Source organism: Euphorbia lathyris, chromosome 1 (genome assembly GCF_963576675.1).
Source record: "Euphorbia lathyris chromosome 1, ddEupLath1.1, whole genome shotgun sequence".
Lineage (NCBI taxonomy): Eukaryota > Viridiplantae > Streptophyta > Magnoliopsida > Malpighiales > Euphorbiaceae > Euphorbia > Euphorbia lathyris.
The window spans coordinates 121695705-121767793 of NC_088910.1; the positions used below are offsets into that span (position 1 = coordinate 121695705).

At 35.0% G+C, this 72089-nt stretch overlaps 1 protein-coding gene, 2 long non-coding RNA genes and 1 other non-coding gene across 6 annotated transcripts; all 4 read right to left on the reverse strand.

Moving 5' to 3' along the window:
• Window positions 1-25738: 25738 nt before the first annotated feature.
• LOC136210830 (AT-rich interactive domain-containing protein 2-like) lies at window positions 25739-30923 on the reverse strand. The gene is made up of 3 exons (XM_066002247.1): window positions 30647-30923; window positions 29510-30506; window positions 25739-27153 (listed from the first exon to the last, which is right to left on the reverse strand). Exons 2-3 carry the CDS (start codon window positions 30449-30451, stop codon window positions 26242-26244), a joined length of 1854 nt encoding a protein of 617 aa, XP_065858319.1. The 5' UTR covers window positions 30452-30506; window positions 30647-30923; the 3' UTR covers window positions 25739-26241.
• Window positions 30924-39398: 8475 nt separating this feature from the next.
• LOC136214572 (uncharacterized) lies at window positions 39399-42146 on the reverse strand. Of its 2 annotated transcripts, XR_010681663.1 has the most exons (5): window positions 41932-42146; window positions 41310-41624; window positions 41125-41209; window positions 40888-40937; window positions 39399-39584 (listed from the first exon to the last, which is right to left on the reverse strand). It is a non-coding gene; the product is annotated as an uncharacterized lncRNA (long non-coding RNA). The 2 variants fall into 2 exon arrangements; XR_010681657.1 differs by having other exon boundaries at window positions 40888-41209.
• A 17356-nt stretch (window positions 42147-59502) lies between these two features.
• Window positions 59503-62257, reverse strand: LOC136214588 (uncharacterized). Of its 2 annotated transcripts, XR_010681680.1 has the most exons (5): window positions 62026-62257; window positions 61643-61716; window positions 61263-61347; window positions 61026-61070; window positions 59503-59731 (listed from the first exon to the last, which is right to left on the reverse strand). It is a non-coding gene; the product is annotated as an uncharacterized lncRNA (long non-coding RNA). The 2 variants fall into 2 exon arrangements; XR_010681674.1 differs by lacking the exon at window positions 61643-61716 and having other exon boundaries at window positions 59520-59731.
• An 8662-nt stretch (window positions 62258-70919) lies between these two features.
• On the reverse strand, window positions 70920-71026 carry LOC136215936 (small nucleolar RNA R71). Its single transcript, XR_010682938.1, has one exon. It is a non-coding gene; the product is annotated as a small nucleolar RNA R71 (small nucleolar RNA).
• Window positions 71027-72089: the final 1063 nt, after the last annotated feature.

Genomic DNA, 72089 nt, shown 5'->3' on the forward strand with positions numbered 1-72089 from the left:
TTGCCCAGGAAAATGGACCATGTGTTTGTTACTTGTGTTTTTGCTTCAACTATTTGGGTGCGACTGAAAGTCTCTTTGGATGAAAGATTCGCACTAGTGGAAATTTTTCAACTCTTTTTGATAATGTTTTATATTAGCCCTCAAACTGGGTTCTTTGCAATTCTGCTATTATTCACTGCATTTGGATTCTCTGGAGGACTCAAAATGAATCATTTTTTCAAGGAATTGCCCCAAACATTCACATTGCTTTTCGGTTTTTATGGAAATCTCTCAGGGAGTCAAACATCGTGAACTCTGGCCATGCTTTTAACACGTTGACTGATCTCCATGTCGCTAGGGAGCTTCACATCGACAACAGGCAGCCTTCAGCTTCAACCATCTCAGATGTATATTGGAAACATCCTCCTACGCTTGGATAAAAATAAATATAGACGGCTCATCTTTTGGTGCTCCTAGCGTGTCTAGTGTAGGTGGTATTTACCGTGATAATAGAGGTTTTCGAGTTTGCTCTTTTTCATTTTTCCATCCCGTCTGCTTTTGCTTATGAGGCGAAACTTATGGAGCCTTGTTTGCCATTGAGACTACTTGGGATCATGGATTTTTTAGACTATGGCTTGTAGGGCTGTAATCAAACCGAGTGGCCTGTTCAAGCTCGGCTCGCTATAAAATTAACGAGCTTGAGTCCGAACCGAGCTTGCTATAAAATTAACGAGCCGAGCCCGAGTCGAGTTTTGGCTTGCTCAACGAGCTTGAGCCGAGCTTCGAGCTTGTTTTGAGCCCAAAATCCTCTTTTGGACGTGGTTCATTAAGAAAATTACCTAACCATTAATTGTTTGTAAGTAAATCATTAATTATATTTGTGAAGTTTGCTCGCAAATAACTCTTTAATTGTGTACATAAACAAGCTCACAAGCAAAGTCCGTGAATAAATAAACAAGATGCTTACAAATAGTTCGTCTATTACTCATTTATTATGTTTGTGAACGAACTCATCTAATAGCAAATGAAATGATATTAAGTTTAGATATTTGTGAACTAACACAAAACTATATAGTTTTCTACAAAATTAAAATTTGTTCATAAATGTTCTAATTTGTGAGCAGATGATGAACCTATTGATGTTCCATTTTGGATATTTGCTCGTGATGGCGTTTTCTTCGTTCGAGGTTGTTATTCTTCTATGCGACTTCAGCATGCTCTCGTTGCCTGGTACAATTTTGTTTGGCCAACCTTTATTCTTCCATCTCGCTCCTTCCTTCTTTGTTGATTTTTGCATTGCAGCCTCCCCACTCAGGACCAATTAATATCTCATGGTATTCAAGTGGTCTCACGATGTAGTCTTTGTTTTGTTGCCCAGGAAACAATGGACCATGTGTTTGGTACTTGTGTTTTTGCTTCAACTATTTAGCCTGTGATTGAAAGGCTTTTTGGATGAAAGATTCGCACTAGTGGGAATTTTTCAACTCTTTTTCATAATGTTTTATATTAGCCCTCAAACTAGGATTCTTTTGAATTCTGCTATTATTCACTCCCTCTAGAGAATCTAGAGGACTCGAAATGAATCATTTTTGAAGGAGTTGCCCCAAACATTCACATTGCTCTTCGATCTTTATGGAAATCTCTCAGCGAGTCGAACATCGTGAGCTTTGGCCATGCTTTTAACACGTTGACTGATCTCCATGTCGCCAGGGAGCTTCGCATCGACAAAAGACAACCTTCAGCTTCGACCGTCTTAGATGTACATTGGAAACATCCTCCTACGCTTGGATAAAAATAAATACAGACGGCTCATCTTTTGGCGCTCCTGGTGTGTCTAGTATAGGCGGTATTTACCATGATAGCAGAGGTTTTCCAGTTTGCTCTTTTTCATTTTCCATTCCTTCTACTTTTGCTTATGAGACTGAACTTGTGGAAACCTTATTTGCCATTGAAACTACTTGGGATTGTGGATTGTTTAGACTATGGCTTGAAGTCGACTCTATGTATGTTGTCAATTTTCTTCCCATGTTTATCTTTACATATTAAAAATAAGAGTTTTAATGTTCGGTTAGGAAACTACTGTTTGTTTTTTACACACATTTTTTCAAAAGCGGAGAATCTATGTTTTTCCAACAGCAAACAGCAGGTAAACCGAACTGATTTTATACAACAATTTATAATAAAATAATATTTGAAAAGAATAAAAGAAAACAGTCAGCATCAGTACAGAGTGGTATTGTCGGCAGGAGGTGGTTCAGAAGTCCAGCACCAATTATGATGTGTTGTGTTGTGCTTCAGTTAAGGAGAATATTCCCAAACTACTTGCTTTCACATCGCAGTGTTCAATTAATGATCACCAATTTGTACACATACATACATTTGTAGTAGTATATTTAATACTTTCGTCTTCCATTTGGTGTATACAATTTAATTTAGCTGTTGGAACTTCATCATCTACTTTTTTGGAGAAAAAATGAAAAAACTGAAATGGAGTTATTTGGAGAAGTATTTCCAATATAGGGCTTAATTACGCTCATAAATGAGCCCAACCACTTATAAGCAGTTCGGTATTCGGTTTGATAAAAGCTCGGTAGTGTTCAGTTCGATTTATAAATGAGTCGAACTTGAGTATAATGAAGTTCGATTTTAAAGCTCGCGAGCAGACTCGATTATAGGTTCATACATAAATTTATAAGCAAGCTCGATTATCATGTTCATAAACACCTTCATGAGCAAATTTGGTTTGATTATTATTTTAATAATAATATTTTTATAAAAAGAAAAATATAAAACAATGTAGCTTTGCACAGTAAAACCTCTATAAATTAATAATGTTGGGATCATTAAATTTTATTAATTTATAGAGATATTAATTAATTAATTAATTATTAATTTATAGAGTGATTTTAAAAGATTTTAAAAATAAAGTTTTTTTTTTTTTGCCTAAAATCAATTAACAAATAAAGTTTTTGTCTCTATAAAGTACTATAGAGCCATATTTTGCTAAATTATCATTAGAATAGTTTGAGATGAAATTCAACTAGATTTAAATTTTAAGAAAAAACAAAGTACTATAAAGTCATATTTTGCTAAATTATCCTAAGTATATATATATATATATATATATATATATATATATATATATATATATATATATATATATATATATATATATATATATATATATATATATATATATATATATATATATACTTGGCATATGTATTTGAGAAATTATTAATTTATAGAGATAATAAAACAATGTATTTATAAAGGGTTGTTCCAAAAAATTATTATCTTATTAATTTATTAAAATTGATCATTTTTTAAACTGGTCCAAGTCGGTACCAGAAGAAATTATTATTTTAAAGAGATTATTAATTTATGGAAGTTTTACTGTATAAAATTAAGTTTTGTAGGTTTCAAAACTATGTAGTTTTGTGTTAAAAAAAGTTCAAATCAATATAATTAATATACATAATTAATGAGATGTTCGCGAGCGAAGTTCATGAACTGAATTAACAAACTGCTCGTGAGCAAATCTCGTGAACAAGCTCATAAACAACTCCTGAGCAGCTCATGAGTAGAGCTCGAGCTCGTCAATTTTCTGACGAGCCAAGCTGAGCAGGCCAAAACTCGATTCAGCTCAAGTCGATTAGAGTCCTGAGTCGGGCTAATTGAATGAGCTATTCTTAGCATTTGGGGTAAAAATAACTCCAACAACAACTAATTGATAAAACTTTATTATTCCTTTTTTCCGGAGAGCGACAGAAGTACGTACATAAAATAATGGTTTAATATAACTTATTTGGCCCATAACTTTAACTAACTTTCTAAACTTTTAAAATCTTCAAACGACTTACATTCTTATCTAATTTAATAACCCCAATTTTAATTTTTCCGAGGTTGCAATGGGAAGTCTCGTTTAAATTTCAAATTATAAACAATGTTATTTAGTTAGAAGAACTATTTTTTTTTAAACCATTAATATAGTAATTGAATGGGACACGTTTTATATTCTGATTATCTTAATTTTTTTTTGCTAATAATGATAATTTCATAAATAGGAAGGCATCTCAGATTTTCTTAATGCATTGGACTATGAGTATAAGCTTGTGGAATGGAAGGAAATTACCACTTTTAGTTATACATAATTAAAATTGGAATAATTCAATGGATTTCATCCAACAATATGTATAATAGAATAACTTTTATACCGTTTGTTTGTAGAAAAATATTGTGTAAAAAAATATTTTTCCGATTTTATGTGTTTATTTGCTTAGAAAAATAGTCAACAAAATATTTTAGATTACTCAACATAAAATTATACGAAGAAAGTGACGAAAATGTTTTACCATTTTCAAAGGAGTAAAACATTTCCCTACACTTTTGAAACCATGTTCCATTCTCTTTACCCTTTTGAAAATAATAGTTATCCACCACATCTTCCCATTTTTTGATATTGTAGCCAAACAAACGGGGAACCTAATCAGCAAACCAAATTCTTTACCACCGGAGCATATTACCCATGCTACTTTCGAAAGTAAATTACATCAATGGTTCATGAACTATATCCTAGTTCACACCTTCATACCTAAATTATATTTTGTCCCAAAAATATATCTTTAAGTAATGGTAATCGGATAATTAAATACATTTAGCCGGTCACTAACCGGTCAACATGAATTTTGACTAAATTTTTTCTTTCTCCTAAATTTACTATCTCTCTCTACTATTTTCTCTCCAATAGATTCTTTCCCTCCCTCTCACCCTCTCTTTCATTCTCATACACAACTTTTATCTCATTTTGTCTCACTAATATATACAACCTTATAAGTGACTTCCTACTTTGGTATACAGTAGACCGGTCAACGCTTGATCAACGTGTCACATCAGCATTTTTCATTTTACTCATTTAAAAAAGTAGGACCAAGTCCTAATGTAGTTACTAAAATACACATACTCCTTACACAATTACTAACCTACCCTCGTCCCCATCCTTACGACTCATCTGTCCATCTTTCTCTATCTCTCTCTCTCTCTCTCACTTCTCTCCCCCAAGCTTTCGGATTCCATCAATTTTCTGTTTTAACGGTATTGCAGATCCTTCGTCCTTCGATTCACAACGGTATTAGGTAACATTGGCGTTTATATTAACGGCGGCGACAATAAGCAATAAACCTTCAATGTCACCGCCTTCGCTCTTTCCTCTGTTCTAGTCTACTACTATCCATGCCGGAACTTTCCACCGTCGGAACACTGACAACCGCTTTGAGGTATGCTCTGGAGATAATGGCGTGCATCTCGTTAATGGAATTGTTGACTGTACCCTTCTTATTCTTCTTAATGGCACCGTCTTCATTTCTGTAAACAATTGTTGAATTGATTTGGTGAATTTTGATGATTGATACACCATTGAACTTGGGGTTTTATAAGGATTGTTGGAGATCTATTGGAGGTATCAATTAATTTAGATAAGAATGTAGACGGTGATGTAATTAGTCAAAAGACCATGTCAATTTTGTTGCAGCACGCACAAATTCCTTCTTATTTATAACTATGTTTTCTATCTTTTTACTGAATTTCATCTACAGTACTTGAATCTAAGATTGAACTCTGGATTTTAATGGACATGTTCCCTGATGGATTTATAAGAATCTTCAAATCCATCACCATAATTCAGTTACTTTTTTTTAGAGAAAGATGTAACTTTAGGAAGAAAACATGAATGAGGGTGTTTTAGTAATTGGAAATATGATAGCTTAATTTTGACTTTTTGACTGGTCAAGCTGCTGACGTGTCGTATTGACTGGTCATTTTTACCTGCTGTACAACATCTCGTAGCTAGACGTACCAGACACATTTATCGAGAGGTGTGATGCTTAAAGGTGGGCGGATCCGTAAGGTTCACACTAATTGCCTTCAATTGTAATACACCTTCTTTGAAATGTTTGATTCTTTGGCCATTGACCTTAAACGGGTCGCCTCCTTCCTTTTTGATTTCAATGACGCCTGCTGGAAATACATCAGTGAAAATGAATGGCCCATACCATTTGCTTTTCAATTTCCCAGGAAAGAGTCGCATACGCGAGTTGTACAATAGAACTTTATCCCCGATTCGAATGACCTCCTTAAGATGTGTTTATCAGGCCATTTTTTGGTCCGTTGCTTATAGATTTTTGCATTTTCATAGGCTAACAACCAAAATTCATCAAGCTCGTTCAATTTCATCAATAGTTGATCGTATGTCGAAGCAACATCAAAATTTAGGAATTTCAAAGCCCAATATGATTTTTGTTCAAGTTCAATGGGGAGATGGCAAACTTTGCTAGAGACCAATCTATATGGGGACATATTAAATGGGTTTTAAAAGCTGTTCGATATGCCCATAAGGCATCATCGAGTTTAGTGGACTATTATCGTCTACTTTTATCACACTTTTTAGTCATATTTTCATCCATTTTCATTGTATTTTCTAGGAATTCAATATCAATTTCATTAAGTTTAATTTAATTTTGCAATTTCACACATTATCACATAGTTTCATAAGGTTCTAGGCTATTTTCACACTTTCACACACCCTCACAAGTTGACAAGTTGCTACATGTTAAGCTACATGATAAAGCAAGGATAAGTTTCGAGGAAATTCAGCATAAAAGGACCATTTACATAGGTCTCGGTAAGACCTTGTTAAAGAAACAAGAACCTAAAAAGTTCCAGGGGTAGGTCTCGGTAAGACCTCCACAGAATTACCTTATTAACCATGTGAAGATCACGGAAGCCCAACCCACCATTCTTGAGAGTCATACAATGCAGTGTTACCAACTTATGTTCATTAATACTACCTGTCCAAATGAAATTCGAATACAGTGATTCATAATTTTTTAAAACCCCCACCAGCCAACGATAAATTATGAAAGAGTGAATGAATGAGCTCTCAATTACTGACTTAATTAAATCCAATCGCCCGACTATTGAAGGTGACCAGCCTTTCCACCGGTTAAAGTTTGCTAAAATACGATCTGCTACATGCTGAATAAAAACTAACTTTACTTAACATAGCTACATATATACCTTTAGGAAGGGATTTAATTAAAACCTTATAAAATATACTCAAAACCAAAGTTCATATAATTTTATCAAACCAATTCATAATCAAAGAAATGTTTTATCAAACCAAATCGTATTCAATCAAACGTAAAACCTTATATCAAAATCAATCATAACTGAAAACGTAATCCAAATGAACTTAAAACATTGTATCCATCCTCGAGTTTCTCCCCTTAAGTATCAATCAATAACCACATATATAATCGAGACGTCTCTTAACATTGCCTATCCCATATGGTCTTACCCAACACTTCACTGCCATACCCAATAGGTCTTAAGACTGTGTACACAGGCCATGTCCCTCACTGAACATGGTCTTCAAATATAAAACCACCGATTCAGATAACTCTCAATGGATATAAAATCATAAAATCATAACGTCTTCAAATTTTCTTTCACAATCAAATTCCAAACTATTTCATAAACATAAATCATTTGGCTTCAATTAGCCCTTTTGTTTCATAAAATCATATTTAGACGTCAATCCAAAATAATAACAACAATAACCGCAATAGATTTCTCAATCCAAAAACAATTCGTAAGAAATCATCAAATTCATTTTGTTCACTATATATATACATTGAAACCAAAAACATATATGTATATATGTAAATCATTTATTCAAATTAAGATTCCATGCTAAACTCCTGTCATAATCTCCAATTTATAATCAACCTCCAAAACAATTAATTGAAATCTCCACATTTTTGCTTTCTTAATCACATATATATTATCTTCAAAATTCATCATATCATTTCAAAGTCTCATAACCTTACTTCACATCTGAGATACGTATCTTTTTCAGCCAACTATTAAACTCTCAAATACCAATTCCAAGTCATACTAAGGATATTTCACCTATCTCCAAGTTCTACGCAGACTTCAAAAATATCAATTTTGAACCGCTAATAGGAATGATATTATATTTTACGGATTCAGAAACCCCTAGAAACGTAAGATAAAAATAAAGAACTTTCATTTAGGACTCCATGACAGATTCGGTCTATATCTGGTCGAAAAAGACATTATAAGATTTAGATACGAATCTGATTCTCCCGCAGCACCTATATAGACAATTCTCTGTATATCTCTAGCTCAAAGTTATGACTTACTCATAACCCATATCACCAAATATCAAATAATTTACTAATTTTCATACACCCAATATTTTACTAACCATCAAATCTCATGTCTACCCCTCATTAGCTAGTTACTCAATCCTCGAAAAATTTCAAATTATTTCTTAGCTTGCACCACATATCCATATTCCTCAATTACTATCGATTATTTCTTAGCTATCACCAAATAGTCATATTCCTCAATTACTATCGATTATTTCTTAGTTATAACCAAATATCAATATTCCTCAATTACTATCAACCTTAGGTCCGAAGAATTTAACCTAGAGCTCTGATACCAAACTATCACACCCGACCCTAAACGACCTCAATCGGCATCGGACGTAAAATAGAAAGATCATAATCAATACTTAGAAGTCTCCAGTTTATCCAAATATCATTATATTACAATTGCAATACCAAAGTTCTAACAATAAGCAACAACTTCCGATCCTTGCCTAATCGATCGGTAACCTTCTCTCTATCATGTACTTTCTCACCTAAAAACATTAAAACATTTAAAAAGGTGAGACAAAAATCTCAGTAAGAAACTATCAACCATAAAAACTAACTTTACTTAACATAGCTACATATATACCTTTAGGAAGGGATTTAATTAAAACCTTATAAAATATACTCAAAACCAAAGTTCATATAATTTTATCAAACCAATTCATAATCAAAGAAATGTTTTATCAAACCAAATCGTATTCAATCAAACGTAAAACCTTATATCAAAATCAATCATAACCGAAAACGTAATCCAAATGAACTTAAAACATTGTATCCATCCTCGAGTTTCTCCCCTTAAGTATCAATCAATAACCACATATATAATCGAGACGTCTCTTAACATTGCCTATCCCATATGGTCTTACCCAACACTTCACTGCCATACCCAATAGGTCTTAAGACTGTGTACACATGCCATGTCCCTCACTGAACATGGTCTTCAAATATAAAACCACCGATCCAGATAACTCTCAATGGATATAAAATCAAACTTCAAATATCATATATTCAAATCAACATAATCAAGTAAAATCTGAAATTCACATAGAAGCATAGTCAATAGCTTCATTTGAACCGTAATTTCATAATAAAAAGCAAAATCAGGAAAAACCTCAATTTTACAAAATTCCTGCATAACCCTAAAATATCAATTTCTGAAACTCTTTGATTGTATATATATCTATATACATAAAACTCAAAATATAGTTGATAGTTACTTACCTTGGCTACTAATTGTAGAAAATACACTCGATCGGTAAGCCGCTAAATTCTGTCTAATACGTTTCCCCACCAAACACTGCCGAAACTCAAAAACTCTTCGATTAGGACTTAGATCTATGCATAAGGATGCTATGTTTGAAATTTCGAGTGATTCGAACGGTCGAATCTCCATAAATCAAAGAAACGGTGGAAAAACGGTTCAGAAACGATAAAAATGGCGAAGAAAACGAAAAAGGAAAGAAACAGAGAAAAGAAAACAAAAAAAGATGATACTCATCTTCTCCACCTCTTCGCCAGAGATATATATATATATATCCAAATCTGACGAATATCCAGTTTGGTCCTCCATCTTTATATAATCTTTTACAAATTATTCTAAATTTTTAATTTACACCTAAAACCATCGAATTAACTCCAAACTTTTCCTATAGCGCCGAATAAAAATCACACATCTAATAATTATTATATATATTACTATCAAGGTATAAATTTTAGAAATTTAGACACGGACGTGACATGGGCTCGAGCCAAAAATATAAATCCCAAGCCCAGCCCAGCCCAACCCGTCCACAATGTTTCAAACTCTATAAGAAAATAAAATGCAGAAAGTTTGAATTTTTTTTTCCTATTCTACTAATAAACCAACATCAGACTACTTTAAATAACAAACTTCCTGGAAATAGCTAATCCTAAATGCATTTCTTATAAATTTATAAATACAAACTAATCAACAAATAATCCATAAAGTATAACTGATTATGAAATACAATTAATAAATGGTACTGCTTTTTTATAAATTACAAATAGTATATCAATTGAAATCATACCGCTAAAGTTTTATAATTTTATTTTAGGGTAAATTATTTATTAGTCCCCTAGTTTTTACCTAACACACTGTTTAGTCTCCCTATTTTGAAAAACATATTTTAAGGTCCCTATCTTTTATCAATATTAACGTTGTGGTCCTTTTATCTATTTTTTTTATATTTTTAACCGAACATATCTTAGCTTTTAGGACAACTACAATACAATACAAGTTGACTATGTTACTCTATTATTTTATATATATTTGTTTATGTTAAAATATAACGATTACAAGTCTAAAAAAACTAGACAAAAGGACCAAAGGGTTAATATTGGTAAAAGTTAGGGACTTTATAATGTGTTTTTCAAAATAAAAAGACTAAACAGTGTGTTAGGTAAAAAGTAAGGGACTAATAAATTATTTACCCTTTATTTTATATTTGAAAATGTTACATATTTTATATTTAAGAAACTGAAAAAATCTATTTTTGGAATATAAAGTTTTTTTTTTTTTTAATTTGAATATAAAGTTTATTAAACTATAAAATTAATTAAACAAAGATTATTATTAAAAATTCGGGTCGGACCGGGCTGGGCCTGGGGTTTGAGTTAGATCCCAGGCCCAACCTACTTTATATTCGGGTCTAAACGGGCTTGAACCTGGCCGGACCTATTACGAAATATATATGTCCAAGCCCAGTCTCTGAAGAGCGGGCCTGGATGGGTTGGGCGGGCGAGTGGGCTTTTGAACAGGTCTAAGGGGCACTAAAAAATAGAGGAACTCCAAGATAGGAAAATGAAACTGAACCAAGCTGGATACCCACCATCTCAGTCAATAAAACAACTCGACGAGATGTAATCGAGGAACCTATAGGGATGGCAACGGGTAGTGTACCCGCGGGTACCCGGCACTACCCGACCCTAATGGAACTACCCGTACCCTGTATAAAAGGGTATGAGAAGGGTATGAGATCAAAATAATTACCCGTTAGGGTAATGGGACGGGTATGAGAATACCCCCCAGGGTATCCGGTAACCGTTACCCGTCATAATTCTTTTATATATTAAAAAAATTATAGTTTTTTAGATGTAATATTTGAGATTTTAAACCTCAACCTTTTGTTTTTCAACCATTGAGTGATATCACTAAGCTACTTATTCTTATTGATTAAGGTTCAATTTGTTCAATTTTTAGATAAATGATTTATTAAATTTATACTTTGTTAAATTAGTAATATTTTTTATATTATTTATTGATTCTTAACGGGTAAGGGTACCCGCGAATTAAATGGGAAGAGTATGAGATGCAAAAATATACCCGTTAGGGTAATGAGACGGATACGGATAATTAAAAAATAAACGGGTAAGTGTTTGGGATTGGCACTACCCGCGGGTACCTTACCCGTTGCCATCTATGAGAGCAGCAAATTTTCCCTAATTTACCAATTGACCGGATATATTACCATAGTTAGTAAAAACTAAGGATAAAATACACATATTCCACACTGTAGCCTTACAAAATAGAACCTTTTCATGGAGTTGCTAGTACACAGTTGTGGCAATTGGCGCAAGTTAGAGGGAATGCCCTCTTTGATGCCTTTTATGTGGCATCTTTATAATTTTCTAAAGTACAATTTACATTTTTGTATTTTAAGGTCACATACCTTTTCATTCCGTCCGTTTTTACTTTTAGGGCTGAGGTGGACAGGAGATGTGCACCTTACTTTTGGAAACCTTTTTCTAAGTAATTTATATTTTTATGTTTTTTTTTTTGAACCCAAAAATCAGAAATCTCATATAACAATAGGATTCGCATCCTCAATAATAGTGTTTAACAGCCATTCCGGTATTTCGGAAGATACAAAATCGCTAGCATTGGAATAGGCCTGCCTAGCTACCAAATGAGCAGCCCTATTCGCTAAACGAGGAATAAATGACAATTTAAAATCGGGATTGGATCCTAGAATAAATCGACAATCATGAATAAGAGAGCCAAACTCCGAGATGTCTTTTTTGCTTGACAGAATCGCATCCACAACTACTTTTGCATCAGACTCAAATTCAACATGTGTGTAATGCAAAGCCATCAACCAAATCATACTTGTTCTTAATGCTAATGCCTCGACCACTCGAGGCTCCTTGGAACTTGTAACGCAGCTGCTACTACAAAATAAAAATGCACCCATTGCATCCCTGGCCACTGCTCCCATCCCACAACTCCCCTCCTCCATGAACAATGCCCCATCAACATTACATTTAATTGAACCTAACGCTGGGGGCTTCCATTTCGGAGAGGGAACAGAAACAGGAAAGGAGAATCTGGTTAATACCTGCGGGATTAGTCGTGACGGGCCTGCTGACTCCGGCTGAACTGCATTCGGCGCCTCGCACTACTGAAGCCGACGGCCAGTTTGCGGTTGAGCGCTAACTTGCCGATACCGTTGATCCGCAGTTGACGGGTCCGAATAAATCATGCCATGATGCCGCTGCCGATTCATGGGACTGGCAATGGTTCCTCGCTGAAAAGCCCTCCATTCACGGTAGTCTTCAATTCCTAGTCGCCAACTGGTGTCAACAGGCCACCATTCCATATGCCATAATACCCGGTTCCGGTGATCCCAAATAGTCTTCAAAGCACAACACGTCCGAATGAGCCTGTCTTGATCTGATATACACAATTCACGCAATAGCCAATCTGCAAAAGTTAGCCCTCCAAGTTGGGGGATCGGTAAACCGGCTATCCTCCATAAATCACCTGCATAGCTGCAATCAACAAATAAATGGTTAGCCGTTTCGTCCTGCTCCACACATACAGGGCATTCAATCGTGATAGGGACACGTCTTTGAGCCAATCTAGCTCGAGTGGGTAAGCAGTCTGAGCAAACACGCCAGATAAACAACTTTAGCTTAGGGGGAACCTCCAACCTCCACAAACTTCTCCAGCCCTCAATTCCCACTCCTTCTTCCTCCCCCTTCATCCCTTCAGTGTAACCCGACCTCACGGTATAGAAGCCATCTTTTGACCAGTGCCACACCCTAGTGTCTTCTCTAACATCATAAGGTAGGATAATATCACTAATAGCACTCACTTCCGCTTCGTTTAAGCACCCATGAAGCGTATCCAGATCCCATCCCCTACCATTTTCAAGTAACAGGTCGGCTACTCTCATATCCTGCATCCCAGGGACCAAAAATGAATTTATGCAGAAAGCATCTAGTTTGGGTACCCAAGCATCCTTCCAAACTCTAATAGTTTTACCATCTCCCACTCTCCATCTTAGTCCCTTTCTCAATAGCCACAAACCATTCCAGATACTTCTCCAAACCATACTAGGATTATTGCCTAATTTGGAGAAAAGTAAGTCCTCATTTGGAAAATATTTAGCTTTAAAAACTTTACTTACTAAAGTATTTGGCTCACTCACTAGCTTCCATCCCTGCTTTCCTAACAAAGCCAAGTTAAACATGTGTAGATCTTTGAAGCCCATGCCTCCAACATCCTTTGGTCGACATAATTTAGCCCAATCAAACCAATGGATACTCCTTTTTCCCTCAGGTTTCAAACCCCACCAAAAGGAATTCATCAATTTTTGAAGCTCATCACAAATAGACAAAGGTAAAAGGAACGTACTCATACAGAAGGTAGGTAAAGCCTGAGCCACTGACTTAAGCAACACCTCTTTGCCAGCCTGAGAAAGAAATCTGAGACCCCAGGCTCCAAACTTCTGACGCAGTCTATCAATCAGGAACTTGAAAATACGCCTTTTAGAACGCCCAATCAGTGACGGGAGTCCTAAATATCTCCCAGTATCCAAAGGGGTATGGACCTGCAGGATGCCTTTGATTTCATTTTCCAGTTCCCCACTCACATTCGAACTAAAGAAAATCCCTGACTTGTTTCGATTTACTGCCTGGCCTGATGCCCTCTCATACTTAGTCAGGATACTCAAAATTCTTCCTGCTTCACTTGCCGAAGTACCAAAAAACAGAAAGCTATCATCTACAAAGAATAAATGTGTGATTGACGGAGCTCTATGACAAATACGACAGCCAGATAGCAAACCCTCGCTCTCAGCTCGTCTAATTAGTTTGGATAGAACTTCTGCGCACAGAATGAAAAGGTAAGGTGATAGCGGGTCCCCTTGCCTGAGACCCCTGCCAGGGATGATTTGCTCGGTACATTCTCCATTTACTGACACCCTATACCTGACCGAAGTGACACACAACATCATCCAATTAATCCAGATATCGTTGAAGCCCATTCGAGTCATCACAATCTTCAAAAATTCCCAATCAACCCTGCCATAGGCCTTACTAATATCAATTTTGAGAGCCACATGACCCTTTCTCCCTCTATTTTGCCTCTTCATGAAGTGAATGGTTTCGAAAGCCACTTGCACATTATCAATTATAGACCGACCAGGAACAAAAGCCGATTGTGTATCCCCAATTATTCTAGGCAGGACCCCTTTCAAGCGGTTAGCCAAGGCCTTTGCAATTACTTTGTATATCACATTACACAGGGAGATTGGGCGAAACTCCTTTAACAATCTAGGGTTGTCAATCTTGGGGATGAGAACAATTGTGGTATCATTTAGTTCAGAAGGGAATCTCCCTACCCTTAGCCAATCTGCACAGGCTAAACCCAAATCCTTCCCAATGATATCCCAGAAAGATTGGAAAAACCCAGGGTTTAAACCATCAGGCCCCGGGGATTTGTTTGGACTCATTGAGAACAGTGCATTCTTGAATTCATCAATCTCAAAAGGTGCCGTGAGCATCTCATTTGTCGACGAGTCAATCACAGATTCAATAACATTAGCAGTTTCATTCTGAATAGTAACATGACTGGCGAACACTTCCTGAAAGTATTGATGGGACAAACCCATTATTTCCTTCTGATTTGTAAATTCCATTCCAGAATCATCACAAAGAGAGACAATTGAGTTTTGTTGTCTCCTTTCTTTGACACTAGCATGAAAAAACTGAGTATTTCTATCGCCCTCTGTCAACCAGAAAACTTTGGCCCTCTGCTTCCAAAAGCTCTCCTCTGCTTCCAATACCTCATTCAACCTTCGTTTGGCTAAGAAAAACTGAGCTATTGAAGCCCCGTCCCCCTTACCATGTAGATCCTGCATTTGATTCCTCCACTTTCTGATTCGGCTCTTGAATCTCAAGTTATAATTTTTCCCCCATTCCGTCATTTTCCTCACACACTCATTCAATTTCACAGGCACAGGCCTTTGACCCTGACTATTCCAACTTCTAATCACCAAGTCTTTGAAATCCTGCTCTTTCAACCAAATTTCTTCAAAGTAGAATCTCTTTGGCCTTTGACAAGAGCCATGTTGCGTCATTCTGAGTACTAGGGGAAGGTGATCTGAATACCCCGACATGCTAGATTTAAGTTGATAGTTAGCAAACATGCTGATCCAGCCTGCAGATGCAAAACCCCTATCCAGCTTCTCTCGTACCCACGCCTCAGTACCTCGACCCCTCTCCCAAGTAAACTGATTTCCTTTAAGCTCCAATTCTGACAAACCACACTCTTCAATTGCCTCACGAAAGTCACTCATCAGATAGGTAGGGAAAATTGCCCCTCCCCTCTTCTCCTCATTACTAAGAATACAGTTGAAATCCCCTATAATCACCCACGGTAGTTGAGACTCTCCTGCTAGTCTCTTTAGTAGCTCCCAAGACTCTCTATGTCTACTACGTTCAGCAAAACCATAAAAGCCTACCAACCTCCACTCACCATGCACACTATCATTTATAATTACATCGATATGATGCTCTGAAAAACTCTTAACACTAACTTGCATATCCCCTGTCCAGAACAAAGCTAATCCCCCACTACGCCCTCTTCTGTTTACAGGAAAAGCCCCCTCAAACTTCAGCTGTTGTTTAAGTCTGACAATTTTATGATCCTCTACAAGTGTTTCCATTAAAAATAAAAGAACTGGTTTTTGGGATGAAACAATCTCCTTCAATTGACGAACCGCCCGATGGTTTCCCAGGCCACGACAGTTCCAGCTGATACAATTCATTCCAACCGGCGGCCCTGTGCACTAGGGCTCGCCGAAAAGTTTACATTAGGACTCTCCATATCCTTTCCTGGAATTGGGATTCCTATATCCTTCACTCCTGCCTGACTCCCCTCCCTCCCTTTCCCCTCCCTTCTCCTCTTTCTTGCTTCTTGTAACTCCATCTCTGTGTCCTCCTGAACCTCCTCCATCACTTCCCTCTCCCCCCTCCTCCTGAACTTCTCCCCTTGCGGGTATCCTAAGGAACAGACCTAAAATGGGACAAATAGCCACCTCCACCTCCCCTGACACCACCCTTGCCGGTGTGGCTCTTTCACCCCTACCCGCCCCCATATTTGTTATATCCCGAAATATACCCGAACTCCCTCCCCCTGGGTTGCCACGCCCTCCCCTTCCCCGACCTGACAATTCCCCCCTAGATCCCTCCCTCAACCACTTAGCCCCACTCTGATCACCACCCCTCTTAATCGGGGCCTTTAACCACTCCCCCCAGTCCCTTAGGACCTCCCCTCCCTGCAGATCAAACAGTTTATCATAGTACCGGTCTGTGTGGCCCATCAACCCACAGATATAGCAGAAAATACATAGCCTCTCATATTTGAAAGTAGCTAAAGACCACACATTTCCATGGCTTTTGATTTTCTTAAACCGCTTTAATGGAAGTCTGCAATCAATACTGACTCGAATGAGCATAAAAAGTCTACGAAAACCGAGATTGTTGTTTATATCATATTCCTCAAACACCCCCAAAAAGTTCCCTAATTGTTTACCCACATTTTCAGACATAGTAACTACCGGCAAACCATAAATTTGGACCCAGATTGGCATCATAAACAGTGAAATCTCCTCCGAATTCACTCCTAAATCCCAGTTATTCATAATCAACATATAGTTATCAAAAGTCCAAGGCCCTCCGGCCAACACCCTATCTCTATCAATACAATGAAAGAACTCGAAAGAGTAGAGATTAGGACTTACCTCTTGAATGTCGACACCCCGTCCTGGTCTCCATAGCACCGCTAGACGATTCCTCAATATCATGAAATTTAGAGGTCTATCGGATACGAATCTGCCCACAAACCAAAGCCCAGAGTCCTCCACAACAGACACCGGGGGCTGAACCTCCAGTTCAAGATGTCCCTCTCCTTCTTCCCCAATACTCAACCCTGCCATTCCCCTCTCCATTTCTTTCCAAACACCAAACAAGAACAAAAATCACACTCCACCAAAACTGAACTCCAAAAATAAAACTCCACCAAACAGAAATTCAAAACTCCACCAAAACACAAATCCAAAAATAAAACTCCAGCAAATCCGAAAAAACAAACCAAACTCCCCCAAATAAAACAAAGTTCAATGCTCCACTAAGAAATCCAAAGATAACCTCCACCAAAAACTAGAAATCAAAATAAATTCCACCAATCAAAACAAAAGCCAAAGCTCCACTAGCAGAAATCCAAAGATAACCTCCACCAAAATAGAAATCAGACCCAAATTCCACCAAGCAAATAAAACCCAACCTGAATGGAAGTCGAGTTCCCACAGGAAACCAGCGGCAGACGGGATGAAAGAAAACGGCAACCAACACACGGCCAGACACAAGACTCTAACACCAGAAACTGCAGGATGCTGTCACTCTACAGCGCCGACGACGCGATCCGCAACCCAAGAAACGCAAAGAACAGAGACGCAAACCAGGAAAAAACCGGAAGAAAAACCAAATCACTAAATACTTATACGGAACTCAGAGAAAAACCTGAGACAACCTTCACGATGGCGGCGGAAGGACGGCAGTCACCGGAGAGAACCACAGCCATCGACGGCGACGTTAGGTCGAAGATGGAGGGTAGCGGCGGTTCTTTCACGGGAGCACTATTTATTTGTTCTTAGTAATCGTTTTTTGTTTTTTGGTAGAAAATATTAGGATACTCAATGAGTACTAGCAGTTCATCCATGACATTCGTCATGAAATCCATGCGTAGACGGCAACCGTGTAACCATGAATTCTTTCTTGTGGATAACATCTTCTTATGAGTTTTCCTATCTCTATCTTATATGGATTGTGTTTTTCTATCTCTACCTTATATGGATTGAGTGGTGGACATAGACGCCATCAAGCCTCATTTATTACAGATTAGCTAGAATAATATATTCCCGAAAGAGAGATAAAATTCATGTTAGGAGGTAAGAAAGAGATTTCTATGTTTTGGTATGTTGTTTCTTTTTAAGGCATGCGAATGCTTAAAAAGAATCTCTAGCCCTTAATTCTTTTGAATGAATTATATATTACAAAGGTTTGGATACATGTCCTTGTATGGACGAGTTTCCTAAGATTTAGAGATAAATATAGAAATGCAGGAGACATACCAAACCCATAGTGAAGAATGAAACTCATATGTTCTGTTCATGTCATATTATGTAGCTGGCTACTTGTCCAAGGCTTAATCCATATGTTCACCATATAGTTTTATTTCTCGTAATGAAACGATAGTTCAACCATTAATTGCAATTTACTTTTAATCTTAATTCTAGTTACAATTCCTACAATCAATAATTTTGAAATTGAGACACTGTCTCAAAGTGACGTTTCAGGCGAAAACTTTCCCTTTTTGGGTCTTACTTTTCCTAATTTTGAAGAGGATAATTGGACGTTGACTATGGGAAGATTGATTAGGCTTCTCTTTTATCTAAGAATATCGTTTTGGTTTAGTAGTTACATGTTATGGTTGGATTGATTTTTATTCTTGCTCGTTCATGGAGAATTCATATTACTATTATTGTGTTCATATTTTATTATTCTATTTTAGTAATTAGAAAAGAAATTTAGAGAGAAAGGGGAAAAGTTAAAGAGTTAGAGAGAGAAAGTTTAGAGATAGAAGGGTAGGAGAAGCAGAGAGAGAATGAAAGAAAGAGATGGATGAAAGAGAAAGAAATCTTAAAAGGGTATAAAAATAATTCAATTATTGATAGATTAATATTTCACTTAAAATGAGATGAAAATCACGATATGACACATTGACTTAGGGTTCATTTATGGTATTCTTCATGAAATCCATGAGTGAATAGTCCCTTATATGGATTGAGCAGTGGACGTAGACGACATCTCTGTAACCAGGAATTCCTACTTGTGGGTAACATTTTCTTATGGGTTTTTCTATCTCTACATACCACATATGCAATTTATCCCAACCTAAGGACATTCACATACAAAAATGTGTTAAAGATGTTCTTCCTTTTTTTAATGCAGACAGAAGAAAAACTATTTTTATTACTATTAACTTAACATTAATGACATTTTATTAAAGTCTATTAAATAAAATAGTTTAAAGTTTAATTATCAATCTAAGGATATTCATATTCACCTATAAAAGTGCATCAAAGATGTTTTTTTTTTCTTGAATGCAAACAAAACATATATTCTTATAATTTAACTACTAATTTAATATTTAATGCTTTCGAATTTAATGATTTAATAGTTCTATAATATGGTATCAAAACCTTCTAAATCAAAGAGTTTGAACATCAAACCTTATCAATTCAATGGCATTAACATATAAAAGTGTATTCCTATAAGAGCATCTCCAAGTGACTCTTACTCTTATCTCTAAATAATATAACAATTTGACTTCTAATCACTTAAAACATTAAAATACATGTTATCTCCAATAATATTCTGGATATTCATTTTATTGCTAAAATTATTATATACCGTTATATTTACCAATAAGAATGTGAGAGAGACTTTTCAATAATAAATTATTAAATAAGAAATGAAGTAAGTACTCTCAATAATAAAAATGAAAGAAAGACTTTTAGTAATTTGAGGAGGGACTAAAAGGCTCTTAAAAGTAATTTGAGGATGGGCTAAAAGACTCATGAAGTCAAATTTTCCTACGAACTCCTCAAAATTTAACTTAAAACCCAACAAATTAATCTTTCTAGAGATACTCTAACTTACTATTAACTTAACCTTTTATGCTTTTAAATTTAAGGCTCAATTCACAACCCCTTCAACTTGTCTTTTTTTCACTTTGCCCCCTCAATTTGAAAGACAATATATTAGCCCTCACAACTCAACAGATGTAATACTTTGTATCCCTTTATGTACCTACACGACATTAATTAACAATCTCAACTTACCTTATGCATCCTATTAACCCCCTCAACTCACTAAATGTATCATGGTTCCATCACTGGAACCCAAAAAGCCCAGGAGAAGAAGTGAAACAAAGAGAAGAAGACCACATGATGCCATGATAGAGTTATCTCAAAAAGCTAGCTTGCTTTTGAACTTTAGAGTTTGGAAAAGTAGAAGTTTAAAGAGACTCAGACTAGCTGTGGTGAAGGAGAAGGTGGGTCTAGGTGGCTTTTATATATACAAAGCCAAACAAGCAAGTCTCAAAAGAATGATGAAAAAGAACAAGTCAACTGCCGAAATTGGGCACTGGCAACTTTTGAAAAATCGAACAATTTATAGGATGAAACATTTACACGTTTTTTTTAGCGACGGTAATGACTCTTTAAGCATATGGAAAGGTGGGGATTAGGGTTTTATCTGAATAAACTAAGTGAGAGATGTGAGAGGTTGGGATTTAGTTAATTGTTTGACTTTCTTGGCGTTGTATTCTACAAGGAGATTTATTATTTATAGAGAAGGTTCACACCCTTTTAGTTTATGTGTCCGTCTCAAAGCAATGAAGGAATGATTCACATTAGGATGCAGAAAGTGTATTGGAATGGATGCAAAAGGTGTCTTGGAAGATGTACTCAATGCGATATATGTACATAAGGGGCACAAAATGTTACATTTATTGAACTAAGGGGCCAATAAGTTGTCCCCTAAGCTGAGAGGGCAAATCGAAAAAAGAAGTTGTAGAGGTTGTGAAGGTATTAAGCCTAAATGAAGAACAACAAAATTTTCTCTTGATATTTTTGGAAAAAGTATAGATATATCTATAACCTAAGAAATAATAAAATTGTATCCTTAAAATTTCCAACGTGGAACAATTTTGGACCTAGACAGTGTTGGAGTCATATAATTGGAGCGTAAAAAATAAACTCAACCTATATGGATTGGATATAGAAACTCTAGGACCACAACTACGTCGTTTTAGTCTGACTAAGAGAGAAAAAATGCACAATTTTTCATCTACCGGAAGTGCAATAACCACCTCAAAGATGAACATGGAAAGGTAAGTAGGGATAGTTCTCGACACCTTGGAATGCGATGACACTTGGATTGTAGTGACACTCCGTGCTCCCCTACCTTCGCAAGAACCCAAGTAAGAGTTATGTTTATGGTTCTATTACCTAGATCCAAAACTGTTACATGTATGGTCCTCTAAACCAAAATTGCTCCAAGTTGGAAACCTTCGCAACAACAAGAATTACTCTCTCCTAAGTTCGAGTCCTATCAACTCAAAAACATTAGTATATAGAGGTGAGTTGGAAATAAATAAACTTTGTACATAAAAGCGCAGCAAGAATCTAAGAATGTTTAAGTTTGATCTTCAAATTGAGAAGAAAAACAAGATATAAAATGAAATCAAATAAACTCTAAGAAAATTGAGCGATTAGTGCACTTGCTAGCGTGTTAGAAAATTGCACAACATGAAACAAATAAACTCTAAGAAAAAAAACTAATCGAGATCGATTTGATCGTCAGTTGCGACATGCAATTAAGGAAGTTGAGCCACAACATCAGATTAAAATTAAGACATCGTCTCGAAGTGATGTTTCAAGTGAATCTCCCCCTTTATAGGTCTTACTTTTCCTAATTTTGAAAAGGCATCATTGGATGTTGATTTTGGAAACTTTATGTTGCATATTTATCATTCTTATGAGATTGATTAGTTTTCTATTTTATCTTAGAATACTGTTTTGGTTTAGTAGTTACCTATTTTGGATTGGTTTTTTATTCTTGTTCTTTTATGGAAAATTCATATTACTATTGTTGTGTTCATATTTTTTATTCTATTTTAGTAACTAGAATAGAAATTTAGAGAGAGATGGGAAAAGTTGAAGAGTTAGAGAGAGAGATTGTAGAGATAGAAGGGGAGAAAAAGGAGAGAAAAAAAGAAAAGAAAGAGAAAGAAATCTTAAATGGGTATAAAAGTAATTCAATTATTGAGTGATTAATATTTCACTTTAAATGTGATGAAAATCATGATATGACACATTGACCAAGGATTGATCAATAATTTCTTGGGCCTATATACTATAGTGAATTAATAAGTATGAGTATATTTATGATTTGGTCCAAAATCTATATACCATATATACAATTTATCCCAACCTAAGAATATTTGCGTACAAAAGTGTGTTAAAGATGTTATTTTTTTTTAATGCAGACAGAAGCAAAGCTATTCTTATAACTATTAACTTAACGTTAATGACATGTTATCAAAGTCTCCTAGATAAAATAGTTTGAAGTTTAATTATCAACTTAAGGACATTCATATTCACCTATAAAAGTGTCAATTATCAACTTAAGGACATTCATATGCACCTATAAAAAGTGCATCAAAAATTGGGAATTTAATGATTTTTATAAGTTAACTAAACAAGTATTCTTATAACTTAACTATTAATTTAATCTTTTATGCTTGTGAATTTAATGATTTAATAGTTCTAAATCAAATAGTTTTAAGATCAAACTTTATCAATCCAATGACATTAGCATATGAAACAAATGTTTTTGAAAGCAAACAAAACAAATATTCTTATAACTTATCTATTAATTTAATCTTTTATGCTGTTGAATTTAATGATTTAGGCTCTGTTCTTTATGATAAAAAAATTGAACTAAACAGAACTGAACTGAATGCTACTGAACTAAAGTGAACTGAATTCTACTGAAACTAAAATAATAATATAATCCTTTAAAGATAGCAATAATTAAAATAAAAAGCTGATAAAAATAATAATGGTTCTAATAGTAATGATAATAATAATAATGAAAAAAATAATTATAATTATAATAAGTAATGATAAATTATTGAACTGAATTGATTACTGAACTAAACTGAACTGAATGCTATTAAACTGAACTGAACTGATTGATACCAAAATTAAGTAATAAAGAACATGGTTTAATAGTTCTAAATCAAATAGTTTGAAGATCAAACTTTATCAAGCTAGTGACATTAGCATATAAAAGTGTATTAGAGAAACTCCGAACCGAAGATTTCCAAGTGGTTCTTAGTTTTATCTCTAAATAATATAAGAATTTGACTTTTAACCACTTAAAACATTGAAATACGTGTTATCTCCAATAAGACTCTGGATACTCATTTTATTACTAAAATTCTTATATATCATTATATTTACCAATAAGGAGGTGAGAGAGACTTCTCGGTAATAAATTATTAAATAAGAAATAAAATAAGGATGAGAGGTAAGCTCCTCAATAATAAAAAAGGAAAGAAAGACTTTTAATAATTTGAAAAGGGACCAAGCGAGTCTTAAAAGTAATTTGAGGATTGGCTAAGATCCTGTTCTTTTTACTTAATTTCAACATACGTAAGTTAAGTTAAGTTCAATTTAGTTCAGCAGCATTCAGTTCAGTTAAGTTAAATTCAGTTAAATTAAGTTAAATTAATTTTAGTAATTATCATTATTTATTATAATTTTAATTATTTATATAGAATTCATCATTATTTATTATAATTTATAATTTAGTATTATTTATATTCACTATTATTTGTTATAATTATAATTATAATTATTTATATATAATTTATAATTTATATGTGATTTATAATTTAATATTATTTATTATAACTATAATTATTTATATATAATGTATAATTATTTATTATAATTTATAATTTAGTATTATTATAATTTATATTCACTATTATTTATATTCATCATTATTTGTTATAATTATAATTATTTTTATATTAATTTATGATTTACTTATTATAATTTATATATAATATATAATTTAATATTATTTATATATAATTCATCATTATTTATTATAATTATAATTATTTATATACAATTTATTATTATTTGTTATAATTTATAATTTAGTATTATTTATATATAATTCATCATTATTTAGTATAATTATAATTACTTATATAAAATTTATCATATTTATCATTTTTTATTATAATTATAATTTTTTTATATATAATATATCATTTATCATTATATATATATATAATTTATCATTATTAATTGTAATTATAATTATAAATATATCATTATATATAATTTATTATAATTATAATTATTTTATAATTATAATTATTTGGTGTAGTTAAGTTAAGTTAATTTCAGTTAAGTTTAGTAATATTCAGTTTTGTTTAGTTCAGTTAATTTAATTTAATTTCAGTAAAAAAGAACAGGACCTAAGAGACTCGTGGAATTAAATTTTCGTACGAACTCCTTAAAATTGAACTTAAAACCCAACAAATGAGTCTTTTTAGAGATACTCCAACTTACAATTTTGGACTTAGACAGTGTTGGAGTCATCGTTTGACTACTTTGAGTACAAAAAATAAACTCAACCTATATGGATTGGATATTAGGGATGGCAACGGATAGGGTACCCGCAGGTAATGCTAATCTCAAACGCTTACCCTTTTATTTTTTAATTACCCGTACTCGTCCCATTACCCTAACGAATATACTTTTTTTGCATCTCATACCCGTCACCCTTACCCGTTAAGAATCAATAAATAAAACAAAAAAACAAAGTATAAATTTAATAAATCATCTATCTAAAAATTGAACAAATTGAACCTTAATTAATAAGAATAAATTAGCTTAGTATTATCACTCAATAGTTGAAAAAACTAAAGGTTGGGGTTCAAAGCTCACATCTTACATTAAAAAAACAATGATATTTATTAATATATAAAAAAATTATGACGGGTATCGGGTACTCTGGGGGTATTCTCATACCCGTTCCATTACCCTAACGGGTAAAGGTTTTGATCTCATACCTATCCCATACATTTTAAGGTTTTGATCTCATACCTATCCCATACATTTTATACAGGGTACAGATAGTCCAATTAGGGTCGGGTAGTGTCGGGTACCCGCGGGTACTGTACCCATTGCCATACCTATTAGATATAGAAACTCAAGAACCACAACTACGTCGCTTTAGTCTGACTGGAACTTTTCATCTAGCGGAAGTGCAATAACCACCTCAAAGATGAAGATGGAAAGGTAAGCAGGGATAGTTCCCAACACCTTGGAATGCAACAACACTTGGATTGCGGTGACACTACGTGCTCCCCGACCTTCGCAAGAACCCAAGTAAGAGTTATGTTTACAATTCTATTACCTAGTTCCGAAACTACTACATGTACGGTCATCAAGACCAAAATTGCTCCAAGCTCCAAGTTGGAAACGTTCCCAACAAAAAAAAATTACTCTCTCCGAAGTTTGATTCCTATCAACTCAAAAACATTGGTATATAGAGGTGAGTTGGAAAAAAATAAACTTTGTACATAAAAGCGAAGCAAGAAGAATAACAAAATCTAAGAATGTTTAAGTTTTGATCTTCAAATTGAGAAGAAAAAACAACATATAACATGAAATCATAGAACACAAGTTTGAAACTTGAAGTTGAGAATTTTAAATCTCAATGTTGACATACACCAACTTCAAGGAAAACCATTGACTCCATCTTCTCCCTCTCAATATGGCTCTCTCCATTCCGGAAGCAATGCCGCCATCAAAATGACTTGCATTGCTTCCCGACCGGATTCTGAACATTTGGGCCGCTGCAGATCTCTTGGTAGGCAGCAAGGATCATCAGAGAAAACTCGACTTCCGCCTTTTCAAAATTGCATCACTCTCAAAAGTGATTAACTAATCCCATCAAAATTTTCAGGGGCACCAAGAGATGCCGCACTGCTACGAAAAGTCGAAAATGAAAGAACAGTAATAAACTTTTCAGGATGGTAGCGAGCAATTCTTAATCCGGTCTAACACATGTAATCAGTGCACTGCTTGTTCTCTGAACATATCAAAATGTCAGAGCCAAGAAACTTGACTGCTTTATGACCAAAAGCGTCACTTAAAGACCCTAACTCTGATTCATCATCGTCACTATCAACATCTTTTGGAGTCACACGGTTCTGATAACTTCTACGCTGAACAACAAAGACATTGAAGTAATAGCTTACCAGTTCTTCCCGTGTCTTACGAGGAAAATACCTTCTTGTATCATCCCAGAAGCTCATGTCTTCTAATTGAGGATTAAGCCTCACAATGTTCTTGAATTTTTTCTGTTGCTTGGTCGTCCATCTAAGCGATATTTCTTCACCCATGCGATCGAACCTCCACCAAAAGAAAGCAGGGCCGAGTTCAAGCTTCAGCTTTATTCTGTTTTCAGCAATGTGAAATCTCACACATTCAACAGAACCCCGAAGCTCACAATCACAAGTATTAGGCCTTCCCTTCCTGATATAATTTGCTCGTACTGGAGCATCATTGTCTTTATGCTCCAAAGGCCACGTCCGTGTGCCTAACCATTTAGAATCGCTCTCATAAGCCATGTCAATCCCGTTAGGAACTTCAGCTTGAAAACGACGACCCACCAAAACATGCCTCCGTCCGATCTCATTCCCAGTCTGGGCTGTTTTTTCCACGGAGATATTATTGCCCACAAGAGGTAGCTCCTTGTGTGAATTCTCATGGTTCTTCTTCGGCGAATTCCCGAGCTTCTTGGGTGAATTTATCAATTGACTTTGAGAAGCTGAACGTGAACTGGAACAAGAGCAAGATCGAGCTTTTGCTAAGGCAGGAAGTCTAACACTACATCTCAACCTCTCCATAGACTGGTCAACACGAGGAGTAATATCCTCGTACATGGATGGATGCAACTTTTGATTATTCTGTAGCAAGTTTAAAATGTTATCAGAACAGAACAAGCATGACAATCACTTCGACGACTAAAAGTAACTCATTTTAGAATCTTTTACGAAAGGACAGTTAGTCGAATGTGAACAATTGGGCTAAGAAAAAACAATTTCTTATTAAGACCCAATCCGAAAAAAATAGCATGTCAAAGATGAGGATGCTTAGATGGATTTGAAGACCAAACAAGGGATAGCAATAAGGTAAACATACACCTATTGAAGTAGAGATAAGAAATTGAGATCAGGATTCCCATTTCTGAAGAGCACAATAAATGCACCAGATACGAACATCAAACAATCGAAGTTGCCAAAGAAAAAATGTAATTCAGACCAAAGATCACTGAGGTGAGACTGAAAAACGTTGTAAAACTTGTTTGAGTTGGTGTTTATAAAATCCAATTAATTTGCGAGAGCACAACAAATGCACCAGATACGAACATCAAACAATCGAAGTTGCCAAAGAAAAGATGTAATTCAGACCAAAGATCACTTAGGTAAGACTGTGAAAAACGTTGTAAAACTTGTTTGAGTTGGTGTTTATTACATCCAATTAATTTGCGAAACAAAATGTAAGCAGTCTTATAGGTTTCATTCTGTCATTTTAAGAAAAACATATCTAATCTCAGCCAAAAAGAAAAATCCATATAATTACACAAAACAAAAGTATTTCAAGAACGTGCTAAGCATGTTATACATTGCATTAAAATATACAGTATCATATAACAAGAACCAAACTTTACCAGCAAATATGCTTTCCTGTCGAACATAATCGAGTTTAATCTAAACAATTAAAATAACTATTAGAAGCTAATATAACCCACAACCAATGTTCTTAGGGACCAACTGACAACACGACTTCATAAGAATATGCACGGGGTTCTTCATTATTTAAAAATTCATAGAAGAATCACTGTTTAATAACTTGCATTAGAAAAAAACTGGGAAAATTACAACAAATGAAACAAGATAAATTCAGAACTCTTAGATCCCTTCTATGTCACAAACCAACAAGGGATAGCAACCATGTGTATAGGAATTTAGCCTAACAAGAAAAGGTTCTAAAATGGAAAAAAAAAAGAATACCCACTTATAGTTTCACATGTAAAAAATGTCAATCAAAGCATTAGTGTGCATCAAGAACATGTATTTGATAGCCATGTGCATAAGCAACATATATTGACATCTTATCTATTTCACAACGATCACTAACTTCATTTTCTTCCAATAAAATCATTGAACTTCACCTTTGATTTCAATAAAATCGTTCTAGCCAATTTGTATAAAAACTGACTGGAACATTGACATGGCACAGAAGACAGTTGTCCGTATACCAACTAAGTGCCATGTTGGACAAGGATGTGAATTTTTTTTTTAAAGTTGTGTCTTACGTTGTGCCGTGTGACTTAGTTGACATATGATCATGTGTCACGTCAACATTCCGGTGAGGTTTTGTACACAAATTGGCTAGATGACTTCATTGAAATCAAATATGAAGTTCAATATGTGTCACGTCAACATTCCGGTGAGGTTTTGTACACAAATTGGCTAGAATGACTTCATTGAAATCAAATGTGAAGTTCAATGATTTTAGTGAGTGAAAATGAAACTCGGTAACCTTCATAAACAGGCCCCAATCTTCAGTGACTGCCACTGCATTACATGGAATCAGTTAAAGGGTAATTATCACACATTAAATTTATAATAGCCCAATTTAAATACAATCTATGTAATCACTTGCAACTTCTGAAATTTTACAAACATTGATCATTATTCAAGTTTTGAAATGAACTCTTAACTTCATAGAGAACAAGCAGTCTCAGGATGCCAAGTCTACAGCTCATAATCACAGATTATAGTTCCCTTAACCAAAATATGCACCTATAGTATCACATAACACAATTATGAGACGAGAACTGGTTTTGACACCCCTATAAAAATAGCCTCCATTTTGATAGTAGACATTCCAAAAATGAGAGTTCAAGTTAAATAAGAACAAGAACATCTTGTATCAGTTTGTAAGGTTGTTATAGAAAATGAAACATTCCATAGCATATATGATTATAATTTAAATTGAGCTATAGCTAATAAACCAAGCCATCAAAGAACAAATAATGAGAATCATAACAACTAATCTATGCAATTGAAAAGGACCTAAAAGCCATAGACAAAAACTACAGATCTAAGCAGCGGTAAAGCGTACAATAATAATGTACAAATGCATTCAAAACATTTGGCAAATGTGTCAAAATCCTTCAGAAATTCTACAACAATTAAAGTACCAAAAACCATAAATGCAAACACTGAAATAAGAGAAACATAAAGTAAGATTTACCTGCAAGTGAAACCGTTCACAGCATGAAGGAACCGGCTTTCTTTCTAGAAGAGCATCCCTTGCCCTGATGGCTTGTGCCCACAATTCATCTCCTTGACGGTCCTTCCACTTAGAGACAGGTGGCACTTCCCCAACTGGAATATGGTTGGGAGCTTTTGCAATTTCGATCACCCAATTCAACATTCCTGATAGTGATTCTCGTTTCCTCTTTCGAGAATTAAAAATCTCCTTACCAACGCTAGGATCCAAAATTATAACATCATCATCGTCATCTTCTGAACAATTTTTCTTACAATAGTCAACATTTTCGTCATCATCATCATCGGAGATAATATGAACAACAAGAGAGCCAGGTACACGATCATTAGCGATAGGCGTATCCCTGCTACTTTCCTTATGTTCATCGATCTTCTTCTCCCCATTTCCGCGTGATAATAAAGTTCTGAATTCCTTCTCTAGCTCTGAAGATAAATTCCCAAAATTCCCAAAATCCGCGCTGGTTTGGCGCAGCTCATCCCCCAATTTCCCTCCTTCCCCGCGGCTTCCTCGTAACCATTTTTCCAACCCGTACAAGTACTTATAGTAGATTAGTTTAACAGCAGGTGAAGCTTCAAGACCCAACCCTAGCTCTTCCACAACAAAGATCCAAAAACCCTTCATCAAATCAAACCCACCCCTCTTCATCACAACTTGAAAAAGTTTGAACAAATCAAACGACTGTCCCTTACAAACCAAAACCGGCATTGGCCTAATAAATCCCATAGCAACAGCTTCATTGGAAACAATTGAAAGAGCTCGATCGAACAGGCATCTTAATTTCAATTCAGAAGCATTATCAGTTTGGGAACAACTAGGGTTTCCCTTATTCCCCCCTTTACATCCTTTCGTAATATCAGCACAATCTAAAGAACACCCTTTTGATAACATAGACCATCCTGCCATTAAAACTTCACTTTTCCCCTTTTCTTATTAACTTCTCAACTCATATACCCTATAACTAAAAATCAATTCCCAGAAAGAAAATAACCAGAGTTCAAATATTTTCACGTATTGAGAAAATAAGAACAGCTATATAACATTTCAAAACCTTAAAATCAAGGTGGTATGAGTAAGGGCTTTCTACTTGAAGATATTTACCTCATTAGAAAAATTGAATTCCTGGCCTGGGTTATATAGCCTGCAAAGCCGCCAATTTATGTGCACATAAGCTGAGGAGACGTTAGACGAAGAGACAGACAGAGACAGGGGAGGAGAAGCCAAAGATGGAAGAAAGTTTACAGTTTTGGTTTCTTGAATTTAATTTGAACAGTGGGTGCCAGCGCAGAGAAATTGAAAAAAAACAAATTGAATTGGGATCTATCTAATTGGATGGAAAATGAAGAAGATAGAAGAAATAGGGTCTGAATTTAAGAAAGATTAAGATTTAAGAAAAGGAAACTTAATAAAAATCTTTACTAATTTGTAAGAAAACTTTGAGCACTTTTATTATTTTATCTTCTTTTATAAAAAAAGGAAATTAAATTCCCCTTTTATGGCATAAATTAAATTTTTTTTAGAAGTGGCATAAATTTAATTTTTAGATACACAATGGATATCTAACAAATCTTTTAATGGTAATTAATAATAAATAGGCATAACACTTATTTTGATTCTAAACTAAAATTTTAAAATCAATTAAGATCTTAAACTATTAAAATCATCAATTGAATCATTGTACTATCCTAAAATCAGAAATGGTGAATATTTAAAATAGACTGTAATGATTTTTGTGTTGTCTCAAAATGGATTTAGAAAAGAGAGTCTAAAATTGTTCAACCGAATGAGTTTCGATGATGATTCAATTTATGATTTTTTGCTTAGGATTTGGACTCAATTGATAACTTTTACTTAATTCAGGGATCTGATTGATGATTTTAATAGTTTAAGATCTTAATTAACTTTGAAGCTTTGGATTGAGGATCCAAATGAATATTATACCTATAAAAAAAAATCTCCCCTTTTATGGCATTAATTAAATTTGGGTTAAGGTGTAAAAATACCCCTAACGTTTTGGGTCAGGAGCAATTTTACCCCTAACATCTAAACTAGTGCAATTTTACCCCTAACGTTTGTAGTCAAGAAAAATTTTACCCCTGACGTTGATAAATTGGGTCAATTTCAGAAATAATTCATCAAACTGTTTTCTTGGTCATGAATCTTATCATCTACACTTCACATGTGCGTTATTTTATCAGTAACAAATCATAAACATATGTTGGGATGTGAAAAAAATAAAAAATATATACTGTCTTTTGTACGAATTAGACAAAAAAATAAAAAAATTCACCGAATTTATAAATATTAATCTCCAATTCTATTATTAAATTACAAAAAACATGAAATCCTTTTTTATAATGAATTGATATACAATTGGTGCAAAATAATGAACAAAGATATCTGTGTTTTATAATAATGTATGAAATTGACCCAAATTACCAACATTAGGGGTAAAATTGCTCTTGGCTACAAACGTTAGGGACAAAATTGCACCATTTTAGATGTTAGGGGTAAAATTGCTCCTGACCCAAAATGTTAGGGGTATTTTTGCACCTTAACCCATTAAATTTTTAGATATACCGCGGATATCTAACAAATCTCAAAAAAAAAAAAAACCTTTTAATGGTAATTACTTAGTAATAAATAAGCATAGCACTCATTTTGACCCCTAAACTAAAACTTCGAAATCAATTAGAACTTTAAAATATTAAAATCATCAATTAAATTCCTGAACAAAGTAAAAATCATCAATTTAGTCCTTATATTATCCTAAAATTAGAAACTGTGAATATTTGAAATGGTCTGTAATAATCTATGTGTTGTCTCAAAATGGATTTGGGGAAGAGAGTCTAAAACTGTTCAACCGGATGATTTTTCATAAGGATTCAATTGATGATTTTTGTTTGGGATGTGGACTCAATTGATAATTTTTACTTAGTTCAGTGACCTGATTGATAATTTTGATAATATAAGATCCTAATTGATTTTGAAGTTTTAGTTTGGAGATCCAAATGAGTATTATGCCTAATAAATATTATCTCGAAAATATATAAGAGGTGGTAGGTAAATTTGAAATTATTATAATTAAGTAGAATTGGAATTTAGGTTAAATATTTGTTTATGGGATAATGTGTAAAAATACCTCTAACGTTTATATACAGGAACGATTTTACCCTAACGTCTAAAATGGTGCAAGTTTATCCCTAACATTGGTAAGTTGAATCAATTTCAGATATTATTATAAAATACAGATATTTTATTTTTTATTCTACATCAATTACATATCAGTTTGTTTTAAAAAAATTAAAATAAAATTTAATAATAAAATTTAAGATTAATATTTATAAATTTGGTTAAACATTTTGAATTTGAGCCTATAATAAAAGCTGCTTGTTTTATCTTCTTTTATAAAAAAAAATATGGAAATTAATCTCTCCTTTGATGGCATAAATTTGAATTTTTGGATACACATGGATATCAAACAAATCTCAATAAAATAAAATAATGGTAATTAGTAATGAATAGGCATAATATTTGTTTTCACCCTAAACTAAAATTTCAAAATCAATTAGTACCTTAAACTATTAAAATTCATCAATTAAGTTCTTAAACTAAGTAAAAGTTATTAATTGAGTCTTTATACTATCCTAAAATCATAAACTGTGAATATTTGAAATTGACTATAATGATCTCTGTGTTGTTTCAAAATAGATTTGGGGAATAGAGTCTAAAACTGTTCAATCTGATAATTTTCGATGGTGATTCAATTGATGATTTTTGCTTAGTCCAGGGATCTGATTGATGATCTTTACTAATTTGTAAGAAAACTTTGAGCACTTTTATTATTTTATCTTCTTTTATAAAAAAAAGGAAACCTTTTATGGCACAAATTAATTTTTTTTTAGAAGTGGCATAAATTAAATTTTTAGATACACAATGGATATCTAACAAATCTTTTAATGGTAATTAATAATAAATAGGCATAACACTTATTTTGATCCTAAACTAAAATTTTAAAATCAATTAAGATCTTAAACTATTAAAATCATCAATTGAATCATTGTACTATCCTAAAATCAGAAACGGTGAATATTTGAAATAGACTGTAATGATTTTTCTGCTGTCTCAAAATGGATTTAGAAAAGAGAGTCTAAAACTGTTCAACCGAATGAGTTTCGATGATGATTCAATTTATGATTTTTTGCTTAGGATTTGGACTCAATTGATAACTTTTACTTAATCCAAGGATCTGATTGATGATTTTAATAGTTTAAGGTCCTAATTAACTTTGAAGCTTTGGATTGAGAATCCAAATGAATATTATACTTATAAAAAAATCTCCCCTTTTATGGCATTAATTAAATTTTTAGATATACCGCGGATATCTAACAAATCTCAAAAAAAAAAAAAACCTTTTAATGGTAATTACATACTTAGTAATAAATAAGCATAGCACTCATTTTGACCCATAAACTAAAACTTCGAAATCAATTAGAACTTTAAAATATTAAAATCATCAATTAAATTCCTGAACAAAGCAAAAATCATCAATTTAGTCCTTATATTATCCTAAAATTAAAAACTGTGAATATTTGAAATGGTCTGTAATAATCTAGGTGTTGTCTCAAAATGGATTTGGAGAAGAGAGTCTAAAACTGTTCAACCGGATGATTTTTTTATAAGGATTCAATTGATGATTTTTGTTTGGGATGTGGACTCAATTGATAATTTTTACTTAGTTCATGGACTTGATTGATGATTTTAATAATATAAGATCCTAATTGATTTTGAAGTTTTAGTTTGGGGATCCAAATGAGTATTATGCCTAATAAATATTATCTTGAAAATATATAAGAGGTGGTAGGTAAATTTGAAATTATTATAATTAACTAGAATTGGAATTTAGGTTAAATATTTGTTTATGGGATAATGTGTAAAAATATCCCTAACGTTTATATACATGAACGATTTTACCCTAACGTCTAAAATGGTGAAAGTTTATCTCTAATATTGGTAAGTTGGATCAATTTCAGACATTATTATAAAATACAGATATTTTATTTCTTATTCTAGACCAATTACATATCAGTTTGTTTTAAAAAAAATCAAAATAAAATTTAATAATAAAATTTAAGATTAATATTTATAAATTTGGTAATTTGAGCCTATAATAAAAGCTGCTTATTTTATCTTCTTTTATAAAAAAAATGGAAATTAATCTCTCCTTTTATGGCATAAATTTAAATTTTTGGATACACATGCATATCAAACAAATCTAAAAAAAAATAAAATAATGGTAATTAGTAATGAATAGGCATAATACTTGTTTTTACCCTAAACTAAAATTTCAAAATCAATTAGTACCTTAAACTATTAAAAATCATCAATTAAGTTCCTAAACTAAGTAAATATTATTAATTGAGTCTTTATACTATCCTAAAATCATAAACTGTGAATATTTGAAATTGACTATAATGATCTCTGTGTTGTCTCAAAATGGATTTGGAGAATAGAGTCTAAAAATGTTCAATCAGATGATCTTCGATGGTGATTCAATTGATGATTTTTGCTTAGTTCAGGGATCTGATTGATGATTTTGATAATTTAATATCCTAATTGATTTTGAAGATTTAGTTTGAGGATCCAAATGAATATTATGCCTAATAAATATTATCTTGAAATAAGAGATGGTAGGTAAATTTGAAATTATTATAATTAACTGGAATTGGAATTTAGGTTGAATATTTGTTTATGGGGTAAGGTGCAAAAATACCCCTAGAAAAGCAATTTTACTCCTAAATTCTAAAATGGTGCGATTTTACCCTTGATATTGGCAGTCAAGAGAAATTTTACTCTAACATTGATAAGTTGGATCAATTTTAGACATTATTATAAAACACAGAAATTTTATTCATTATTTTACACCAATTACATATCAGTTTGTTTAAAAAAAATCATATTTTCTGTGATTTAATATAGAGTTTGAAATTAATATTTATAAATTTGGTGAAATATTTTAAATTTAAACACATAATACTTTTTATTTTATCTTCTTTCATTAAAAAAAAGGAAATTAATCTTTCTTTTATGGCATAAATTAAATTTTTAGATACACATGTATATCTAACAAATCTAAAAAAATCTTTTAATGGTAAATAGTAATAAATAGGCATAACACTCCTTTCACCTCTAAACTAAAATTTCAAAATCAATTAGTACATTAAATTATTAAAATCAACTAAACAAAAATCATCAATTAAATCCTTATACTATTCTAAAACCAGAAATTGTGAATATTTGAAATGGACTGTAATGATCTTTGTGTTGTCTCAAAATGGATTTGGAGAAGCGAGTCTAAAACTGTTCAACCGAATGATTTTCAATTAGGATTCAATTGATGATTTTTTTCTTAGGATGTGGACTCAATTGATAATTTTACTTAGTTCAGGAATCTGATTGATGATTTTGATAGTTTAAGATCCTAATTGATCTTGAAGCTTTAGTTTGAGGACCAAATAAGTATTATACCTAACATATATTATATTTTTTAAGATATATAGGAGGTGGTAGGTAAATTTGAAATTATTATAATTAACTAGCATTGGAATTTAGGTTAAATATTTGTTTATGGGATAAGGTACAAAAATATGTCTAACGTTTATATACAGAAACAATTTTGTTTCTAACATCTAAAATGGTGCAATTTTATCTCTAACATTAGCAGCCAAGAGTAATTTTTATCAATAACATTGGCAAGTTGGATCAATTTCAGACATTATTATAAAACACAGATATTTTATTCCTTATTCTGCACCAATTGTATATCAGTTTGTTTTTATAAAATAATCATATTTTCTATGATCTAATAATAAAGGAAAAAAATCTTCTGTTCCGAATTCCCTGTCCCCTTCCCTGTCCCCCATTCAATTTTTGACACGTGTCCCTTTAACTACACTTTAACCAAAGTTAAGTATATCTAACCAAAGTTAGTAGCAATAAAGTAAGATAAAAGGGACACGTGTCAAAAATTGAATGGAGGACAGGGAAGGGGACAGGGAATTCGGGACAGAAGATTTTTTTCCAATAATAAATATAAGCAAGGCGTATGGCAGAGTTGATTGGAACTACTTAAAGGATGTGTTATTGCGTCTTGGTTTTGATGAGCGTTGGGTGAAGTTACTCATGCTTTGTGTTACAACAGTCCGCTACTCGGTAAAGGTTAACAATCAGCTGGTTGGGCCGATGGAGTCGTATAAAGGGCTACGGTAAGGGGATCCGTTGTCACCATATTTGTTCTTATTCTTTGTGAAGGGTTGTTGGTGCTATTACAAGATGTAGAATAGAAAGGTCAGATTCGGGGATGCCGTGTTCGACGGGGGGCTCCGTCAGTTTCACATCTTCTTTTTGCTGATGATGCCTTCCTCTTCTTCCAAGCTACGATAACAGAAGCAAGAGCCATGAAGCAGTTATTACCAAAATATGAATTAGCTTCAGGATAGGCCATAAACTTCGCAAAATCAGGTATCATGTGTAGTAGCAATGTTGACAAATATCTGTTATGCGGGATATCTAGTATTGTCGGTGTCTCCCTTCCTTTAAACACTAGCAGATATTTAGGCCTCCCATCTTTAATTGGTCGGAAAAAATGAGCTATCTTTGCTCACTTCAAGGATAGGCTATGGGCTAAATTACAAAGGTGGAGAGGAAAGAATCTCTCAAAGGCAGGGAAGGCAACACTGATTCGGGCTACGGGTCAGGTTATCCCATCATATTTTATGAGCGTCTTCTTGCTACCCATATCAACTGAGGAGGAATTGAAAAGGATGCTGAATTCGTTCTGGTGGGGTAATAAAGCAATAGGTGAGCGAGTTTGAATTGGATGAGTTGGGAGTAGATAGGAAGAGCTAAGCAGTATGGTGGGCTTAGTTTTAGGAATTTCACTGCTTTTAACTTAGCAATGTTGGGAAAACAAGGGTGGAATCTTATTCCGCACCAAATTCTTTGTCAAGTAGGATCATCAAAGCCAAATACTACCCAAGAGGGGATTTTATGAGTGTCGTGTTAGGTCACTCACGTAGTTATCTATAGCGGAGCATCTGGAGCTCCCAACTTTTGCTAAGAGAATGGTATAGTTGGAAAATCGAAAATGGTTTGAATGTCAATGTATGGACAGACCCATGGTTGAGAAGTGAAAATAACAAACGGATTCAAACTCCTTGTCTAGAAGGTCTAGAAAATCTAAAAGTCTGTGATCTATTCATCCCAAATACCACTGACTGGGATATGGAACTCATTGAGGACTGCTTTCAGGAGGGAGATGTGAGGGAAATTAGCTGTATCAGCAGGCTATGAGTGGGTAGTGAGGAAGACCGTCGGGTGTGGGACTGTTCACAGAACGACAAGTACACAGTGAAGAGTGCTTACAGTCTGGTAGTAGAAAAGCTAGAACCAAATACTCACCTATATGTTACTAGGAATTGGAGCTCCATTTTGAAGGCTAATGTTCCACAAAAGGTGAGGTACTTTGCATGGAGGTTGTTGCGCAATTGCCTTCCAACCCGTGCTAATCTAATAAATCAGGGTCTAGCGACCAGCAGTTCTTGTGCCACTTGCAGACTTAGTCTTGAGGACCAATGGCATGTCATGGTAGAATGCGATTGGTCTATTGCAGTATGGAATAAGGCGGGCTTACTGGAGGAAATGGAAAATTGGAAAAGAAATGCAGATAATCTTCAGAATTTGTTGTTCAAGCTTCTCACGGAAGCTTCAACTGTATGGAGGAACAAAATTCTAATGCTACTATGGTGCATTTGGCAGGGGAGAAAAGAAGCTATGGAGAAACAAGATTTTAACACCTGTTGGAGCCTGGAGGAAAGGGCAAGAAGTGTTAGAGGACTGGCGAAAAATGACAGCACTGAGGGAAATGCGGTTAGTATCAGCAGCAGATCGACGATGTAATAAGTGGCATTGCCCTCCTCCGAACAGACTCAAGTGCAACTCCGATGCTGGCTTCTTCGACAATTCGGAACGTTTGGGAGTAGAAGCAGTAATCAGAGATGCGTCTGGTACGTTCATGGCGGGACGCTGTGCGAATTCAACAGGGACGGTAACAGTGAAGAAGGGAGAAGCTACTGATGGAAGCTCTACAATGGGTATCGGGGCTGGGATGGTCGAATGTTACCTTTGAAGTCGATGCCAAAATTGTGTTTGATGCAGTACAAAACCCCGCAGATGCTAGTTCCGAGTTTGGAGATATCATCTTCCGTTGTCAATCCATTTTACAAAGCAACGACACTTACTCAGTCAGCTTAGTTCGGAGACAAGCTAATGAGTTGGCTCATGCGTTAGCACAGTCATCTCGTTTTTCGTCTTGTCCCACTTATTTTACCACTTTACCGAGTTTTGCTTCGAATGTAATTTGCACTTCTTGCCCACTTGCGGCTAGTTAATGAAATTTTGTTTCAAAAAAAAAATTGAGATTAATATTTATAGATTCGGTGAAATATTTGGAATTCGAGCCCATAATAAAAGCTCTTTATTTTATCTTCTTTTAAAAAAAATCTATCCTTTTATAGCATAAATTAAATTTTTAGATACACCACGGGTATCTAAAAAAACTTAAAATAAATTCTTTATTGGTAATTAGTAATAAACTAGCAGTATACTCGTGTTTTGCATGTAACTTTTTTCTTATAGTTTTTTTTTTATCGTTTATTGTTATTATTAATTTTTTTGAGATAGGAAGTATAATTTTTTAGAAATCCAAAGGAAATAACCTCGAGTCTTTACAAAACAATAATTAGAATCAATGAGAATGCATGTTGAATCTACACATGAAAAATCAAGAGCAAAATAAATGAATCTCATAGTTCTCATTTTTTATATTTCATTTAAATTAACCAAATTAAGACACATGATAGCATTTTGAGTTGAGAATGAAATTTGTTTATAAAAAATCAAACATTTAATAACAAATGTTGTAGTACGCATGCTGGTAAGTACGCTAATTGTTTAGGCTCTTTGCTTACTTCTTCCAAATCTGTAAAAAGTAAAAACAACAAATTAAACAATTATATAAGGTAACCTATTGTAACCTCAACAATTAAAAAGAGGTAATTAGATTAGTAGAAATTGAAAGGAAAAATATATGTAAAAACCACTAATGATGATTCAAATAGGGAGAGGAAGAGACATTAAAAATTTTCATCAAAATAGATTACTGAATAATTTGTTATAGAACTTTCTGATATTATAATTAAGTCATACCAAATTTAACTTTATCATCTTATAAATTAAGTTAATGTATTAAGTGACTATTTTTTTAATAGTACCTAAACTCATTCTTAGCATTCTAAAATGAATTCTCTTATTTATTATATTTTCTCAAGATATATAACTAAGTTATGATGATCGAAATTAATTGATGATGAGTCACAAATTCATAATAGCTACTCTAGTATTTATTTGGCAAAGAGTGTAAAATCGACATTACAATTTGACAAAAGTATTTAAAGAAAAAGTAGAATATCACATTAACATTAAAAACAGATGAACCTTAAAGAGAGAAATGAAATAAAATCAAAGTTCAAATTCAAGGATTTAATCAATAATTAATTTTTTAATGTTTTTTTTCCTCTTAAAAATACTAAGATGTTAAAGATTAAGCCTTTAATTTTTAATTTTCACACATTGAGTCATTCACTAATGGTTTAGATTATGAAACTGTTACGGAGGCTCAATATGTGTGAAAATTAAAGTTCAGGTATCTAATCTGGAAAAATAAATAATAATGGATCTAATCCTATAAACCGTAAAAGTTCTAGAATTGAATTAATTATGTGTTTAGTCTAAATAATATAATCAGATTTTAATAATAGATTCTGAATAGAGATATTTTAAACGATTAAAGAGAAATGTCACAATGAACTCCCTAGCAGACTTGAAACCAGTAAAGATTTTATAGGGTACCAATCAACACTCTTCACATCCAAACTGTGGCCTGCTTGAGTTTGAAAGAGATATGAACGCTTTTAGGTTAAATAGTATATATACAAATGTGGGTGGTTAGTAATTAATTTCATCATATTGTAGGACATGTAAAAGAAGTAGATAGCAACTTGTAACCTATAGCACCTAGAGATATACATACATTTCATAAAGCAAAATAGAGCACTCAGCCTTCTAAAGATGGATAGGAGAAAAGGCATCTAGATGAATTGCAAATAAGTTGAGACAAATTTTCTGAAAAATAACTTTGAAGCAAAAAATAAATGTGCCTCTTGGTTGTGAAGTTCAAATCAATGAACTGAGTATCATATATAAATTGTTAAAGCACATTATACCAGTCAATGATAACTCTTCTTGGTAGCGGGAACAGAACTTCAAATTTGTTCTACAAGAGTTGTTCATAAGAGAGGAACTATTACATACTCAACAAATAAATTCTCACGGTAAAATAATTACAAAGTAAAAGAATACCTACCTAAAGCAATGTAAATTCTTCATTGAATACTAACCTCTTCCAAAATTACCCATTCTCCGATCATTAAAAAATATTAAGAAGAAGAAAGAAGACTCACAATCTTTGTGCAAATACGTGAGTCCTCTGCAAAGCGTATTGGGATTTTCATTTTGTTTGTCCATTGATGTTAGGTGTTTCTTCTCCTGCAATGTTTAATCCATATATTAATAGCTTAACTTTACTAAAAACACATCCATATATTAGCAGCTTAACTTTACAAAAAAAAACATAGAGAAAATATACATATATGACATTTCCGTGAAGCACATTGAAATTGATAGAAACTGATGGGCTTTTCCAATTGTTGACACCAGCTGCTTTTACAACTTGCAAATTGTGAATTGCAATTGAAAGATAACAGAAATAAAAAGAAATCAGAAAACAAATCATAGACCAAAATAATAAATAGTATACAACCAAGAGGCATATAGGCAAACGAAATAGGATTCAGGTAAAGGAAATTCTTGTAGCAACACAAATCTACCTATATACAATGCAAAAAATAACATCAGTTACTCAAAATTACAATCGACATAGGCCTCCAACACGTAACTGCATCTGAAATAAAGCAAAGAACAGAAAAATTACTATCGAAATAACATGAAGAATCCCTAATTCTAACATTAAAATGGTTACTGGGTTCTGTGATGAAGGATCACATCCATTCCGCAACTAAAGATAAAGAAATTAGGAAATTGGACTAAAACAAAATTAGAAAGTAGAAAAATAAAATTGGACAACTTAGTAAAAACACAATCAGATGGGAACCAATAGAAAATAAGAACGCATACGACGCAAACCGCTAAAATAGATGGATAACACTAAATGGGTTATGAACATGTGGGAGTGGGAGATGGAAAATCACCAGAATAGATAAGAATCGCAAGGAACAGGGGCAACGAACAGTTAAGAGACAGAGGAAGTGGAGTTAAGATAAGAGGAAGAAATGAAACGCAAAAGAAGAAAATAATGAGAGTAGTAGTTGAAATTTCAATCACGGTGAATAGTTAAATTTGGACTGAAGGAGTCGATTTAGGGAGAGTGGGGAGGAGCAGTTGAAATTTCAGAGAAAACCATAAGTAACGATTAAAAAAGAAAATCTGTATAGTTTAAGGAGAGAAGTTGTGTTTTGTTTTCTAGACACATCAGCAAAAATAGAAGGAAGATGCGACACGTGTCAAATCTATCTACAGATTTAGTATAGATAGATAGATAGGGATAATATTCATTTTGATCCATAAACTAAAACTTTAAAATAAATTAGGACCTTACACTATTAAAATCTTCAATTAAAGGAAAAACATCAATTGAATCACTATACTATTCTAAAATAAAAAACGGTGAATATTTAAAATAGACTGTAATGATCTTTGTGTTGCCTCAAAATGGATTTGGAGAAGAGAGTCTAAAACTGTGTCGCCAAATGATTTTCAATGAGGATTCAATTAATGATTTTTGCTTAAGATGTGGACTCAATTGAGACATGGTTAATGATTTTGATAGTTTAAGATAATAATTGACTTTGAAACTTTAGTTTGAGGACTCAAATGAGTATTATACCTAATAAATATTATCTTTTTCAAGATATATAAGAGGTGGTAGGTAAATTTGAAATTATTATAATTAACTAAAATTGTTAAATATTTATTTATTTGTTTTTATAGAGAAGAAGATGATATTTGTTTTTGACAAAGTAACCATTACTTTGTGTGTTTTCACCATTGGATGATGCGGTGCAAAATTAATCCAATAGTGAAAACATACAAAGTAATGGTTATTTTGTCAAAAACAAAGTAACTATAGTCTCTAACCATATTATTTGGTGTAACATTTGTTTTAACAAATATTTCATTTTGGGAAAGTCTATTTTTATGTTTTCGGTAGAATCAAAATTATATGAATTGATGAATATTCAACACAATAAAATTTAAGGATTAAACACCTAAATGGTGTTAATTGCTAAAATAATTCCGAATCTAAAAATGGTTAGAAATATATATATATATATATATATATATTTCTAACCATTTTTAGATTCGGAATTATTTTAGCAATTAACACCATTTAGGTGTTTAATCCTTAAATTTTATTGTGTTGAATATTCATCAATTCATATAATTTCATCTTCTCTCTCTCAGATCTATCTCTCTCTTTTAGATCTTTCTCTCTCTTTTAGATCTATCTTCTCTCTTTCAGATCTGTCTTCTTTCTCTCATATCTGTTGTCATGGTGAAGAATTTTTATGAAGATGGAGAGTTTTGAGATCTATCTTATCTCTCTCAGATCTATCTCTTTTTTAGATCTTTCTCTCTCTTTTAGATCTATCTTCTCTCTTTCAGATCTGTCTTCTCTCTCTCAGATCTGTTGTCATGGTGAAATTTTTTTATGAAGACGGATAGTTTTGAGATCTATTTTCTCTCTCTCAGATCTATCTCTCTCTCTTTTAGATCTTTCTCTCTCTTTTAGATCTATCTTCTCTTTTTCAGATCTGTCTTCTCTCTCTCAGATCTGTTGTCTTGAATTTTCATTGAGGTGGTCAGTTTCGGTCTGGCTGCTCCGGCGATTAGCGTCGTACCGGCTGTGATCATGGCTCCTCCTCCGAATGATTTCCTTAGTATCGAAGTTCTCTTCAATCCTAAGCTCCGTTTTGCTTTGGATCTGCCTCATCAACCCCTTATTGGTGACAAACCCGTGCCGTCTTTCTCCTCTGTTGTTAAACGAGGCATTCTTGAGGTTCATCAATCCTCTGCTACGGTTACTGACATTGGAGGCCTGAAATCCATTCGGATTTCGCAATCTGCCTATGAGAGGAGATTAGCTCTCTGCTCACACGTTCTTATCGGAAGACTTGTTCTATCTAAAGGGGATTCCCCTTGGAAAGTGGCGGACCTCAAGGCGAGTTTAACCAAAATTTGGGGTATCACTACTCAGTGGAGGCTAATTGCGATTGGTAAAGGATATTTTCAAGTAATCTTGCCTTCCAAAGAAGCACATGATATGGTTGTCAACAAGGGGATTGTGAATACCCGTCCGGGCACTTTTCGTCTTCAACCTTGGGTGCCGGATTTTGATCCTTATGCCGAACGTTCCACTAATGCACAGGTTTGGGTTCGCCTCTACTCTCTTCCATGGGAATATTGGGATAGACAAATTCTTTCGGACATTGCAATAGGGATTGGGGGATTGATTCGATTTGACAAAGCCACCCTTGAGGGTGATTTTGGGCATTTTGCTAGACTACTGTTGGATGTGGATTTGGCAGGAGAACTACCGACGAAGCTTGGAGTTGAGAGTGTAGGGAAAAACATCTGGATTGAAGTGGTTTATAAAAGGCTTCCTTAGTTCTACAAAGTTTGCTCTTCTATTGGTCATTCAGCATATGACTGCAGGAAAAATAAAAAACCGCCGACTAAGAAACCTTCTCCTCCTGATGAGAATCGTGCAATTGTCCCGGTGGCAATTGCCACGGCCAGAATTATTACTGACCTTGCTGAGAAAATTGATGTTGAGAAGGTCAGCCCTGATAAAGAACTTGTGTTTGTTGGGAGCCCCTTAGGACAAATAGAGACGGTTGATGAAGTGGAGAGGCCTGACTCTCATGGCAACAACAATATTTCTCCCACTCTTTCTTGGGTAGACGGGGCAGAGCAAGAAGATGAAATGTGGCACACTGTGACATCAATTAAAGCACGCAAAGGCGGAAAACATGAGGCAGAGAAAACCCGTGCGAAACGGGCCATCAAACCCCCTATTCGTTTTGAATGACAGTTCTGTTCTGGAACTGTAGGGGGCTCCTCAACCCTAACACTCAGAGGTATCTTTCTGATTTATGTAGGCAACATAAACATGATCTTCTTTGTTTAGCAGAACCAATGGTTGATTTTGAGGCAATTCGTCCTTCGTTTTGGGCCAACATTGGCATGAGACTGATCTCTGTTAATCAGCGTGATAAGCCAACTCTTTGGATTCTTCAAAGGATTGCCATGACTGATGCAATCTCTGTAATTCTTCAGCATGAACAGTTTGTGGTTTTGCAATAGGATGTGCAGGGCATTAAGCATTATTATGGAATTGTGTATGGCAGTATTTGGGCAAACAGACGTGTTGACCTCTTTTTGACTCTAAATGCTCTCAAATTGAATTTACAAGGTAGATGGTTGTTAATTGGGGACTTCAATGCAATCCTTGGGGCTCATGAGAAAACGGGATGGCCTCCGGCTACGAGACCTTGTCGTGACTTCAGGAATTTTGTGGATGATGGGGATTGGCTGGATATTCCCTCTACTGGTTGTTTCTTCACTTGGTGTAATGGGAGAACTGGTGATGCGCGTGTCAATTCTCGGCTTGATAGGGCTTTAGTTTCGGCTGATTTTGCGAAAACTTGGAATTTATGCTGTGTGGGGCTGACGCGTCATCACTCAGACCACCACCCCCTTCTGTTCAATTTTTCGACTACTTCTGGTAGGATTTCTCGGTTCAGATTTCAAAAAATGTGGGTTAGTAATCCTGAGCTTTATGGGATAATAAAAAATCATTGGGATGGCCCTGCCCCTGCTCTTCTGTCGGCTCCTTTGTTGTGTCATAAGTTACGTGGTCTGAGGACTATTTTGAGAAATTGGAATATTAATATTTTTGGTAACTTCAATGCTAACATTGATGAGGCGCGCAGCTCCCTTGCAGATATTCAGCAGACTATTCAATCTGCTGGATGGTCATTGAATCTTCAGGAACGTGAGTTGGCCGCTCATGAGAAGTTGGATCTTCACTTGCTTCAGCAAGAAACATATTTGAAAGAAAAAAGCCGGGTGCGGTGGCTTGCTGAGGGAGACCGTAATACAAGCTAATTTCAACGTGTCTCTACGATGCGAAAATCGCATATGGGAATTTCTGCCTTAACAATTGATGAGGTTTCTCACACTGACCCAAATATTATTTCTAATCATATTATCTCTTACTATGATAACCTGTTCGCCAGCACAGGTGGGAATCTGGTGGATTTGTCTCTAGTTTCTGATATGGTTCCTCGAGTTGTGACAGATTTTGAGAACACTTCTCTAACCGTCTGCCCTGATGAGGATTGTATCCGTCATACGGTTTTTTCCATGGATCCTTCTAGCTCTCCTAGCCCTGACGGATTCACCGGTCATTTCTTTCAGTCCTATTGGAGCATTATGGGTAGTGACGTGTGTAAAATGGTTCAGTGGTTCTTTCAACATGGGAAAATCTCTGGTGGGCTGAATTCAAGCTTGATGGCACTTATCCCCAAAGTCCCTGGTGCCTCGACAATTGAACAGTATAGGCCGATTGTTATGAGCAATTTCACATTCAAAATCATCTCAAAGATCTTAGCTGATAGGCTTGCCATTATTGCTAGCCGAATTATTACAGAGAATCAATTTGGATTCATAAAAGGGCGCCAAATCCATCAGTGCATTGCAATCGCTTCTGAAGGTGTCAATCTCTTGAATAAAAAATGTTTTGCTGGTAACATATGCCTGAAAGTGGACATTAGGAAAGCCTTTGATATGTTAAACTGGCAATTTCTGCTTGAAGTTCTTAAGTCGTTTGGTTTTTCCTCTCAATTCATTGATTGGATTCATGCGATACTCTCTTCGGCTCATATCTCGATTCTCACTGCTAATGGATCTGCTGGATATTTCTCTTGCTCTCGAGGAGTAAGACAAGGAGATCCACTTTCTCCTCTTCTATTTGGTTTAGCGGAGGATTTCCTTAGCCATTTTATCAATGCCTATACCCTGTGTGGGTCGCTGTCTCCGATGGATTATTCTACTTCTTTTGTAATGCCTTCGCACTTGTTTTATGCAGATGATATTTTAGTTTTCTGCAGCTCATGGATATTTTTGATTTATATGGCTCTCTATCTGGACAATTAGTGAATTGGCAAAAGTCTGAGATTTTCTTCGGGGATTCGATCTTGCTCAAACGTCGGAACAGATTGGCGGGTCTAATTGGAATCAAAATTGGATCTCTCCTGTTTAATTACTTGGGCGTTCCTCTTTTTCAAGGGATCCCAAGAGCTAAATACCTTGCAGCGACTGTGGATAGAATTATTCTCTCTTTCTCGTGCTGGGCGGGGACGTCTCTCTCTATGGCTGGTAGGCTGATACTTGTTAATTCAGTTATCACTAGCTCTCTGATCCACACCTTTATGGTTTACAAATGGCCTGTGAGTTTGCTAAATAGGCTCAATAGACACATGAGGAATTTCATTTGGACGGGTTCAGTTTTGTCCAAAAAGCTTGTTACTATTCCCTGGAAGGTTTGCTTAAAGTCCTTAAAGGAAGGAGGGTTGGGTATTAAACACCTCTCGACCCTTAACTTGGCTATGAGTGGTAAATTGGCGTGGGGCTTTCTTTCCTCTAATACTTTATGCTTTAATTTGTTGAGGACGCGCTTTCTAAATAGGGCTGGTTTGCCAAAGTTTCGGTTGCAACGATCGTCTGTTTGGTGGTCTGCCAAGGCTGCCTATCTCAAGGTACGGGAGAATTGTTTTTGGTCATTTGGATCATCTTCTGAGTTGTCATTCTAGAATTCGAAATGGATTTTTCCGCCCCTGGCTGAACAGCTTGGGATTTCTATGTCAGACCGTTTGAAGCTCACTGATAGAATCTCAGATTTTTATGAAAATGGCAACTGGCAGGATCTTCCGATGCTGGCTAGTCCGTTGCACCAGCGCATCCGGAATATGCATGGAAATGGCTCTGAAGATGATTTATGTTTTTGGAGACCTACGAGCAATGGCCTCTTCACGGTAAAGTTATTCTATCACTGGCTACGTGCTCCTCCGACTTTGCCTTTGGTTTTTTAGTCAATTTGGAAACCTTTTATTCAGCCATCACACTCCATGGTTTGCCGGCGTGCATACTGGGGTGCTTTACCAACTCATGATGCGCTCCGTGCTAGAGGTCTACCTCTAATATCTTGGTGTCCGGTCTGTTTAATGGCTTATGAGACGAGTGACCATTTGCATGTTCATTGCCCCTTTGCTTCCCAAATCTGGTTTAACATATCGGCTTTATTTGGTAGAAGACTTGTACTTGATTCTTCTCTACAGACCCTCTTGCAACACGCCTTCTCACACAAGTTCAGTTCGCAAGTCCTTTCCCTCTGGCAGGTCGCGCTTGTCAACGCTGCTTGGTTGATCTGGTCTGTAAGAAATGCTGCTATTTTTTAGAGCAAGCCACCAAACATTCATGAGGGATTGCGCTATCTTTGGTCTGCAATTTGTAGCTCTGATAGAATCAGCAACGGATCGGTATGGAATTCTGTTGTGGAGTTATCTATTCTCCATAATCTCGGGTTAAACGCTCGTCGTCATAGGGCCCCTCGAATCATTGAAGTTAGATGGCAGCCCCCTCCATCTGATTGGATTAAAGCTAACACGGATGCCTCCGTGATCTCGGGTAGAGCTGGTTGCGGTGTGGTTTTTCGAAATAGTCAGGGGCATCCTCTTGGGTCATTTGCCTTCCCCCTTGATTGTGCTTTGGTACACATTTGATTACGGAACATTGGAGCTAGAAAAGTCTAATGGCGACCGATTTAAGGTCAATGGTAATCGTTGCAAAATTTATTTCGACGGAGCTCCTATTCAAGCAATTGAATCCGTGGATAAATTTTATAAAAATTAATTTCTTTGATTTTTATGTTTTTAATTTATAGCTTTTCTTATTTTCATTCTTTTTCTTTTTAATTTATTGTTTTTTTTTAATTTATTTACTTTAATTTTTAATTTTTATATATTTATCATTAAGTACAAATGAGTTTTATTCACATTAAAATTTTAATTTAGTCATGTTTTGAAATTTTCATTAAGTGTTAAGTGTTATTTAGAAATTATATATGCAGAAATCTCAGTTGAGATTTTCTATGTTCCAGGATTTGGAAATCTCAGTTGAGATTCCGAAAATCTTAGTTTAGAAATTTTCTGTCTTTTTATATTTGAAATAACTGTAAGTGATTACAGTCTTCTTTCTTTAAAATTTTCTGTCAGTTGAATTGAAGAGGTATCATTCTGACACCTATTTCTTTCTAACAGACATAACCTTTCACTTATAGTTCTTATATATTCCTGTAGGATCAGACTTCTTCCATTTTCACTTCATCTTTCTAAATTTCTTTCTCAAATTCTCAAATCCTACAGACTTCATTTTCTTTTCTCTCACAGACATGACTAAGTCTTTGAAGAACGTTCAAAAACACAATTCTTCTAAAAAAGGGAGAGTTGATATCTCCGATAGATATGGAGCATGGTTTCCTATTTATAACCATGACGAGGGGAAACGTTTTATGCAATTCAGATATGCTCAGTTCTTTGGCATGATGTATCTGGACGAGTTTCTGAACGAGGAACTCGGGATAAGCGAAGCAATTGATCGCTATCTGACTAATTTGGGTTGGTCCAAATTTGTTCATATGAATTTTCCTATTATTGGAAATTGGGTTCTGGAATTTTTCTCCACAGTTAGGTTCGTCAACAAGAGACGTGTTCGTCTCAGTTTTCGTTGTGAGAGGAGAGGTATTCACTTTTGGCTATCCAGAACTTCACAATTGGTTTGGATTTCCACCCCGAGACGCAACTCAACACCATCCTAGAAGGGATGTGACTTCTAGAGACATATGGAGGATGCTAACAGGATTTAGGCGATTCAATCCACGTCTTGCCTTCAACAAATCCATTAATTCTAATTCCATGCTGTATCTGCATAAGTTCCTCTGTCACAGCCTTTTTGGTCGAGTCAGTAGCAATATTGTGAAAGATACTGATCTTTATATGTTGGGCGACATTTTCCAAGACAACTCAGTTAACTCCTCAAAGATTTTAATGGAGGGGTTAGTTGTTTCTTCCCGTTCGAAGAAACGGAAGATTGGGTTCGCCAACATCATATGTGGAATAATTTTAGGAGCCAAGGGAACCATTTCTGTTCCTTGGACTGATACAGAACCATACCCGATTTTAGACTACGAGTTCTTGGAGAACGAGGGACTTGTTAAACGAGTTTTCCGTTCTGGTCCAACATTCCTTTCTGCACCAGAGAGGCAAGTCTTCGTTCAAACGAAGATTAAAAGGGCCAATGCACGTCGTCTGTCATTTAGTTAGGGATATATATATTTTATGTGTTTCTGTTTGTTGTTTTTAATATATATATGAGTGATTGTTTGTAAATTATGTTTTTATAATGTTTCTATGTAGATGTATATTATGGTATTGTTTACAAATGATAAATAAAAGTGCATTAATTCTTTAGTTTATTTCTTTTATCTTAAGGAACAACCTTTGGGTTTCCTTTAATTTAATGTTTTAGTTTTGTTTATCTCAGTTTCAGGGATTAATGTTCACATTTTGGTACTTAATTTTAAGAGGAATTGGTTTAGAAGTATTAAAATCATAAAAAACAGTCCCCATTTTACCCAGATTTTTCAGAATCTCAGTTGAGATTTCGAATTCTCAGTTGAGACAGCAGGAGGAAAATTTTTCAGGCAAAATTTCGCCCCTTCCCTTCTCTCTGTCGCGACTTCCAGTCACGGGATTGGGCGAAATTTTCACCATCTTTTCCTATTCCTACTCTATTTACTACCTATTCAAATATCCTAATCAATACCTATTACTTACACCTATATATATCACCTATTTTTACACCAATCAATCATCTTTTCTCTTCCCAATAACAAGATTCACTCCTCTTCCCCATAAATTTTTACCCTATTCATCTTCTTCTTCCCCAATTCACCACCATTATCTTTCATTCTAACTTTCATCCTTTCATATTTTCATCTATTTTCACCCAAATTTCACCTATTTCACCCAAATTTCATCTATTTTCACCCAAATTTCACAAACCAAAACAATATGCCTAGACAAAAGACCGTTGCAAACAAAGCCAAGGCCACCGAGATCAATAGATTACGAGTTCAATATGGAGCACCGTTCGATATCACGTCGGAAGCCGAAGGACGCAAATATCGCCAGTTTTCTAATGTCCTCGTAGAGTTCGTGGATATGCCTTTTCTTGACACCGATACGGTAAATACACTTTCTTTTACCGAGCGTATTAATGAATTTCTTACCGTTCTTGGTTGGAAACGATTTGCTAGTATGCGTTTTCCTAGTCTTAAAACGCATATTATTGAGTTTTTGGTTACTCTAACCTATGACAAGAAGAAAGGAGTTATCTCTTTTCGGAGTGATGGAGTCCGTTATGATGTTAATTATGCGGCCATGAACCGTTGGTTTGGTTTTCCTACTCGAAATTTTTATTCAAAGCCAAAGCCTTTTGATTCACACACGGTTTGGAATTCTTTAACCGGTTTAGATGTTTTTAGTCCAAAGAATACATCTAGTAAGCTAATTAAGGATGATTGTGTTTTCTTCTTTCACAAGTTTTTATCATTCTCCTTATTTGGTCGGGTTGAAAGTTCAAAAGTGCAAGTTCGTGATTTGGTTGTGTTTGATGCTATTTTTAAGGGTTTGACAATTGATAGTATTGAAATGATATTTACTAATTTAGTTCGAGCTTCCAAGTCCCGCAATAAGCAAGTGCCTATGGGTAATTTGATTACCGGCATTGTTTTGGGCGCTCGAGGTGAATTAGCGGATTATCAAAATATGTCTCATGTTGGTTTACCATCATTGGATCTCACGACACTTCAAAGGGCCAATTTATTAAAGAAGTTGGGACCACCCGCTTTTATATCTTATGCGGATCGCACAAGACGTGTTTTTGCTACCATGGGTAGTGAAGCCTCGGGTTCTCAAGGTTTAGGTGCCCAAGATGATAATGAGGAGGATGAAGAGGAATTTGATGAAGAAGAAGAGGAGGAGGAGAATGTTGATGTTAATGCCACCGAGCAAGCAAATATGGAACCAAATGAAGAAGAACAAGTTGGATGGCAACGTGTTTTGACACAAATAAACGAGCATAACCGTCACATGAATTTGCGGTTAGATGAAGTCGTTGCCAATAATGCCGAAATGAGTTCAAGGATCACTACATTAAGTCGTGAGGACAAGTCTACTCGTCAACGGATGCTCTCTTTCTTCCGACGCCAAGGAGTTGAGACTACGCCTTCTCCACCACCATCACCTTGATAGGTTTTATCGTTTCTCTCTTTAACTCATTTTCATTATTATTATTATGTTTTATTCGGTTTGGTACAATATTTAAAATTATGTTTGGTATAATTATTATTATTAATGTTTGAATGTTATGGTACTATATTTTTCATTTCTAATTCGTATGATTTATTTCATACTATTTTTCGTATTTTATCGCTTTTTGCACCAATGAGGACATGGTCCAAATTAAGTGTGGGAGGAGGTATTTCATATCCATTTTATTTTTAAGTACGAATGAATGCAACGAATGAGAATGAATGCTATTTATTTTTAAATGCATGTTGTTATTCAATTTTAAGTAAAGTATAATATGCAACAATTTTTCACAAACAAATGCAACATTTTTGCAACACTTTTTCACTTGCAACACTTTTTCACAAATAATAGCAATTTTTCATAAAGGATAAATTTTTGTTAAAGAAAATATTTCATATGTTTTCAAACACTTTAACTTTCAAAATAATGTTAAGCATATTTTAAGGTTATCATTATTGATAGAAATAAATATTTCTATACAGGCTATATTTTCACAAATATTTTTACAAATCTCCGATACGATTTTATCAAAAACGTCTCGAGTAAATATATATATAAGTAAAATTTCTTTAGTTTCAAATCTCTACTTTATATCATGAATTCATGATAAATATAAATCTTATTTTCAATTTTCAATTAGGTTTATAGGCATAAATCGAACTAACAACTTTAGCTTTTTAGCTCGATATTATTTTTCGTCCTACATTAAAAACCAATTGAAGTTTTTAAGGAAACTTTAGCCATAATACATGTTGAATTTCAAGTCAATATAGGATGAATGTGCTATTTTTCTTTCCCAATTTTATTTTCATATTAAATCAAGTAGTCGTATTCTTAACTTTTGGCCACGATTGAGACCAACCTTATCACAATCGAGGTATGAAAGGGAAGAAAATTAAGTATCGTTTACTTTTGGCCACGATTGCGACCACCCTTATCACGGTCGAGGTATGAAATGAACGTTAAAAAATTAAAGCAAAATTAAACGTGTTTTCAGTTTTAAGTAACGATTGTGTCCACCCATGACAAGGTCGGTACCTCTTAAACGAACACGAAAGCAAATAAAATGCGTATAAAGTTACGATCGAGACCACCCTTATCTTGGGCGTAACTAAGCAAATATATTAAACCTAAGTCCTTAAATCCATATTTGTAATAGTTTAGGTTTGGGAAAGGAAATTTTGTGCTTAGAAATGCCTTGAGACGAAAGATTCGGAAGCATGCGTGCTTACACCGTCCCGAATACTTCAATATAAAAATTGAAATACAAGACGAGTAATATATCTCTTTTATACTAGCTAGTTTGATACCTTGCGTATAAATTTACCATGAAAAGTTTATCTTTCGGTTTAACTAATTCAAAGAGGAATATATGGGTATATATTCTATTTATAAAGAGATTGATTAAAGAATAAATTCAGTGAAATTTTGCTCAGGACTAGCAAAAGCTTAAGTGTGGGAGTTTTTTAAGCCCAAAATATACCTAAAATATCATATATAAATACGTTAAATTTACATTAAAATCATGCTAATTATATTCATTTGGAATACTTTTACGTCTTTATTTACTTCTTTGATGCAAGGTACCTAAATATTTGGTAAAATCCAAATAAGAGCTAAAACAGAGCTAAAATGGAGGAAAAACCTTAAAAACATACCGAGAATGCATATCAGCCAGAAGAACGCTCGAGGAGGACGAAAAACAGTCGAACGCCAGGGAGCAAAACTCTCTGTCGCGACTGAGATTCTCAAAATCTCAGTCGCGACTTACGGAGGCTAGACCGGGGGAAAACAACGTATTCAAGCTCGCCCCTATACCCCCTGTCGCGACTGAGATTTTCAGAATCTTAGTCGCGACAGCAAGTCTTCCTGCACACAAAACACATGTTTAATTCAGAAAAACGCGTCTGTTCATTCGGATAAAAGCAACCCTTCACCAGCAGACACGACCCGTCATTTACAACCCTTCACCAACTATAAATAAGTGATCCATTTCAGAAATCAAGGTTGGTTAAGTTGGAAAAGTTAGAGAAATTAGAGAAGAAAGTTGTTATGTTGAGTTTCTGATTCAGGAAAGAATCAGAAAGTTAGATTTCATTTCTGTAAGCAATCGTGTTGTGCACGAATTGTATTTAGATTAGTTATAAACACAGTATTAGTTTAGTTTTCATTCTGATAGTGGACGGGACCAGTCTCTATTTCAAAGATCCAGCGAGAAGAATTGACGGCTGAAGCGCATATGGTTTGACGAGCCTACGAAGTTTGAGAGAAAGATTGACGACCCGGATCTCAAAGTCTTCGTTACAATGCTATCCAAGTTTCTACTTCTCTGTTAACTTGTGAAAATTCACATTTCAATTAATGATATACTTATTTATTCAATATATTCTTACTGTTGTTATTTTGATATTGTTCTGATAGAATGATTTTCAAAATGATATATTGGTGTTTTTATTAAAACGTTCTATTCCATCTTATTCTTATAAAAACTTTGTTGAACACTTAACAAATTTAGTTTTTATGGATGACATGATCGCTGATCGTGGCTTATCAGAAGTAAAACACTAGTTTGATTAAGGTAGGAATCGTCTCTACGCTAGAGGGATTTCTATGGTTCGAAGCCATTTAATTGAGTAAATTATTATATTGTTACATGTCCATAATCTCACAAAGTCAAAGTTGTTTACTTTGCTTTATGAAAATAAGATCTATTTCATTTCGATTACGGAAGTATCTGTTTTGTAATCAAAATTCCAAACGGAATTGTTCTCTAAACTCGATATAATCTTTCTATCTAATCCTAATTTACCAAAACCTATTCCATCAACTAAACGTATTTCTTTTATTAAACATAAACACGTGATTAAACCGAATTAAATAAAGTTTTAGTTAAAAAGCGTTCCCTGTGGGTTTGATATCTTTTATTACTACAAGCGTATACCGTGCACTTGCGGAAATCGCTCAACAATGGCGGAATTGCAAGCTGCTATTTTTGCAGTTTCGATTGCGAGGTCACGTGGATGGACTCGTCTCTGGATTGAAAGTGACTCGACTTACGTTATTCGAATTTTCTGTGCCCGTGCACAGATCATTCCCTGGACAATGGGTGTGGATTGGTTAAATTGTTTAGATTCAATGACGCATATTCAAGTAGTTGTCTCCCATGTGTTCCGTGAGGGAAATCAAGTGGCGGACGCTCTTGCTAATTACGGACGTCTGGCCTCAGATTTACAAATGTGGAATACCCTTCCAGACTTCTGCTCCCTTCTTGTTAGAGATAATGCTCTTGGTAGGGATATGTTTAGATTTTCTTAAAACATTCTTTGTACTGGTTTCATACTTTTTTCATCTCTTCATTTATATATTTGGTTCTTTGCCTTTTCGGGGGTACCAACCTGGTTGGGATTCCCGTTGGGCTAGGTCTGTATTTCAATAATAAAAAAAATTAAAAAATATTTATGTATATATACTTTTTCTAAAGTTCATTAAAACTTTTATTTTAAATATTAGAAATCTGTTTTTTATTTTAATAAATTATGAATGATGATTAAATATATATGTATTTTAATAATATTAATGATGATAGTAACTATTAATTTAAAAGTATATATTTATTTATTTATATATATATCGATTTTTTTAAAAATAATTTTATCATATTAAATTTATAATTTTATCATATCAAATTTGAACCTAATGTTTTTTTAAGAAGTGCAGATTTAACTTTAATGTATAAAATTATGCAATTTTAAATCTAACATTTCCAAGCAAGATCAATTTTAGTCATCTATTATCAAAAATTTAAAAAAAATTGTTTAACCGTTATTTAACTGTCATATTATACCTTTTAGACAAGTTTATAATCCGAGCATATTAAATGGAAAACTGTGGCAATATGGGCTAGGATCTTACACAGCGTGTGCCATTAGTCACACGTCGTGTGAGCCGGGAGCTACTACTGAAAGAAGTGTCTAGACGCAGCCCACACGATGTGTGGGCAGGGGCACACATTGTGTAAAGTATTCGGAATGTAATCCACACGATGTGTAATATACCCACATGTCATGTGAACTTGTGAAGGGGAGATTTGATGTGAAGCATCGACAAGCTGGGCTGCCTGAAATTCAAGACCACACGGCGTGTCACACACCCACATGTCGTATGGAAATGACTTACACGCCAAGGTGAGATGTGGAATAAGAGCTGCCATCCTCTTATTTACTATTTATATTATTACCTTATTTATTGTTTTGCCATTAGGCTTATTATCCTAATTGCTATTTTGCCACCTATCCCCCATCATACCCCTATCTTTAACCTATTGAGTTGTAACCCTAGTCGGGATACTTTGGTATTTTTGCATATCTTTAGGAGAGAGATATATGCCTTATTTTCTTTGTATTGAAGCAACTTTTATGAAATAAATCAAAATTAGCCTCCATTAGAGTTTGAGTTACTATTCTATTGGGATTAACTCCTTCAAGCTAGGCTTAAGAAGAAACTCCTTGTAGGTTTAAGATCAAAACCTTTCTATCCATATCAGTTGGTATTAGAGCCGCGTCATTTTCCTTCCCAGAGACTTCTTCTTGTCAATGGTTCAACCACATCTACCACAAGAAGCAATTAAGTCTATTAATAAGAGATTTGAATCCATTGAAAAGATAGTTGAAGATATGGAAGCTTGTATGAGAGGGTTTAGAGAAGCCCTCATGGAGCAAAATGGAAGGCATGATGCAAGAATGTGGGAAATAACCATTTCCCTTGAGGAATTCAAGATAGAGATGAGAAATACTCATCCACAACCTGCCGGAGGTCCTTACCAGAGGCAAGAAGATGTAATTCAGCCTCAACCCCAACGTGAAATAAGAGAAACATAAATAAGCATAATGTAAGATTTACTTGCAAGTGAGACCGTTCACAGAACGAATGAACCAGCTTTCTCTCAAGAAGAGCATCCTTTGCCCTGATGGCTTATGCCCACAATTCATCTCCTTGATGGTCCTTCCACTTAGAGATGGCCGACACTTCCCCAACTGGAATATGCTTGGGAGCTTTTGCAATTTGGATCACCCATTTCAACATTCCTGATAGTGATTCTCGTTTTTTCTTTCGAGAATTGAAAATCTCCTTACCAATGCTAGGATCCAAAATTATAACATCGTCGTCGTCGTCATCATTATTTGAACAATCTTTCTTACAATCATCAAAAATTTCGTCGTTATTACAGCTTTCTTCTTCAAGACCATCTAGGAATAGAGAAGGGGCTAGGTTTTGAAGCTCTTCTCAGATTTCACCTTCACCCTGACTTTCCTTCTTGTAATCGTCACATGTACGCTTCTTGATTTCCCTGCAAATAACATAGTTGTACTTTTTCTTCATTTTCCATCCATTAGTAATTCATTAGTAACTATTCTAGTCCGCCATTCTAAGCTTTCAAAAATCTATCTTGCTTGTTCTTAACCATGCTATATCAAACGCTTCCGATTGCTTCTTATCTTGAGTAGTCATATTCGTTTAGTTTAATTAGGCATCTTTCTAATCATGTCTGAATCAATTTCCGGTTGTGCTCATCTACTACTTGAGTAACGGTCCAAACACCACTTTTCTGTACTGCTCTTATTCTTGCTTGGCAGTCTATCCTTTTAGTCTTTTATGAGTTTGTGATTTCCTTCATCTGTCATTGTGGAGTGTCCTATATTTGATGAACTCATCTCCATCTTTGTTGCTAGATGCCCTGAAAATGCAAAAACTTTTTACCTTGCTGGATGCTTTGTATGCATATTCCAATGGCTCAAAACTCGAATATGTCGTACATATAGTTGGACACACTACTGCATTTGTGTTGTTATATGTTTTAGTGTAATATTTGCTTAACAAACCACCATCTTCCAAGCTATATTTGCTTAACAAACTCACCTACATGTTGCTAGGAATTGGAGCTCCATTTTGAAGGCTAATGTTCCACAGAAGGTGAGGTACTTTCCATGGAGGCTGTTGCGCAATTGCCTTCCAACCCATGCTAATCTAATAAATCACGGTCTAGTGATCAGCAGTTTTTGTGCCACTTGCGGACTTAGTCTTGTGGACCAATGGCATGTCATGGTAGAATGTGATTGGTCTACTGCAGTATGGAATAAGGCGGGCTTGCTGGAGGAAATGGAAAATCGGAAAAGAAATGCAGATAATCTTCAGAATTTGTTGTTCAAGCTGCTCACGGAAGCTTCAACTGTATGGAGGAACAAAATTCTAATGCTACTATGGTGCATTTGGCAGGGGCGAAAAGAAGCTATGGAGAAATAAGATTTTAACACTTGTTGGAGCCTGGAGGAAAGGGCGAAAAGTGCTAGAGGACTGGCGAAAAATGACAGCACTGAGGGAAACGCAGTCAGTATCAGCAGCAGATCGACGATGTAATAAGTGGCATTGCCCTCCTTCGAACAGACTCAAGTGCAATTCTGATGCTGGCTTCTTTGACAATTCGGAACATTTGGGAGTAGAAGCAGTAATCAGAGACGCGTCTGGTACGTTCATGGCGGGACGCTGTGCGAATTCAACAGGGATGGTAATAGTGAAGAAGGGAGAAGCTACCGATGGAAGCTCTACAATGGGTATCAGGGTTGGGATGGTCGAATGTTACCTTTGAAGTCGATGCCAAAATTGTGTTTGGTGAAGTACAAAACCCCGCAGATGCCAGTTCCGAGTTTGGAGATATCATCTGCCGCTGTCAATCCATTTTACAAAGCAACGACACTTACTCAGTCAGCTTAGTTCGGAGACAAGCTAATGAGTTGGCTCATGCGTTAGCACAGTCATCTCGTTTTTCGTCTTGTCCCACTTATTTTACCACTTTACCGAGTTTTGCTTCGAATGTAATTTGCACTTCTTGCCCACTTGCGGCTAGTTAATGAAATTTGGTTTCAAAAAAAAATGAGATTAATATTTATAGATTCGGTGAAATATTTGGAATTTGAGCCCATAATAAAAGCTCTTTGTTTTATCTTCTTTTTTTTAAAAAAAAATATATCCTTTTATAGCATAAATTAAATTTTTAGATACACCACGGGTATCTAAAAAAACTTAAAATAAATTCTTTATTGGTAATTAGTAATAAACTAGCAGTATACCCGTGCTTTGCATGTAACTTTTTTCTTATAGTTTTTTTATCGTTTATTGTTATTATTAATTTTTTTGAGATAGGAAGTATAATTTTTTAGAAATCCAAAGGAAATAACCTCGAGTCTTTACAAAACAATAATTAGAATCAATGAGAATGCATGTTGAATCTACACATGAAAAATCAAGAGCAAAATAAATGAATCTCATAGTTCTCATTTTTTATATTTCATTTAAATTAACCAAATTAAGACACGTGATAGCATTTTGAGTTGAGAATGAAACTTGTTTATAAAAAATCAAATATTTAATAACAAATGTTGTAGTACGCATGCTGGTAAGTACGCTAATTGTTTAGGCTCTTTGCTTACTTCTTCCAAATCTGTAAAAAGTAAAAACAACAAATTAAACACTTATATAAGGTAGCCTATTGTAACCTCAACAATTAAAAAGAGGTAATTAGTTTAGTAGAAATTGAAAGGAAAAATACATGTAAAAACCACTAATGATGATTCAAATAGGTAGAGGAAGAGACATTAAAAATTTTCATCAAAATAGATTACTGAATAATTTGTTATAGAACTTTCTGATATTATAATTAAGTCATACCAAATTTAACTTTATCATCTTATAACTTAAGTTAATGTATTAAGTGGCTATTTTTTTAATAGTACCTAAACTCATTCTTAGCATTCTAAAATGAATTCTCTTATTTATTATATTTTCTCGAGATATATAACTAAGTTATGATGATCGAAATTAATTGATGATGAGTCACTAATTCATAATAGCTACTCTAGTGTTTATTTGGCAAATAGTGTAAAATCGACATTACAATTTGACAAAAGTATTTAAAGAAAAAGTAGAATATCACATTAACATTAAAAACAGATGGACCTTAGAGAGAGAAAGGAAATAAAATAAAAGTTCAAATTCAAGGATTTAATCAATAATTAATTTTTTCAGTTTTTTTCCTCTTAAAAATAATAAGATGTTAAAGATTAAGCCTCTAATTTTTAATTTTCACACATTGAGTCATTCACTAATGGTTTAGATTATGAAACTGTTAAGGAGACTCAATATGTGTGAAAATTAAAGTTCAGGTATCTAATCTGGAAAAATAAATAATAATGGGTCTAATCCTTTAAACCGTAAAAGTTCTAGAATTGAATTATAATTATGTGTTTGGTCTAAATAATATAATCAGATTTTAATAATAAATTCTGAATACATATATTTTAAACGATTAAACAGAAATATCACAATGAACTCCCTAGCAGACCTGAAACCAGTAAAGATTTTATAGGGTACCAATCAACACTCCCAACTGTGGCTTGCTTGAGTTCGAAAGAGATATAAACGCTTTTAGGTTAAATAGTATATATATCAATGTGGGTGGTTAGTAATCAATTTCATCATATTGTAGGACATGTAAAAGAAGTAGATAGCAACTTGTAACTTGTAGCACCTAGAGATATACATACATTTCATGAACCAAAATAGAGCACTCGACCCTCTAAAGATGGATAGGAGAAAAGGCATCTAGATGAATTGCAAATAAGTTGAGACAATTTTTCTGAAAAATAACTTTTAAGCAAAAAAATAAATGTGCCTCTTGGTTGTGAAGTTCAAATCAATGAACTGAGTATCATATATAAATTGTTAAAGCACATTACCAGTTAATGATAACTCTTCTTGGCAGCGGGAACAGAACTTCAAATCTGTTCTACAAAAGTTGTTCATAAGAGATCAACTATTACATACTCAACAAATAAATTCTCACGGTAAAATAATTACAAAGTAAAAGAATACCTACCTAAAGCAATGTAAATTCTTCATTGAATACTAACCTCTTCCAAAGTTACCCATTCTCCGATCATTAAAAAATATTAAGAAAAAGAAAGAAGACTCACAATCTTTGTGCAAATACGTGAGTTCTCTGCAAAGCGTATTGGGATTTTCATTTTGTTTGTCCATTGATGGTAGGTGTTTCTTCTCCTGCAATGTTTAATCCATATATTAACAGTTTAACTTTACTAAAAAAAACACATCCATATATGACATTATCGTGAAGCACATTGAGATTGATAGAAACTGATGAGCTTTTCCAATTGTTGACACCAACTGCTTTTACAACTTGCAAATTGTGAATTTCCATTGAAAGAGAACAGAAATAAAAGAAATCAGAAAACAAATCATAGACCAAAATAATAAATACTATACAACCAAGAGGCATATAGACAAACGAAATAGGATTCATGTAAAGACAATTCTTGTAGCAACATAAATCTACCTATATACAATGCAAAAAATAACATATGTTACTCAAAATTACAATCGACATAGGCCTCCAACACGCAACTGCATCTGAAATAAAGTAAAGAACAGAAAAATTACTATCGAAATAATTGGAAGAATCCCTAATTCTAACATTAAAATGGTTACTGGGTTCTGTAATGAAGGATCACATCCATTCGCAACTATATATAAAGAAATTAGGAAGTTGGACTAAAACAAAATTAGAAAGTAGAAAAATAAAATTGGAGAACTTAGTAAAAACACAATCAGATGGGAAACAATAGAAAATAAGAATGCATACGACGCAAACTACTAAAATAGATGGATAACACTAAAAAGGGGTATATGAACATGTGGGAGTGGGAGATGGAAAATCACCAGAATAGATAAGAATCGCAAGGAACAGGGGCAACGAACAGTTAAGAGACAGAGGAAGTGGAGTTAAGATAAGAGGAAGAAATGAAACGCAAAAGAAGAAAATAATGAGAGTAGTAGTTGAAATTTCAATCACGGTGAATAGTTAAATTTGGACTGAAGGAGTCGATTTAGGGAGAGTGGGGAGGAGCAGTTGAAATTTCAGAGAAAACCATAAGTAACGATTAAAAAAGAAAATCTGTATAGTTTAAGGAGAGAAGTTGTGTTTTGTTTTCTAGACACATCAGCAAAAATAGAAGGAAGATGCGACACGTGTCAAATCTATCTACAGATTTAGTATAGATAGATAGATAGATAGATAGATAGGGATAACATTCATTTTGATCCATAAACTAAAACTTTAAAATAAATTAGGACCTTACACTATTAAAATCTTCAATTAAAGGAAAAACATCAATTGAATCACTATACTATTCTAAAATAAAAAACGGTGAATATTTAAAGTAGACTGTAATGATCTTTGTGTTGCCTCAAAATGGATTTGGAGAAGAGAGTCTAAAACTGTGTCGCCAAATGATTTTCAATGAGGATTCAATTAATGGTTTTTGCTTAAGATGTGGACTCAATTGAGACATGGTTAATGATTTTGATAGTTTAAGATAATAATTGACTTTGAAACTTTAGTTTGAGGACTCAAATGAGTATTATACCTAATAAATATTATCTTTTTCAAGATATATAAGAGGTGGTAGGTAAATTTGAAATTATTATAATTAACTAAAATTGTTAAATATTTATTTATTTATTTTTATAGAGAAGAAGATGATATTTGTTTTTGACAAAGTAACCATTACTTTGTGTGTTTTCACCATTGGATGATGCGGTGCAAAATTAATCCAATAGTGAAAACATACAAAGTAATGGTTATTTTGTCAAAAACAAAGTAACTATAGTCTCTAACCATATTATTTGGTGTAACATTTGTTTTAACAAATATTTCATTTTGGGAAAGTCTATTTTTATGTTTTCGGTAGAATCAAAATTATATGAATTGATGAATATTCAACACAATAAAATTTAAGGATTAAACACCTAAATGGTGTTAATTGCTAAAATAATTCCGAATCTAAAAATGGTTAGAAATATATATATATATATATATATATATATTTCTAACCATTTTTAGATTCGGAATTATTTTAGCAATTAACACCATTTAGGTGTTTAATCCTTAAATTTTATTGTGTTGAATATTCATCAATTCATATAATTTCATCTTCTCTCTCTCAGATCTATCTCTCTCTTTTAGATCTTTCTCTCTCTTTTAGATCTATCTTCTCTCTTTCAGATCTGTCTTTTTTCTCTCATATCTGTTGTCATGGTGAAGAATTTTTATGAAGATGGAGAGTTTTGAGATCTATCTTCTCTCTCTCAGATCTATCTCTTTTTTAGATCTTTCTCTCTCTTTCAGATCTGTCTTCTCTCTCTCAGATCTGTTGTCATGGTGAAATTTTTTTATGAAGACGGAGAGTTTTGAGATCTATCTTCTCTCTCTCAGATCTATCTCTCTCTCTTTTAGATCTTTCTCTCTCTTTTAGATCTATCTTCTCTTTTTCAGATCTGTCTTCTCTCTCTCTCAGATCTGTTGTCTTGAATTTTCATTGAGGTGGTCAGTTTCGGTCTGGCTGCTCCGGCGATTAGCGTCGTACCGGCTGTGATCATGGCTCCTCCTCCGAATGATTTCCTTAGTATCGAAGTTCTCTTCAATCCTAAGCTCCGTTTTGCTTTGGATCTGCCTCATCAACCCCTTATTGGTGACAAACCCGTGCCGTCTTTCTCCTCTGTTGTTAAACGAGGCATTCCTGAGGTTCATCAATCCTCTGCTACGGTTACTGACATTGGAGGCCTGAAATCCATTCGGATTTCGCAATCTGCCTATGAGAGGAGATTAGCTCTCTGCTCACACGTTCTTATCGGAAGACTTGTTCTATCTAAAGGGGATTCCCCTTGGAAAGTGGCGGACCTCAAGGCGAGTTTAACCAAAATTTGGGGTATCACTGCTCAGTGGAGGCTAATTGCGATTGGTAAAGGATATTTTCAAGTAATCTTGCCTTCCAAAGAAGCACATGATATGATTGTCAACAAGGGGATTGTGAATACCCGTCCGGGCACTTTTCGTCTTCAACCTTGGGTGCCGGATTTTGATCCTTATGCCGAACGTTCCACTAATGCACAGGTTTGGGTTCGCCTCTACTCTCTTCCATGGGAATATTGGGATAGACAAATTCTTTCGGACATTGCAATAGGGATTGGGGGATTGATTCGATTTGACAAAGCCACCCTTGAGGGTGATTTTGGGCATTTTGCTAGACTACTGTTGGATGTGGATTTGGCAGGAGAACTACCGACGAAGCTTGGAGTTGAGAGTGTAGGGAAAAACATCTGGATTGAAGTGGTTTATAAAAGGCTTCCTTAGTTCTACAAAGTTTGCTCTTCTATTGGTCATTCAGCATATGACTGCAGGAAAAATAAAAAACCACCGGAGAGTCGATCTTTTCAAAAACCGCCGACTAAGAAACCTTCTCCTCCTGATGAGAATCGTGCAATTGTCCCGGTGGCAATTGCCACGGCCAGAATTGTTACTGACCTTGCTGAGAAAATTGATGTTGAGAAGGTCAGCCCTGATAAAGAACTTGTGTTTGCTGGGAGCCCCTTAGGACAAATAGAGACGGTTGATGAAGTGGAGAGGCCTGACTCTCATGGCAACAACAATATTTCTCCCACTCTTTCTTGGGTAGACGGGGCAGAGCAAGAAGATGAAATGTGGCACACTGTGACATCAATTAAAGCACGCAAAGGCGGAAAACATGAGGCAGAGAAAACCCGTGCGAAACAGGCCATCAAACCCCCTATTCGTTTTGAATGACAGTTCTGTTCTGGAACTGTAGGGGGCTCCTCAACCCTAACACTCAGAGGTATCTTTCTGATTTATGTAGGCAACATAAACATGATCTTCTTTGTTTAGCAGAACCAATGGTTGATTTTGAGGCAATTCGTCCTTCGTTTTGGGCCAACATTGGCATGAGACTGATCTCTGTTAATCAGCGTGATAAGCCAACTCTTTGGATTCTTCAAAGGATTGCCATGACTGATGCAATCTCTGTAATTCTTCAGCATGAACAGTTTGTGGTTTTGCAATAGGATGTGCAGGGCATTAAGCATTATTATGGAATTGTGTATGGCAGTATTTGGGCAAACAGACGTGTTGACCTCTTTTTGACTCTAAATGCTCTCAAATTGAATTTACAAGGTAAATGGTTGTTAATTGGGGACTTCAATGCAATCCTTGGGGCTCATGAGAAAACGGGATGGCCTCCGGCTACGAGACCTTGTCGTGACTTCAGGAATTTTGTGGATGATGGGGATTGGCTGGATATTCCCTCTACTGGTTGTTTCTTCACTTGGTGTAATGGGAGAACTGGTGATGCGCGTGTCAATTCTCGGCTTGATAGGGCTTTAGTTTCGGCTGATTTTGCGAAAACTTGGAATTTATGCTGTGTGGGGCTGACGCGTCATCACTCAGACCACCACCCCCTTCTGTTCAATTTTTCGACTACTTCTGGTAGGATTTCTCGGTTCAGATTTCAAAAAATGTGGGTTAGTAATCCTGAGCTTTATGGGATAATAAAAAATCATTGGGATGGCCCTGCCCCTGCTCTTCTGCCGGCTCCTTTGTTGTGTCATAAGTTACGTGGTCTGAGGACTATTTTGAGAAATTGGAATATTAATATTTTTGGTAACTTCAATGCTAACATTGATGAGGCGCGCAGCTCCCTTGCAGATATTCAGCAGACTATTCAATCTGCTGGATGGTAATTGAATCTTCAGGAACGTGAGTTGGCCGCTCATGAGAAGTTGGATCTTCACTTGCTTCAGCAAGAAACATATTTGAAAGAAAAAAGCCGGGTGCGGTGGCTTGCTGAGGGAGACCGTAATACAAGCTAATTTCAACGTGTCTCTACGATGCGAAAATCGCATATGGGAATTTCTGCCTTAACAATTGATGGGGTTTCTCACACTGACCCAAATATTATTTCTAATCATATTATCTCTTACTATGATAACCTGTTCGCCAGCACAGGTGGGAATCCGGTGGATTTGTCTCTAGTTTCTGATATGGTTCCTCGAGTTGTGACAGATTTTGAGAACACTTCTCTAACCGTCTGCCCTGATGAGGATTGTATCCGTCATACGGTTTTTTCCATGGATCCTTCTAGCTCTCCTAGCCCTGACGGCTTCACCGGTCATTTCTTTCAGTCCTATTGGAGCATTGTGGGTAGTGACGTGTGTAAAATGGTTCAGTGGTTCTTTCAACATGGGAAAATCTCTGGTGGGCTGAATTCAAGCTTGATGGCACTTATCCCCAAAGTCCCTGGTGCCTCGACAATTGAACAGTATAGGCCGATTGTTATGAGCAATTTCACATTCAAAATCATCTCAAAGATCTTAGCTGATAGGCTTGCCATTATTGCTAGCCGAATTGTTACAGAGAATCAATTTGGATTCATAAAAGGGCGCCAAATCCATCAGTGCATTGCAATCGCTTCTGAAGGTGTCAATCTCTTGAATAAAAAATGTTTTGCTGGTAACATATGCCTGAAAGTGGACATTAGGAAAGCCTTTGATATGTTAAACTGGCAATTTCTGCTTGAAGTTCTTAAGTCGTTTGGTTTTTCCTCTCAATTCATTGATTGGATTCATGCGATACTCTCTTCGGCTCATATCTCGATTCTCACTGCTAATGGATCTGCTGGATATTTCTCTTGCTCTCGAGGAGTAAGACAAGGAGATCCACTTTCTCCTCTTCTATTTGGTTTAGCGGAGGATTTCCTTAGCCATTTTATCAATGCCTATACCCTGTGTGGGTCGCTGTCTCCGATGGATTATTCTACTTCTTTTGTAATGCCTTCGCACTTGTTTTATGCAGATGATATTTTAGTTTTCTGCAGCTCATGGATATTTTTGATTTATATGGCTCTCTATCTGGACAATTAGTGAATTGGCAAAAGTCTGAGATTTTCTTCGGGGATTCGATCTTGCTCAAACGTCGGAACAGATTGGCGGGTCTAATTGGAATCAAAATTGGATCTCTCCTGTTTAATTACTTGGGCGTTCCTCTTTTTCAAGGGATCCCAAGAGCTAAATACCTTGCAGCGACTGTGGATAGAATTATTCTCTCTTTCTCGTGCTGGGCGGGGACGTCTCTCTCTATGGCTGGTAGGCTGATACTTGTTAATTCAGTTATCACTAGCTCTCTGATCCACACCTTTATGGTTTACAAATGGCCTGTGAGTTTGCTAAATAGGCTCAATAGACACATGAGGAATTTCATTTGGACGGGTTCAGTTTTGTCCAAAAAGCTTGTTACTATTCCCTGGAAGGTTTGCTTAAAGTCCTTAAAGGAAGGAGGGTTGGGTATTAAACACCTCTCGACCCTTAACTTGGCTATGAGTGGTAAATTGGCGTGGGGCTTTCTTTCCTCTAATACTTTATGCTTTAATTTGTTGAGGACGCGCTTTCTAAATAGGGCTGGTTTGCCAAAGTTTCGGTTGCAACGATCGTCTGTTTGGTGGTCTGCCAAGGCTGCCTATCTCAAGGTACGGGAGAATTGTTTTTGGTCATTTGGATCATCTTCTGAGTTGTCATTCTAGAATTCGAAATGGATTTTTCCGCCCCTGGCTGAACAGCTTGGGATTTCTATGTCAGACCGTTTGAAGCTCACTGATAGAATCTCAGATTTTTATGAAAATGGCAACTGGCAGGATCTTCCGATGCTGGCTAGTCCGTTGCACCAGCGCATCCGGAATATGCATGGAAATGGCTCTGAAGATGATTTATGTTTTTGGAGACCTACGAGCAATGGCCTCTTCACGGTAAAGTTATTCTATCACTGGCTACGTGCTCCTCCGACTTTGCCTTTGGTTTTTTAGTCAATTTGGAAACCTTTTATTCAGCCATCACACTCCATGGTTTGCCGGCGTGCATACTGGGGCGCTTTACCAACTCATGATGCGCTCCGTGCTAGAGGTCTACCTCTAATATCTTGGTGTCCGGTCTGTTTAATGGCTTATGAGACGAGTGACCATTTGCATGTTCATTGCCCCTTTGCTTCCCAAATCTGGTTTAACATATCGGCTTTATTTGGTAGAAGACTTGTACTTGATTCTTCTCTACAGACCCTCTTGCAACACGCCTTCTCACACAAGTTCAGTTCGCAAGTCCTTTCCCTCTGGCAGGTCGCGCTTGTCAACGCTGCTTGGTTGATCTGGTCTGTAAGAAATGCTGCTATTTTTTAGAGCAAGCCACCAAACATTCATGAGGGATTGCGCTATCTTTGGTCTGCAATTTGTAGCTCTGATAGAATCAGCAACGGATCGGTATGGAATTCTGTTGTGGAGTTATCTATTCTCCATAATCTCGGGTTAAACGCTCGTCGTCATAGGGCCCCTCGAATCATTGAAGTTAGATGGCAGTCCCCTCCATCTGATTGGATTAAAGCTAACACTGATGCCTCCGTGATCTCGGGTAGAGCTGGTTGCGGTGTGGTTTTTCGAAATAGTCAGGGGCATCCTCTTGGGTCATTTGCCTTCCCCCTTGATTGTGCTTTGGTACACATGGCTGTTAAGCCCAAAATATACCTAAAATATCATATATAAATACGTTAAATTTACATTAAAATCATGCTAATTATATTCATTTGGAATACTTTTACGTCTTTATTTACTTCTTTGATGCAAGGTACCTAAATATTTGGTAAAATCCAAATAGGAGCGAAAACGGAGCTAAAACGGAGCTAAAATGGAGGAAAAACCTTAAAAACGTACCGAGAATGCATATCAGCCAGAAGAACGCTCGAGGAGGACAAAAAACAGTCGAACGCCAGGGAGGAAAACTCTCTGTCACGACTGAGATTCTCAAAATCTCAGTCGCGACTTACGGAGGCCAGATCGGGGGAAAACAACGTATTCAAGCTCGCCCCTATACCCCCTGTCGCGACTGAGATTTTCAGAATCTCAGTCGCGACAGCAAGTCTTCCTGCACACAAAACACATGTTTAATTCAGAAAAACGCGTCTGTTCGTTCGGATAAAAGCAACCCTTCACCAGCAGACACGACCCGTCATTTACAACCCTTCACCAACTATAAATAAGTGATCCATTTCAGAAATCAAGGTTGGTTAAGTTGGAAAAGTTAGAGAAATTAGAGAAGAAAGTTGTTATGTTGAGTTTCTGATTCAGGAAAGAATCAGAAAGTTAGATTTCATTTCTGTAAGCAATCGTGTTGTGCACGAATTGTATTTAGATTAGTTATAAACACAGTATTAGTTTAGTTTTCATTCTGATAGTGGACGGGACCAGTCTCTATTCTAAAGATCCAGCGAGAAGAATTGACGGCTGAAGCGCATATGGTTTGATGAGCCTACGAAGTTTGAGAGAAAGATTGACGACCCGAATCTCAAAGTCTTTGTTACAATGCTATCCAAGTTTCTACTTCTCTGTTAACTTGTGAAAAATCACATTTCAATTAATGATATACTTATTTATTCAATATATTCTTACTGTTGTTATTTTGATATTGTTCTGACAAAATGATTTTCAAAATGATATATTGGTGTTTTTATTAAAACGTTCTATTCCATCTTATTCTTATAAGAACTTTGTTGAACACTTAACAAATTTAGTTTTTATGGATGACATGATCGCTGATCGCGGCTTATCAGAAGTAAAACACTAGTTTGATTAAGGTAGGAATCGTCTCTACGCTAGAAGGATTTCTATGGTTCGAAGCCATTTAATTGAGTAAATTATTATATTGTTACATGTCCATAATCTCACAAAGTTAAAGTTGTTTACTTTGCTTTATGAAAATAAGATCTATTTCATTCCGATTACGGAAGTATCTGTTTTGTAATCAAAATTCCAAACGGAATTGTTCTCTAAAATCGATATAATCTTTCTATCTAATCCTAATGTACCAAACCCTATTCCATCAACTAAACGTATTTCTTTTATTAAACCTAAACACGTGATTAAACCGAATTAAATAAAGTTTTAGTTAAAAAGCGTTCCCTGTGGGTTCGATATCTTTTATTACTACAAACGTATACCGTGCACTTGCGGAAATCGCTCAACAAGTTTTTGGCGCCGTTGCCGGGGAACGCCAAAATTTTTGACAAAATTTTAAATTTTTCGTGTTTTATTTCGAATCTAGGTTTAAACATATTTATTCTAACTTTTATAATTTAAAAGTTTTCCTATACTAATTTATTTATTTATCAAATTCTGTTTTGTAGGTAGTTTCGGTTCGTGCAAGATTTCAAGTTCATGCGCAGTTCTCGAAGTTCAGGCATTGCACCAGACCCTATAGACCTAGAAATTGAAAAAACCATTAGGAAGAACAAGAAAAATAAGAAAAACAAAAATAAGACCCCAGTAAAAACACATACCGAGCCAGAAAAAATGGCAGACCCACCAACACTTATGGAATACGCTAGGCCAGGTGTGGCCGGTGTAACCAATAGTATCGTTAGACCCAGAATCACCGCAAATCAATTTGAAATTAAGCCAGCTTTGCTTAATATGTTGCAAAATAATGTAACATTTTACGGGTTACCTAACGAAAATCCTAACACTCATTTAACAAATTTCCTAGAAATTTGTGACACATTTAAAATTCCAGATGTGACTGCAGAAGCAATCAAACTTCGCCTCTTTCCTTTCACTTTGAAGGATAGAGCCAAAGAATGGTTAACTTCTATGCCAGCCGCAACTTTTGCCACTTGGGAACAATTAGCCCAAGCGTTTTTATCTAAATATTTTCCTTTAGCAAAAACCGCAAGAGTCATAAAGGAGTTAACATCTTTTTCTCAAAATGATAATGAGACCCTTTATGAAACTTGGGAACGTTTTAAAGAACTTCAACGTTTATGCCCACACCACCAATTACCCGCTGAACTTTTAATGCAAACATTTTACAATGGACTGAATCCTACAACTAGGGGTTCATTAGATGCTATGTGGGGAGGGCTATTTATGAAGAAAACATCAGCCCAAGCAAGAGAACTTTTGGAGGAAATGGCAATCAACAGCAGTATGTGGCCCGAAGAACGTGGACATATGCCGGTGGCAAAACCATCATCCTCAACCTCATCGTCAGTTAAAGGTATAGTTGAACTTGATCCAGTCGCGATGCTACAAGCCCAATTTTCTGCTTTATCGCATAAAATTGACCAGTTTATGGTACCACGCGACACCAATGGTAATCCAATCCAAACGGATGTGGATTATGAAAATATGAGTGAGATTGAACAGGTAAATTTTGTCCAAGGGCAAAACCAAACTAATAATCCTTATTCTAATACTTATAATTCTGGATGGAGGAATCATCCTAACTTTAATTGGAAAGATAACAGTAACAATAATATTAGTGCTAATCAAAATCGTACCACTAATTATCAAAATCAGTCAAGAGATACGATTAGCACTTTATCTTCTAAAATCGACAAGTTTATAGATGCTATCAGTGGAAAAATAAGTAATCACAACGATGGTTTTAAACGGATCGAAAATAAATTCGATCAGCTTATTAAAAACCATTCATCTAGCATCCATAATTTGGAGGTTCAAATTGGTCAACTTGCTAAATCAATTCCATCCCGAAAAGAGGGAAGTCTTCCCAGCCATACGGAAGAAAATCCAAAAGAGCAGGTGAAGGCTATTACTCTTCGTTCAGGAAAAAATTATCAAGGGCCTGAAATGCCCAAAGATGCAACATTACAAGGAACTGATTTACCGAAGTCCAAAGAAGATATCTTAAACACAAATATTTCACCATTTGACACAGGTACTAAAACTTTTGTACCCAACCCACCTTTTCCACACAAAGTCCGAAATAAGGACTATGATAAACAACTTCTAACGTTTTTGGATAAACTTAAAAATTTGCATATCAATTTGACGTTTATGGATGCAATAACACAAATTCCTAACTATGGTAAGTTTTTAAAG

Coding starts and splice junctions, on each gene's coding strand:
- LOC136210830 (XM_066002247.1), bottom strand. CDS start 30,451: ATGGCAGGATGGTCTATGTTATCAAAAGGGTGTTCTTTAGATTGTGCT. Junction 27,154..29,509: donor GTGAACGGTTTCACTTGCAG/GTAAATCTTACT, acceptor AACTTGCTACAG/AATAATCAAAAGTTGCATCC.